Source organism: Lampetra planeri, chromosome 1, assembly GCF_965212315.1.
Source record: "Lampetra planeri chromosome 1, kcLamPlan1.2.h2, whole genome shotgun sequence".
Classification (NCBI taxonomy): domain Eukaryota; kingdom Metazoa; phylum Chordata; class Hyperoartia; order Petromyzontiformes; family Petromyzontidae; genus Lampetra; species Lampetra planeri.
Genome location: NC_136107.1, coordinates 20,958,858 through 21,030,946, shown reverse-complemented (window position 1 = coordinate 21,030,946; position 72,089 = coordinate 20,958,858). Strand labels below are relative to the sequence as shown.

General features: G+C 51.4%; 1 protein-coding gene across 1 annotated transcript; it reads left to right on the top strand.

The window, feature by feature from the left end:
- Positions 1-17,319: 17,319 nt before the first annotated feature.
- WNT6 (Wnt family member 6) lies at positions 17,320-69,246 on the top strand. Its single transcript, XM_078596438.1, has 4 exons — positions 17,320-18,004; positions 33,544-33,764; positions 46,873-47,249; positions 64,067-69,246. The coding sequence occupies exons 1-4, from the start codon at positions 17,928-17,930 to the stop codon at positions 64,526-64,528; spliced, it is 1,137 nt and encodes a 378-aa protein (XP_078452564.1). The 5' UTR covers positions 17,320-17,927; the 3' UTR covers positions 64,529-69,246.
- The last annotated feature ends 2,843 nt before the right edge of the window (positions 69,247-72,089 follow it).

The window sequence follows — 72,089 nt, the reverse complement described above, 5'->3', positions numbered from 1 at the left end:
GTAGGATCGTGGGTGGTGAGGGTGATGGGTTGGAGGATGGTGAGTGTAGGATCGTGGGTGGTGAGGGTGATGGGTGGGGGGATGGTGATTGTGGGATGGTGGGTGGTGAGGATGGTGAGTGAGGGGATGGTGAGTGTAGGATTGTGGGTGGTGAGGGTGTTGGGTGGGAGTATCTCGGCCTCGCTGTGCGCTGCGTTGCACCGCTAGTCGAGTAGATAACCTTGCGTTCAATAAACCCTCGGAGCCAAGATGAACGTCCAACTCCAATCGTCATTTATTGATTGTAACAAGGTAAAACTGGTGAGAAAACACAGATACAGCATCTGTTATAATCCGGAAACACCAACACAATGAACACCACAGCAACAAAACATTGTCTTAGATAATAGATCCTGGACGGACCAGGCCCCTACATTACCACTGAACAGCTAGACAAGAGCACAAGCTGGTGCGTTGCATACAGGCACATCGTGTATTCATCCCACTGCACCCCAAATGTACAGCATTACACATACCACTAAACTGTGGATGAGATATTTCGTCATCTTTACTCTCAGGATCGCAACATAGGCACAAGTCTGACTTGACCTACTAAATCACAAGTAACATCCACAATAAGGAAAGTCGCAGGCTTCGTTACTAACTAGGCCTCGTATTTACTACAACAACTTAACAGCACCATAAAGGCATTTACATCACTATAACGGGCATTCCAACATTACAACAGCATTGCCAATATTATAGGAATATAAACAAACTCACAGACAATGCTTCTTAAGCTCCCACAATGGACAAGTGCGGCTGTGGTCTCACTGAGATGTGATGCGTGCAGCCATCTTGAATTATCAGTAAGATGGCAGATGCCCGCGTGGTTCACTGAAAATCTAACATCGTCACTTCCTGGTCACGTGACCAAAATTAGCAACAAAAACAGGAACTTCCTGTATAAATACGCTCCACATCTGCCGTGAGGCAAGAAACTCCCCATCTGGTATCTAGGAGATACCACCATTTATTTCCTATCTCATAAACAAGTGTATAACAACTTCAACGGGTCTACTTATTTGTCCACATCTTTGCGAGATAGAAGTAGTACTATCTCGACTATGGGCCTGATGAAATTTCTTGTGACACCTTGCTTCGCAATCATAACCTCGACCTTTTGAACTTTTCCATCGGCACTTGGAATCGACTTGAGGATGCGACCCATTGGCCACTCATTTCGTTAAGGCTTGGTTGTCCTTCAGTAGGACGAGATCACCTTCTTGGATGTCTGGTCTGTTAGACTGCCACTTGTTGCGCACTTGGAGTGTCGCAAGGTACTCGTTTTTCCAGCGATGCCAGAACGTGTTTGCAAAGCTCTGCACTTGTCTCCATTGACGTCTGTAAAGGTCTGCAGTGCTGGCCTCCTCTGTAGGTGCTGTGAGCACGTCTGTCTTCTGGGTAAGAAGTATAGCAGGAGTCAAGATGAATGGTGACTCCGGGTCGGTTGAGACGGGGATCAGGGGTCTTGAATTAATTATGGCTGAGACTAAGGCCATGAGAGTGGGTAAGACCTCGTGAGAGAGCCATGTGGACCCGACATCACATAGCATGGAGTCGAGAATGCGTCAAGCAATCCCGATCATGCGTTCCCAAGCTCTACCCATATGCGAAGAGTGGGGAGGATTGAAGATCCATGTGCAGTCTTGGTCACTAAGGTATTTCCTGACAGAATCATCTTCGATATTCTCCGTATTGATCTTAAGCTCTTTACATGCTCCTATGAAATTGGTTCCACAATCAGAACGGAGTTGCTTGGCTGGCCCTCTGATGGCGAAGAATCTCCGGAGTGCATTTATAAAGCTCGAAGAGTCCATGGACTCGATGACTTCGATGTGCACTGCTCGTGTACTCATACAGGTGAACAGCACTGCCCAACGTTTGCTGTTCGCGAGCCCTCCTCTGGTGCGGCGGGAGATGACTGTCCATGGTCCGAACACGTCGATCCCTACAGAGGTGAAGGGAGGTTCCACACTGAGTCGATCGGCTGGGAGGTCTGCCATTTTCTGTTCTTCCTGTTTTACACGTAGCTTACAACACCGGATACACTTGTGGGTTGTGCTGGCGATGCACCTCTTTGCTCCAACAATCCACAGCCCTGCAGATCGGATTGCTCCTTCTGTGAAGTGCCGACCTTGGTGCTTGACCTTCTCGTGGTAGTGGCGCACAAGTAAGATTGCGATGTGGCTCTGGCTTGAGATTATGAGGTTTCGTTCATTCTCATATAATTTTGCATTCCCTAGCCGACCACCGATCCTGAGCAAGTCGTCTTTGTCCATCCTGGGGTTTAGCTTCTTGAGGGTGCTGACCCTAGGAAGGTCTTCTCCCTTGTTGATGGCCTTGATCTCACTTGCATAAGCTGCCTGTTGCACACAGCGGAAGATTGATTTCCTTGCTCTGGAAAGCTCGTCTTCAGTGCGTCGCACTGTGCAGTGATGCCATCCATTGCAGCTACCAGTGGTGCCTCTCATCGGGCGATGGAAGCAGTCTGCAATATGCGTTAAATGTGATATCGCTCGCACGAGCGTCGTCCATTTCGAGAAATGTTCAAAATGGTGTGGACTCAGTGGACTTCTTGGTCGCACATTTGTTACGAAAGTTGTCACTTGAGGACGAATCTCCTTGTCGGACTCGGGCTCTATGAGTCCAAAGGTCTCCTTGGTAGTACATGGGCCACCATCACGTCGTAACAGGAACGCTGGACCCGTCAGCCAGATGGTTTGATTCAGCCGAGATGCAGGGACGGACCTAGTTGCGAGATCTGCTGGATTCTGGTCAGTTGGAACGTAATTCCATTGCTCCGGCTGCGTCGATCTCCTGATGCGCTCCACCCGGTTGCTGATGTAGGTGTAGAACCTTCTGTTTTGGTTGTTTATGTAGCCTAGTACGACCTTACTGTCCGTGTAGAAATTGACCGCATCCAGTTTGATGTCCAATTCGTCTAAGATCAGTTTCACCACCTCTGTAGCAAGAACGGCTCCACACGGCTCGAGCCTTGAGATGGTATGTTCCGGTTGTGGGGCCTTGCTGTGGAACTCCTTCCAGGATTCCCACTCGGACGACAACTCCGAGTCGAGGAACGGAGAGGCCACGGTCACAGCGACCACCGCCACGACCACCAGCAGAGCGACGAGCAGCGGCTTCATCTTAGTCTTCTTCCCGTCAGTCAGGACTGGCTTGGAGAAACTTGGAGGAACAAACTCCAGCGAAGATGGTGGATGTACAAGCGAAGTCGTGGTGGTTTCTTCGTAAGTCTGCACGGTACAGCCTTGACTTTTCTCGCCGAGTTTCTCTTTCAGCGTGAACTGGTTGGGGCACGGTTTGAAGAGCAACGTGCGTCCATTTAGGAGCATACTCGTTCTGAATGTAATAATGTGGTCTGGTTGGTGTGTTCCATCGAGACAAACATCACCCACGATGACCCATCCTAAATCGAGTCTCTGGGCGTAGGGAGCGTCGTGAGGTCCGTTGCATTGGTCGCGAACATTGTGGACTCTCAGCATGTCCCTGCCGAGCAGAAGTAAAAGCTGTGCCGCGTGATCCAATGGTGGGATGAACTCTGCTATGGGTTTCAGGTGTGGGTGGTGACATGCAACTTCGGGCGTGGGAATCTCACTCCTGTCGTCCGGTATCTCGTTGCACCGTAGGAAGGGCTAGCTTAATGGTGCTGTCTATGGTTTCCACCATGAGGCCGCTCGCTCTTCATCCCGCTGTCTCCATCAGTTCTGAGCATGTTCTGAGCGTGTATGGAAAGGAATTCCCACCTACGCTTAGCTGATCAAAGAACTCTGACCTTGCCAAAGACCTGTTGCTCTGGTCGTCCATTATGGCGTACATCCTTACTGCCCTTTCAGGATGTCCTTTGGGATACACTCGGACAAGGCATATCTTTGAGCAAGATCTTCCTTTGAAGCATTCTCCACAGACTTCTGTGCATTTGGTTGTGATTGACGAAGTGAGTGCGGCGGTCTCGCCTTGCTCCCCGCCGTGCTCTGCTTCGAGATCGGAAGCCTTAGTGCCACTGGGTTTGGAGTAAAATGTGTGCAGAGCAGTTGCGTGTTTGTCGCTGCCACATTCCTCGCACTTGATATCTGCCTTGCAATTCCTTGCAAGGTGGTTTCTAGAAGCACAGCATTTGAAGCACACTCCAAATTCTTTCAGCATGTTCTTCTGCTCATCCAATGGCTTCCTCCTGAACTCACGGCATTTCTGGAGGGAGTGAGGTTGATCATGCAATGGGCATTGCTTCTCTGGATCCTCTATCTTCTTCTTTGTGGTGGTTGCCTGGATGGAGTTTGCGAATGTCGTAGGAGAGACCTCAGTCTTGTGTACGGAAATTGGCACTCTCGCTGTTCCTCGTTTCGTCATTGCTCTTTCCATTTTTGGGAGATCTGGACTGGAAATCCCCGTGGTGCCAAACATGAAACTCGGGTCATTTCTGGTCTTAGCCAAGTTGCGGATAAACTTTGAGAAAAAAGAGAATGGGGGGAATGCAACCTGATGCTCTGACTTGTATCTTGAACCCGCTGTTCTCCATTTTTCCTGCACGTCAAATGGCAATTTCTCTACAATGGGGTTCACGCCATGGTAGGTATTCAAGAAAATGAGACCTGGTAAGTAGGGATCAACCTGGGCTGATTCAAGCTCCATCAAAAGATCTCCAAGCTCTCGTAACCTTTTATTGTATCTTAATTTTGGAGCTTTCGTGACTGCAGGAATTATTCTTTGGTTCTTTCGGTAAAGTCACGTATAAAAATAAAATAATAAATTAAATAATAGCATACTACGACGTTTCGATTGCAACACAAGCAATCATCATCAGGTATAAAAGAAATGGCAACAAAAATCTAACCAGAAAACTATAGACAGACATATAAGCAGACAGACATCATAAAGATACACAGAGAGAGAACACCTATCGGCACAAAGAGAGAGGTCGTCTCTGTGACGGGGCCTTGTCACAGAGACGACCTCTCTCTTTGTGCCAATACGTGTTCTCTCTCTCTCTGTATCTTTATGATGTCTGTCTGCTTATATGTCTGTCTATAGTTTTCTGGTTAGATTTTTGTTGCTATTTCTTTTATACCTGATGATGATTGCTTGTGTTGCAATCGAAACGTCGTAGTATGCTATTATTTAATTTATTATTTTATCTTTATACGTGACTTTACCGAAAGAACCAAAGAATACCTTTTATTGTCTCGACCAGAGATTTTTGGAAAGTTCTGCAACTTCTTGAAGAGAGCCTTCTCAATAGTTTCTGGGCTACCATAGCACTCCTCGAGCCTCTCCCACACCGCATGCAGGCTTGAGGCGGGGTCATCAATGTTTGCTGACCGGATCCTCTTTGCGTACTCTGCAGATTCATTTCCTAACCATTTCACCAACAGGTCCAGTTCTTCACTTGCAGAGATGTCTGCATTTCGGATTGCGTTCCTGAAGGTAGATCTCCAGGCTCGATAGTTCTCAGAGTGGTCATCAAACTTAACGAGTCCTGTGTTGATTAGTTCGCGGTGAGCCAGGTACCTAGCAAAGTCCCCTAGTCCTGCTGATCCAGGGTGTGTCCATACTGGCGCTTGTGAGGTGGCATTATTGGCTGCATTGCCTTGCATGCCGTCATTCGTGATTGCGTTGGACTGTGGGCCCAAAGGGTTTCGATCACGTTGGTTTGATCCCCTTATGTGACTGTCTGGAATGTGGGTCTGACTTGGTGCATCCACGTCTGACTCCACGTGCGCGACGCTGAGTCGGCGACTAACTCTCAGGGCAGGATATGCATTTCCACCATTCCCGTAGTCAGCATTCATGTTCATTCGGTGTGGAGATGGCGAAGCCTGAACGTCCACCCTTTGTTCAGTATGGTTTGGTGGAGGTGCATTGATGCATTGTTCAGACCAGTCCAAAATATTTTTTCTGGTGAGTTGATCACGGTCCTTAACAGGTATCTGCGTGCCAAACTCACTCCAATTCTCTTCCTTATCCAGGTTGGCTGCTGCTTCGAGCACCTCTGCCTGGGCCCTTGCAGCAGCTGCTTCCTTTTTGAGTTGTAGGGTGCTTAACTTAACATCCAGCTCAATTTTCATCCGTGTGGCAGTAGCCGCTAATGTACTATCTTGGTCTTCAAGCTCTGCTTTTTCTTGCTCTGCTTTCTTCCGTGCGGCAGCAGTTGCTAATATACTTTGTTGCTCTGCGAGCTCTGCTTTCCTCCGTGCATGAGCAGTTGCTATGCTTGCTTCTTCTTGTATACGAGCCTTTTGAATTAGCATGGCTTCCTCTTCGGCCATGTAGGCAATACGGGCGTTTGCTGCTTCTGCTGCTGCACGTGCCTGAGCTGCTGCCATACTAGATGATGTCTGTGAGTGCGCTGAGGCTTTAGATCTTGTGGTGGACCTGGAATGGACAGAGTGCTGAGATCGTGTCTCTCTTAAGCCCTCCACACGGTCCATTGCATCTTGTATCACTGCCTGCACATTATCATCGAGCAGTTTGAGGAAGTGTTCTTGTGTTCGCACTCCCTCAATGCCCTCATCTGTTTTCACCTTCATCAGGAGGGAGATCTATTTATTTGCCAGGAGCTTGTAGCTTGAGCTGCTCACCTTCACTCGCTGGATGGCCCGCTGAATTGAGACCACTGTGTCTGAGGCGTTTGAAGCTTCAGATAAATCTGCTTCAACCCGGTCCCATGCCCGTTGTATCCTGGCATCAAGGTCCTGTTTCTCAGCATCATAGCTTTCCAAGGCCCGTTGTGTCAACCTGACCTCTCTTTGGGGCCTTGAACTCCCTTGGTCCTCTTGAGGCAGGATGGGATGTCCTGGATTGTTTAAATCACCTTCTTCAGCATCTCTCCCTGCCGAACTGAGGCTTTCCATGCTGCGATGCTTGCAGCACGAATTTAATGTAGACTCGTTGCAGAGCTCCTTGCTTGCTGCAGGCTGACTGCAGGGCTGGCTGGGAGCTTCAAGAAGACTGTCTTTTTACTATTTCGGCCTCGCTGTGCGCTGCGTTGCACCGCTAGTCGAGTAGATAACCTTGCGTTCAATAAACCCTCGGAGCCAGGTTGAACGTCCAACTCCAATCGTCATTTATTGATTGTAACAAGGTAAAACTGGTGAGAAAACACAGATACAGCATCCGTTATAATCCGGAAACACCAACACAATGAACACCACAGCATCAGAACATTGTCTTAGATAACAATAGATCCTGGACGGACCAGGCCCCTACATTACCACTGAACAGCTAGACAAGAGCACAAGCCGGTGCGTTGCATACAGGCACATCGTGTATTCATCCCACTGCACCCCAAATGTACAGCATTACACATAACACTAAAATGTGGATGAGATACTTCGTCATCTTTACTCTCAGGATCGCAACATAGGCACAAGTCTGACTCGATCTACTAAATCACAAGTAACATCCACAATAAGGAAAGTCGCAGGCTTCGTTACTAACTAGGCCTCGTATTTACTACAACAACTTAACGGCACCATACAGGCATTTACATCACTATAACGGTCATTCCAACATTACAACAGCATTGCCAATATTATAAGAATATAAACAAACTTACAGATAATGCTTATTAAGCTCCCACAATGGACAAGTGCGGCTGTGGTCTCACTGAGATGCGATGCGTGCCGCCATCTTGAATTATCAGTAAGATGGCAGATACCCGCGTGGTTCACTGAAAATCTAACATCGTCACTTCCTGGTCACGTGACCAAAATTAGCAACAAAAACAGGAACTTCCTGTATACACACGCTCCACATCTGCCGTGAGGCAAGACAGGGTGGATGGTGGGTGTAGGATTGTGGGTGGTGAGGATGGTGGGTGGGGGTATGGTGGGTGTAGGATTGAGGGTGGTGAGGGTGATGGGTGGGAGGTTGGTGGGTGTAGGCTTGTGCATGGTGAGGGTGATGGGTGGGAAGTGGTGGGTAGAGTGGTGTGGGGGGTGTAGGGGATTGAGGTCGTGGCGGGGGAGAGAGAGGAGGGGGGGGGGGGCAGTGTTTTCACGATGGTGATGGGTGCGATATTAAACTTGTCCAAACGCTACAATGGGGAGCTTCAATCAATCTCGCCGCGGTCGGCCTCTAATTCCCCTAAATAAAAAAATAAACTGTCGCCACCGCCGCCGCAGTCTCGGCCGCCTCTTTGCGTCCTCACCGGCTGCTGACGAGCACCAGGGGTGGATGCGGTGCATAGCCTCGACCCCGTGAGCGAGCCAAGCGATGCCCTCTCCTGTTACGGAGCAACGGAGTCACCGAGCCCCCCATGGTGGTGGTGGTGGCGGTGGAGGGGGCGTCTGCAAACCCGCGGCTCTTTTAAACGCCCGTATCTTCGCGAAGTTATTCGTTAAGGGGAAACCCAGCATCGTCTCGTGGTCACACCACGTTGCATTGGGCGGATTTTGAAATAATTTAAGGTTGTTTTTGTTGTTTAGTTTTTTACTGAAGTCAAAGACAAAAAAAATGGCTCCGCTTGTAATTTGGGTTACCCGACTCACACGCAGCCGATGAGACTCACGACATTGAAACCCGTCCGATGATATGTTTAATATAATGATACATAATAACGCTACATGTTAGACAACGTATAACAACAGGCTTCGTGCGGAGGGGCACAACAATGTCTAGTGCACTATAATATAAACCATGGTACTTGAATTCGATTCCTCACCACGGCTGACGTCAGTGGCGAATGATATCTGAACCTTTGAGTTCTTTCGGTAAAGTCACGTGGGTAGAAAAATAATAGATCACGACGTTTCGATCGCAACACAAGCAATCGTCATCAGGTGGGACAACCACAGCAAGAAAAAACTTCTGAAGTGTTTTTTTCTTTAAAAAACTGTTGAAGTGTTTTTTCAGCAGTTTTTTTCTTGCTGTGGTTGTCCCACCTGATGACGATTGCTTGTGTTGCGATCGAAACGTCGTGATCTATTATTTTTCTACCTACGTGACTTCACCGAAATAACCAAAGAGTATGGATTCCTGCAGTCACGAAAGCTTCAAATCAAGATTGATATCTCAACCGTTCTTTGGCTCCCGTCCCTTCACGACACATTTCTATCATCCATACTTACGGTACTGTTAGGCTTACTAAAATGCCCATCTCTGCGTACAAATCATAGGCGAAGATAAGCCTGGTCATGTAAGCGTCGTTACTGGTATAAAAGCATACGTAATATAAGATACATAAAAAAAACTTTCCTCTGTCATTAAATCTGCATGATAACAGAAAAGGTAACTTATGGGCAATTACTTTTGTGAAGTTTATTTATGGGGCGCCACGGTGGCGAGATGTTAACTGCCTCGCCTGGTATGCAGGAAGTCGTGGGTTCAAGCCCCCCCCCCCCCCATGCCTGTATATTTGGAGTTTGCATGTTCCACCTGATGACGGAAGCTTGTGTTGCCTCCGAAACGCCGTGATCTAATTAAGTTATTTTCATTATATATTTATTATTTTTATTTTTCATCTACGTGACTTTACCGAAAGAACCAAATAGTATGGATCCTTGCAGTCACGAAAACTTCAAATCCAGTATATAAATGTGTTGTTAGATCAGCTACCACCCGACACAGCCAATGAGTAAAGATTTGCCACGTAAACAGAACGTGGCCAATTCGTCACGAGCACAGCACTAACCGGTGTGTTTGGAGAGCAAATCCACAATATGAACAACCTGAGTACGACGTTTCGCCGGCAATTACAACCGGCGTCATCAGGCGGACAGCCAAATTTGTGGTTATGGACGACATATATATAATATGGTCGCGAACGCAACTGCCTACGTCGTTCAACTACCGCTGCTAGCCCTCGCTGGCGATGTTGCTGTCTCCTTATTGCCCGTCGCGACGCGCTCTCTGGGTGGCGCTGCTGCACAAAGAGAGGAGGCGGTCGAGGGGGGGGGGTGCTTGGGGCTGCTTTGGCAAGAGTCGCCACCCCCCTTTGTGCTTGGCGTGAGAGCCACCACCACCATCACCACCACCACCCCCACGATAGCAAGGTGAGCGGCCAGGCTCGAGGCCGGTATAACGCGTCGGCGGTGAGCCATGGTGAGATCGAGAGTCAGAGTCGTCATCGCCGTCGTCGTTCTGAATCAGAATTTTCATTCCGCGCTGGAGGAATCCGATGAGCTAAAATGCTCTTTTTTATTTCGCGATTGTCTTAGTCGTTGTTTGTTGCAAAGCGCGCATCGGGGTTTCAGGGGGGGGGGGGGGGTTGGCGGGCTGGGGGGTTGATGCGAAGGTAACGAGAGAAGCCTTCGTCAATTGGGTCGTTATCGAGGAGTGTGCTGGCGGTACAACTGCGACGAGGTTACAGCCAAAGTAGGAGAGGGAGGGGGTCGGATGGATACGGTGTTTGTGATGGTGGGGGGTAATTATTTGCACCAGAGCCCCATTCCAACCACGCCTCGATACTAACCGACGCTTATAATTGTACGCATCTACTTAATTAACGTGTGTATTGAGGAGACAGCAAGGGCCGATCTACAGATGCCCCACGCTTTCGGACGAATCGCCCCCCCCCCCCACAAACCCCGCTGCCGTAACGCAGCTGCACCGCCTGCACACCCAATAGCTCCCCTCCCGCTGATGGAGGCCTCTCCCGTTCGCCTGGGGGGGGGGGGGTCATCGGGGTCGCGGTCACAACGGGCACTGAGAGATGTCCGCGTGGTCACACTTGGCGAGTGGGGGGGGTGGAGATTCTCATGTGGCGATTGGTACGTGCACCCCACATCTCACATCATTGCAGGCTGCATTCGTCCGAACCACTTCCTTGAAACAAAACATCCATCCATATCCGAGCCCGTGTGATGAATTGACCACTCCGCAGGAGATGGGGAGCTGGTAAGGTTAGACGCGAGGCCGTGGACCGCACTGTTCCCCAGCTATTTAATTAGCTATTTCATTGGTTTGATTATCTCTGGGACCTTTTTTTCGTGGCCAAGTATCAAAATGATGACACCATAAGAGTAGGGTTCACCCTTTCTGGCAATAAAACAGGAGGTGTTAATAAGACATCATCATTATTATTATTAAAGCGTGTGTGTTTCAATGTTCTGCCACAAGTAATGCAGATGTGATACCTTGCAAAATGTATCTTGATTGGTGTTTGGAAATCTTAACACAATTCCTGTTTTATTGGCAGAAAGGATATTCTTTTTGAATCATTCATTGGCTTGAGTTGGTAGGATGTTCCGCTACTGGTGTACACACGTGCACCAAATAACAACAACAACAACAATAATGCCCTTTATTTATCCGGGAAATCCTCACAGAGACTCAAGGTCGTTTGCAGGAGCGTCCTGCTGAAATTGGACGTGCGACCCAATTCCATTTGGCGAGCGTTTAGAATGTGCCCGGATAAAACCTAGCACGCGTGCGAGTTCCACACAGATGGATTTAATAGTCCATTGCTGTACTGCCATCTCCTGGACACCTCGCAGCTGTAGACACGAGCACGCGTATGTGGAGTGGACACACACGTGTGTGTGTATTCGTCCATCGCGCGTGTACGTGCGAGAACGGTGACGGTGATGACGACGACGACTCATGATAGCGTCTAATAATAAAACAACGCAACAATATTGTCAATTCACTGCCGAACGAAGGCTTCCTCACACTGTGTCGGTCACGAGGGTTTGCTCGGACATACTTCACCACGCTGGTCAGTGCCGATCACCGCTGAATTGGCGGCGAGGAGGGTGAGGAGGGGGGGGGGGCGAGGAGGGCTGGGAAGACATTCGCTGGGAGGGGGGCCTGGGAATCGAACTCGAGTTCCCCCCGCTGTTCATATCGCAAGTTGCGCCGAACACACGCGCCGCGGCTCCTCCCGACAACGACGGACAACGTTATTCCCAAAATATCTCGAAGTCCCCACGCCCACGGAGCGAATCGCAATCACAAAGCGATTGCGATTGTGCCGAGCGGGTATGGCGGGGTGGGATGGGTGTGGGAGAGGGAGGGGTGGGTGAGGTGGGTGGGGTGGCTGGAAGGGGATGAGATTTAGGGGCACGGGGCGACACAATTTAAGAAAAGCGGCGGCTTATTGGCGCTCGGTTTAGCTAGTTTATGGTCTTAGCGACGTGATGGTTAAGCAGCTTAGAGAGACAGCGATCCCGGGGGAGGTGGCTGGGCAGTTCGGGATACAGGGGGAGGTGGGGCGGGAAGGATCTGCGTCCGTGCGTGTATGTGTGTGTTTGTTCATGTGTGTGTGTTTGTTCATGTGTGTGCGTGTATATAGTGGTGTAGCGGTCAGCGCTACGCTGCGCTATTAACCCGGCGACCCGGGTTCGATTCCCGCTCACGGCCAACACCAGTGACGATTATCTGAACCGGTCCTGGGCCTTCCCTAGGTCGACTCAGCCTCAAATGAGTACCTGTGTAAACATGGCCACCGGGGAGACAAAGGCGGTGGTGCAGCCTCCCCCCCCCCCCTCCACCGCCCCCTCGTGTACCGTGTCAGCCCTAATAGGGGCTCGTCAATTGCACTTGACCCAAATGTCTTGAAGGCTATACGGGGGTGTCTGTGTCTCAGTGTGTCTGCGTGCGTGGTTGCAGCAGTCGCCTGCAGAGCCACCGGACTCGACACCCGACTCGCGTTCTCCACGCGCTCGCACTGCGGCTCTTGTCAATACTGAGGAGTCGTTCTCTTATATTTCCTTTTTACAAAATTCGGAACGAACACAAAATTACCTTCCTTGTAATGTTGCTTGCGGACGCCTGCCACCTCCGAGCAGGTGATTTGACTTCAGGGGGGGGATTTTTGTCTTTGTGTGAGAGCACGTGGGGAGCGGTGGTGCAGCTCACGGCCAACACCTAGTCACGATTATCTGAACCGGGCCTGGGCCTCCTCTAGGTCGACTCAGCCTCAAATCGGTACCTTGTGCGGTGTGTGAGCATCGCCATTCGGGAGACAAAGGCTGTCGGGCGTAGCGCTGGTCACCCACCCCCTCGTGTACCGTTCCGGCCTTCATAGGTGCTCGCTAACAGCACTTGCCCACTATATCGATTGCGTGTGGCTCTGCATGGGTCTCTATGCGAACACGTGAGTGTGTGCGTGTGTGCGCGTGTGGACACGTGTGCCTGGATGTCTGTGTGCGTCCCCGGCATTCTGTGGGGAGCGGTGGTGTAGCGGTTACGCTACGAACCCGGCGGCCCGAGTTAGATTCCCGCTCACGGCCAACACCGGTGACGATAAACTAAACCGGTCCTAGGCCTCCCCTAGGTCGACTCAGAATCAAATGAGCACCTGGTGCGGTGTGTGAAATGTCAGCACTGGGGAGACAAAAGCGGCCGGGCGTGGTGCTGGCTACCCACCCCCTCGTGTGCCGTGCCGGACTTGCCCCAACAGGGATTTTTGTCTTTGTCTATTTGTGTGTGTGAGTACATGTGTGGTGTGGTGGAAGTGTGGTGTGGTGGGAGTGTGGTGTGGAGGGAGTGTGGTGTGGTGGGAGTGTGGTGTGGTGGGAGAGCGGTGTGAGGGTGGTGTGGTGGGAGTGTGGTGTGGTGGAAGTGTGGTGTGGTGGGAGTGTGGTGGGAGTGTGGTGCGGTGTGGAGGGAGTGTGGTAGGAGTGTAGTGGGAGTGTGGTGGGAGTGTGGTGTGGAGGGAGTATGGTGTGGAGGGAGTGTGGTGTGGAGGGAGTATGATGTGGAGGGAGTGTGGTGTGGAGGGAGTGTGGTGGGAGTGTGGTGTGGTGGGAGTGTGGTGTGGTGGGAGTGTGGTGTGGAGGGAGTGTGGTATGGTGAAGGTGTGGTGTGGTGGAGGTGTGGTGTGGTGGGAGTGTCGTGTGGAGGAAGTGTGGTGGGAGTGTGGTGTGGTGGGAGTGTAGTGCGGTGGGAGTGTGGTGTGGTGGGAGTGTGGTGTGGAGGGAGTGTGATGGGAGTGTGGTATGGAGGGAGTGTGGTAGGAGTGTGGTGTGGAGGGAGTGTGGTGCGGTGGGAGTGTGGGGTGGAGGGAGTGTGGAGGGAGTGTGGTGTGGAGGGAGTGTGGTGGGAGTGTGGTGTGGTGGGAGTGTGGTGCGATGGGAGTGTGGTGCGGTGGGAGTGTGGTGAGGAGAGAGTGTGGTGTGGTTGGAGTGTGGTGTGGTGGGAGTGTGGTGTGGTAGAAGTATGGTCCGGTGGGAGTGTGGTGTGGAGGGGGTGGTGCAGTGTGAGTGTGGAGCGGTGAGAGTGTGGTTTGGTGGGAGGGTGGTGTGGTGGAAGTGTGGTGTGGTGGAAGTGTTGTGTGGTGGGAGTGTGGTGCGAAGGGAGTGTGGTGTGGTGGGAGTGTGGTGTGGAGGGAGTGTGGTGCGGTGGGAGTGTGGTTTGGTGGGAGGGTGGTGTGGTGGAAGTGTGGTGTGGTGGAAGTGTGGTGCGAAGGGAGTGTGGTGTGGTGGTAGTGTGGAGGGAGTGTGGTGTGGTTGAAGTGTGGTGTGGACGAAGTGTGGTGCGGTGGGAGTGTGGTGCGGTGGGAGTGTGGTGTGGTGGGAGTGTGGGGTGGTGGGAGTGTGGAGGGAGTGTGGTGTGGTGGTAGTGTGGTGTGGAGGGAGTGTGGTGTGGAGGGAGTGTGGTGTGGTGGGAGGGTGGTGTGGTGGGAGTGTGGTGCGGTGTGAGTGTGGTGCGGTGGGAGTGTCGTGTGGTGGGAGTGTGGTGTGGTGGGAGTGTGGTGTGGAGGGAGTGTGGTGTGGTGGGAGTGTGGAGGGAGTGTGGTGTGGCGCGGGTGGTGTGGAGGGAGTGTGGTGTGGTGGGAGTATGGTGTGGAGGGAGTGTGGTGCGGTGAGAGTGTGGTGCGGTGGGAGTGTGGTGTGGAGGGAGTGTGGTGTGGTGGGAGGGTGGTGTGGTGGGAGTGTGGTGCGGTGGGAGTGTGGTGGGAGTGTGGAGTGGAGAGAGTGTGGTGTGGTGGGAGTGTGATGTGGTGGGAGTGTGGTGCGGTGGGAGTGTGGTGTGTGGATGAAGTGTGGTGCGGTGGGAGTGTGGTGTGGTGGGATTGTGGTGTGGTGGGAGTGTGGTGTGGTGAGGGTGGTGTGGAGGGAGTGTGGTGTGGTGGGAGTATGGTGTGGAGGGAGTGTGGTGCGGTGAGAGTGTGGTGCGGTGGGAGTGTGGTGTGGAGGGAGTGTGGTGTGGTGGGAGTGTGGTGTGGTAGGAATGTGGTGGGAGTGTGGCGTGGTTGGAGTGTGGTGTGGTGGGAGTGTGGTGCGGTGAGAGTGTGGTGTGGTGGGAGTGTGGTGTGGTGGGAGTGTGGCGCGGTGGGAGTGCGGAGGGAGTGTGGAGCGGTGGGAGGTGGAGCGGTGGGGCGGATATTCTAAACGCATCTGTACCACTCAAACTCCATGCTTTGAATTATTACGTTATTATTATTACCCAACTGCGCCTTATTTGTTTTACGGTTGACAGTAATATTTCTTGACATATAATGAAGGTTGCTTTCTTGAGTTTCACGACCGTTGTAGAGTGATATTTTTTCTTACTTAAAACAATATATATATTCTTCTCGTGCGTCTTAAACAAAAATGAAATTTGAACGTCACGCTACAAATTTTAACGAAAAATTGCTGACGCATTTTTTTTCATTCGCCTTTTATTCATACCCGTCCACTTGTCGGAAGAAATGTCGCGATATTCCGGCTCCTGTGTCAGAAGAGACCCCGCGTTCGCGTCTCTCCCGCTAATGAATCTCGCCACCGCCGCCGCCGCTGCTGTTTCAAGTCGCTTTGGGTTTCCAGCGCGCGTGGGGTGACCAGGTGCAGCGATGTATTAGTCGGGTCCGAGGCGACTTCAAGAAACCGGGGAACCGAGGTCACAGGTCCCAACACAGACCCCACCACCACCGCCACCTCGAAAGTTAGGGATGATGATCCCGACAACGGGGGCTGTTGGAGAGGGTTGTGGTAGGGGGTGTAAAGAATCATCCTGAGCTGGCGAGACATTTTTGTGTTCGTTTCAGCAGAGGAGGCAGCTCAGAGTGGCTCTGACATGAACCCTCATTTTTGGGTGTTCATGCCTCGCATTTTTCAAATCGGGGGGGGGGGGGGAGAAGTTCCGACGCCGGAGGCGAGGCACGGCTGAAGGAGCGAGAGAGAGAGGGGGGGGGGGTGAGATAGACGCAGGGTGTTGGTGGTTTGGTGGTGGCGGTGGGGGTGGATGCGTGGTTGTGGCGAGCAATGTGATGATGGGCTAAAGCGTGGGAAGGGCGCGCGCTGAGAAGGAGGTGGTGGTGGTGGTGGTTGTAGGGGCGGGTGGAGGAGGAGGAGGATGGGGGGATAGTGAAGCAGGGGAGGGGGGTGTGAGAGTCGGTAGGTGGAGTGCGCGTTAAGTAAAGACGCCGAGGGGAGGGACGAGAGCCCCCGTGCGTCCATCGCTTGCCCGGTGCCGACAGAGTCCCGTGTAGGGGCGCGCACCGCTACCGGGGACGCGTGCGAGTCTCCGAACTGCATTACACACTGACACACACACACACACGCGCGTACACACTGACACACACACACACGCGTACACACACTGACACACGTGGGCGCTTGGCAAGCGGCGTCGGGACATAGGGACGCCAGCGTTGCGCTATTTAAATGGAGGCCTCCGCCCCCTCGGCTCGACCCCAGGGCGCGCTCCCCTCTCCGCAGCGGGCGCCTTCACAGCTGAGAGGCGCGGCGTGCGGGCCCTGTAGTACGTGAGCGCGCGCGTGTGTGTGTGTGCGCGCGTGTGCGCGCTAACAGCACTTGCCCGAGCAGTCTGTTAAGGGCTATACGGGGGATCTTTGCGTGTGTGTGTGTGGGGTTCGTACGAAACCCGTGTCCGTGTGTGTCTGTGTATTCGTCTGTCCTTGTCCGTGATAGGTACGTGGGGGTGTTCGTGTGTATATGTGCAATCGCATGTGATAGGAACGAGCGTGCGTGTTTGTAAGAAATGCACGCGAGTGTGTTAAGTGCGAACGCGTGTCCACGTGTCGCTGTGTGAGTGTGTGTGGCGTGGTGCTGGCCACCCACCTCTTCGTGTGCAGTGCCGGCCTAAATAGGCGTTCGCTAACAGCACTTTCCCCCAAAAGTCTGTGAAGGCTATACGGGAAGACCTTTGTCTTTGCGTGTCCCACGTACGTACGTGCATGCGCGCGCGCGATGCGTGTCTTTCTGCGAGCGCGATTGTTTCTCTCCGACTTCCTCTCCACAGCTGTTGTGTAGTTTTGCGGTTTTGCTCGCTGCGTAAAGATCGCGGAGTTTTTACGCCTGAGTGGTGCACGGGGCGTTTGGAGGTGGTGTATGGGGGGGGGGGGGGTGGGTGTGGGTGTCGGTCGTGCGGCAGTGCGTGACGTGTCGGCGGGGTGGCCCGGTCAGTCGGGAGACGAATGGTGCTGACAGAAAGACACGGAGAGAGCGAGCGGAGAGAAAGAACGAGCTAACGAGCGAACGCACACGAGGGGCGAGTAGGCTAAGGCGGTGCCAGTCCCACGCACCACGAAGACACACGGACACGCGCATGCACGACAGACGCACAGGCACACTCTCGACAGACACGGGGGGGGGGGTGAGCACGGAATCAAATCATGAGAACTCGAGTCGCAACCACGTTCGCCAGCAAAGGGCCGGCGGTCACCGACGCGAACGCGCGCTGACACGCGGCGCGAGTGACCGGATTTTTGAAAGCAAACGAGAAACAAAAACAAGCAAAAAAGTACAAAGAAAGCAGCAACACTCACAATAACAACAACAACAACGACGACACAGCGACCGGGGGGGGTGGAAGTTGTGGGTGGGTGCTGCCGGTAAAGGCACAGCGAGAGAGACGAGACGCAAGAGAAGGCGAGAGAGAGAGACAGACAGAGAGACAGAGAGAGAGGGAGAGACACACACACGGGGAGAGAAGAGAGAACACGGGGCGGAGGAGGGAGCCCTCGTCGCAGGAGCAGCATGGCTCGGCTGCCCGGAGCGCCGCTTGCCCTCTTCTTCCTGCTCCTCTACCCGACCAACATCATCGGCCTGTGGTGGTGAGAGAGCCGTGCACGACACCGCCACTTCGGGGGTCACTCCCACCCTTGACACACACACACACACACAATCGCATCGATACACACACAGACACAATCGCTTACACGCAGACACATGTACACGCGCGCAGACACACACGCGCGCGCAGACAGGCATGGACATGCACGCACACGTGTATGTGCATGCGGAGATACACATGCATGCAGGTACAAAGACGTCACGCAAACGAAGACACGCAGATACACACGCGCGCGCAGATACAAAGAGACATGCAGACACGCACACACATGCACACATGCGCAAATACGCACGGATACACACTCGCGCGCATACAGGCGCGCATACACACACGGGCATAACCACAGACACACGCGTGCACACGAAGACGCACGCGACACACATTCGTAGACACGTACCGAGGCGCACGCATACACACGGACAGCAAAGACAAGGGCACACATGGCCGAGACACACACACGCAGATAACCATGCATCATCATTATTTATTTCTTTGTATATTTATGAGATACACAAATAAAAAGGTCACCCGTGTAGTCCTAACAGACTGTTGGGGCGAGTGCTGTTAGCGAGCAGCACCTACGAAGGTCGGCACCGCACAAAGACATGCGCAGACATCATCATCAACATCACCGTCGTCGTCATTATCATCATCATTGGTTAATTATTTATAATCGCGTTTCAATCGGTCAAAGACGCGTCCCTTAGGCGCTCGGAGTCCGGGTTTAGCGTTGCCGGCAGGTCGCTACCACAGAGCAAGTTGGATTAGCGCCGTTGGCCACGTGCGGTGCGAAAGAAGTTCAGCGTAGATTGTGCAACTCGCTCCTCTGCAATGTGCGCACGTGTCCACCACCCCCCCCCCCCCCCAATACGCTCGTTTGTATTATTTGGTTATTTCGGTAAAGTCACGTAGATAGGAAAAAGAGAAGTACATTTTTATTCACTTTTTTATATCGACGTAACTTTACCGAAAGAACCAAAGAATATGAATTCCTGTAGTCACGAAAGTTTGAAGTCAAAATTTCGCACGAGTTTGTGTCGCTGACGGCGAGTTCAATTGTAGACTGTTTTACAATGTGCATGGCCACGATAAATAACTCGGATGGTGACGATTTCGTCTGACAGTTGCTTATATGTTGTTTTTGTTATACAATGCGGCAAAGCAGTGCATTGCTTGCTAAACCGCAATTAACAAAACAACATGCGCGCGCGTGTGTGTGTGTGCATATAGAGTTTTGGGTTTACATGAAATATAGAAGAAAACAATATATTAAAGATGATTCTACTTTACCATACATGTGAAACTGAGACTGCTTGCAAAGATTGACTCGGGGGGGGGGGGGGGGGTTGGGGATGTCCCAGAGTCGGTGAGCAGTGTCCGAGGTGGTGTTAGAGCGAAAGTAGCGAGCTGGCTTGACGGAGGTTTCAGTGGATGGGTGGTGGTGGTGGTTTAGTTTTGGAGGGGTGGCAGAAAGCTGGGGGGAGGGAGGGGGGAGGGAGGGAGGGGGGAGGGAGGCTCAGCAGGGGGCGGTGGGAGGGATGAGTCCTGACCAAGGGGACCCGTCTCTTACTCCGAGGCCAAGACTCGCGGAGAGATCCCATGAATCGTGACGCAATGGAGAGACACGTCCTGCCTCTGAAAACAAACAGTTGTGAACGCGAGGGCATGCATGTTCTCTATATTATACACAGACATAAGATCCCCCGTATAGCTATGGTAGACTGTCAGGGCAAGTGCTGGTAGCGAATAGCACCTATGAAGGCCGGCACGGCACACGAGGGGGTAGGTGGCCAACACCACTCCCGGCGGCCTTTGTCTCCCTGGTGACAATGGTTACGCACCGCAACAGGTACTCATTTGAGGCTGAGTCGACCTAGGGGAGGCCTAGGGCGGGTTCAGATAATCGTCACCGGTGTTGGCTATGAGCGGGAATCAAACTCGGGTCGCCGGGTTCGTGGCGCAGTGGTAAGTTCACTGCGATATGGACCCGGCGACCCGAGTTTGATTCTCGGCCAAGAACGGACATCAGTGGCGAGTCGTGTCGGAACCGCTCCAACCCCACCTCCTCCCCTTGTCACGAACCCACACCGAGCAGCGTGGTTAATGTTCGGTCAATTGACGGAGGGCTGCCAATTATTATGATATGTACACACGCCCACAATAGAGTACATATATACATGTAATCTCACTATCATTGATAATGTTGACTGTCATTAATATTATATTCGTCATTTAATCAATCCACTGCTGGATGAAGGCCTCCCCACGCCGTGACTGTCACGGGGTTGTCAACCATACTTTACCACGCTGGTCAATTTGTTATTCTTGTTATCACCATATAATGTGTGTACATATATGTATATAGCCTGCAGAAGAAAAAAAACAACGTGTCAAATGCGCGCTTGTGCAACGAAGCTCCGGAATTGTGGAGCGATGCATGCTTTAGCACGAGAGTTATTTGGAAATCTGGCTGATGACATTCGCCCACAGCCGCCCAGGCTAGCGAGGTGCGTAACTTGGGTCAGTGGACTCCCTCCGTGCCAAAGACACTTTCTTCCTATAATTGAATTACGACCGCGGCTCTGTTTGTTTAAGTAAAGTGCCGGATCAGTCGTTTGCCAATTTATAACTTTCGCTTTTGAAGGAAGCGGCACTCAATCCCCCGCGTCACCGCTGCCGCGCGTCTGCGCTGGTCGATGATTAACGGGGGGTCGAGGCTCGTGGTCAATATTGAGCGCCACTTAAGAGAACGAAAAAAAATCGATGTGTGTGTTTTCTCAGGATATGTCTGTGATTATTAATGATGATTCATTCGCTCGTTTTTATTCTTATTATTGCGCAATGCTCCTATTTAACACGTGCATTATTAACTGTATAGTCATCGTATTGATTTTACATTATTGTATTTTTTTTATGGCAATTACCCTCCAATTATTAGTATCCTTTTCGGTTTCGGCTGAGTTGTGTGTGTGTGTAAATAGTTTTAGGGGGTGGGGCGCTGGCCCGGTGGTTAGCACACTGAACTATGAACCCTGTGACCTCAGTTCGATTCCCGGCCACAGCGTATTATCAGTGGCGAAGTGACATTTGAACCGGCGCTGACCGCAATTTTCGCCGACGAACGCCGACAAACGCGGTTTATGATCAAACAACACCCCCCCCCCCCCATTACCGGACACGCCGTGCAGATGACGAACCCTTCATCCACGGGAGTGGATTGATAAATACACGCATCGGCGTAATGGCGCACGCGTGCACACACAGCGCCCAATTTTAGACTTCGCAATCCCCATCTGAGATTCGTTAAGTGCCCTTAGATTATTTAGAGTATTTTGGCTGCTATAAATTTCCACGCGATAAGCCACTTCGCCGAGCTATCATTTATGGCCAGGTCGCTTCTGGAAAATGAGCGAATAGGACAGTGAGCTTAGCTTGGTAGAATAAAACATTGTATATGTTACATTTTGATTTAAAGCTTTCGCGACTGCAGGGATTCATATTCTTGGTTCTTTCGGTAAAGTCACGTAGAAGGGAAATAATAAAATAATAGAAATATAAAACAATAAAAACAATTCTCACGACGTGTCGACTGCAACACAAGCAATCATCATCAGGTGTGAAATCCACAATTTTTCTTGCTTTGGGTTTCACACCTGATGATGATTGCTTGTGTTGCAGTCGAAACGTCGTGAGAATTTTTTTATTGTTTTATATTATTTTATTATTTCCCTTCTACGTGACTTTACCGAAATAACCAATAATATTGTATAAGTTCTAAGTGATTTGCTTACTTTCCCTATACTTTGCACTCCTATCGTACATTTTTTTCGTTTGTTGTTGTGACGTTATGAGACGTCTGTTAAGAAGCGCTTTTTGGCCCATTGGATTCCTCCAGTGTTCATCAATATTTCTGCTTCTGCATCGTCACCGGCACTGTGTACAAGTGTAACGATGAATGCGACAGATTGTATGCATGTACGTTGAACTTCTTTCGCACCGTACGGAGCCGACCGCGCCAAATCGGAGGCGCCAGCGAATCGAAGATGAACCGTCGATTCGTTAAGCTCACCGTACCTGGCACCGAGTCGCGTGCCCAAGGTGACTGTTGTAGATTCGTGTCGCGCGCAATGCACGTTCGCGTTGACCACCCGCGTGTCACCGGCGTTGGAAAAATTCGATTCTCGAATCGCCGTTCGAGATGTCGTGACGATTCATCGAATTGACGGTGGAGGAGAGAGAGAGAGGGGGGTGGGGAGAGGGAGCGTGGCGGTGAATCGTTACGCGCATAGAAAGTACGCGTGGGTGTTGTTCTTTTCAGACTGTAAAATAACTCCTCTGAGTTGGTGGGCCAAGCAAAAGGCGGTGCATGGCAGTGCCACGTGACACGCCAGGCACGGTAGGGTCACGTGGCACGCAAGAGGTGATGGCAGACACCGATCCTCCTTTCCCTCTGTGTGTACCGTACGTTGAACTTCTTTCGCACCGTACATGGCCGTTTACGTCTCTCGGAGTCCCCCTCTCCTCCCCTCCCCCCCCCCTTTGCTCTCCTGTTCATGTTTCACAAATCATCATAATCTTTATTTAGAGCGCAGGAGGAAATCCGATGAGCTAAGAAGCTCATTTTCACAGATGTCCGGTAGGGGCACGGGGTCAGCAAGTTCGCAGCCGGCACTCACTCCCCTGTCTGACAGGGAGGGTCCTCTCAGCGCTGCACAGAACGTGGCAACTGATGACAATGGATGTCACGTGGTAACTGATGACAATTGATGTCACGTGGTAACTAATGACAATTCATGTCACGTGGTAAGTGATGACAATTGATGTCACGTGGTAACTGATGACAATTGATTTCACGTGGTAACCGAAGACAATTGATGTCACGTGGTAACTCGTGACCATTGACTTCACGTGGTAATTGGTGACAATTGCTTTAACTCGAGACTACTGGCACAGAGGACATTCTGAAGCCATGCGAGCAAAAGCCACCAAAGACAAATCCCCCCACCTCCCGTGTAGCCTTAACGGAATGTCGGGGCAAGTGCTGTTAGTGAGCAGCACCTATGAAGGCCGGCACGGCACACGAGGGGGTGGGTGGACAGCACCACGCCCGGCCGCCTTTGTCTCCCAAGTGTTTACACACCACACCAGGTATTCATTTAAGGCTGAGTCGACATAGGGGAGGCCCAGAACCTGTTCAGATAATCGTCAATGGTGTTTGGCCGTGAGCGGGAATCGAACTCATGTCGCAGGGTTGGTAGTGCAGTGCACGAACAACTGCACTACCGCACTAAATGAAAACACACACACAGATGCCATACGTACCCTACCAGTAGTTGCCTCCCTGTCACTGAAAAAGAGCATTTCAGGGGCACATTAACCTTGTGTAAGGTCAAGAGTAGTTGTCCTATGGAGGAACTGCCCCCTGCCATATGATTATGGAATGTGTGTGGGTTCGTAGCGCAGTGCTCGAACAGCTACACCATCGCTCCACCACCACCACCACCTCGTGCTGAATCAGCACTCCTCCCTCCCCCTTCATCCCCCCCACGCCCGATACTCGCGCGTACCCTGCGTTCCACTCTCGTTGCTCATTCGCAGTAGCATCAGCAGTCATCTGCAGTCACATGTCCATATCGTCATCATCTACAGCCTTCTGCAACATCATCATCATCAGCATCATCCCACGTTTGCGATGGCGAAATTGTTACCCCCCGCGCCTAGTAGGCATGAGGTTCGTGGGGGGTTCGATCCCGGACCCTGACGATGCCTGTTATGTACTTGGGAGTCGGCGTGTTCTCTCTCCCCGTGGTGATCGCGTGGACTGTCCCCCGGGTTCTTCTGGTTCTGCCCCCCCCCCCCACACACATTTAGAATGAACACACCTTTAGATTATTTGGCTGCTCCTATAAATCCCACGTGTGATGATATCAGCCTCTGCAACGAGCTATTATCACGTGTGGCCAGGCAGCCTCGGTTAAAAATTCAAATGTTTCAGTTTCATCTCGCCAGCGCATCCGCTCGCGGCGTTCGCATTCCGGCGGTGCTGTCCGTCTGCGTCGGGCCGTCGCGACAGCCGCGATACGCGTCACGGTGCAGGATTGTCGCAGCCAGGAGTGCACCACCCTGTTACAGAAACAAGCCCCCCCCCCCGCCCCCCCCCGGGGAAAAATACGTCACGCAACGAGCGACTTCTCGAGTGGTCTTCGTACAGCGATCACCCAGGCATGTATAGACCTCTCAGCTGGAACAGGCCTGATTATAAGCGCCATCGCCGACGCAAACATAGTGGCCTGTGATCAGGGGTCAACTGGTGACCGGAATGAGATCGTGAACTCGCTACACTTTCACGAGCCAGGGGGCTCTCGGCGATTACCCGGCTCAGTATCTCGGACACGGCCGTTCGGGCGAGACCTCCACCGCGGGTGAAGGCGAGGAGCATGGCATTGGGAACATAGAAAGTAGTGTACAACTGACGTGCTTACGTCCGTGGATGGAATTGCTTTCCAGCTCAGACACCGCTTGCTTGCCCATCGCCACGTATATAACCTCTTGTTGTAACAGCTCTCTCCGTAGTTTAGCAGTTCCACTGCTGGATTATATTTTTTTCCGCCTGAGGACGGCTGCTTGTGTTGCGATCAAAACGCCGTGATTTATTTTATTTTACTTTCTACCTACGTGACTTTACCGAAAAAAACAAAGAGTATGGATTTCTGCAGTCACGAAAGCTTCAGATCAAGATAGAGTACAACAATTGTTCCACTGCCCTCTGCTGCTCGCCACATAGACTTTAGAAACTTGAGTGCCCCAGTAGGAGTGTTATTATAATTACACTTGGTTACCCTGCAAAGCCTCGCCGAGTCTCGTGAATATTTTCAAGAGGGTCCTGACATTTTTTTGCGTTAGCGGTTCGTGATTGCTATAGAGGTTTCAACTGAGTAATTGCGGTGTAATCTTGCATATTTGGCAACTTTGAATCAGAATCTTTCTTTAGACTGGAGGAATCCGATGAGCTTTGAATCTTTTATTCACAAATTTTGTACCATGACGCCGGCACAACAATGGCCTACTCGTGCGAATGATGTCACAGGATCTTTAACGTTCACTGTGGAAGCAGACAGCGTGGAATTTGAATGGTAAATACACCCGCGGTATTCAACAAGGTGGCATAATCTGGATTCGGACCTTGTGAATCTCTGCAACAAGCGGCTGCTTCGCTGGCGCCGGGCCGTGTCACCATCCCTGGAGGCGGTTATGGAGTTTATTGCCCATCCAAAACACCGCTCAAGCTCAACACCTGCTTAGCTTTTGACGAGATCGGGCGCGTTATCATCATCATTGCATGTTAATTCACATGCATTGGGAATTCGCGTTGGCGAGATGTTATTTTCCTCGCCTGATTTGCAGGAGTTCGTGGGTTCGATCCCGACCCTGACGCCTGCTGTATATTTGGAGTTTGCGGCTTCTTTCTCCCCGTGGTGATCACGTGGATTGTTCTCCGGGTCCTCGGGTTTTTTCCTTCACATTTAGAATCAACATGCGCTTTGATCATTAGGTTGCCATACATGTGCACGTGATAAGCCTTTTTGTCGAGCTATCATTTGTGGCCAGTTTGCTTCTGAAAAAGAGCGATATAGCTCAGTCGGCCTTAGCTGATAAAATACAAATCGTAGTAGTAGTATAGTAATCAACCATGAGGACATTGGTACAGGTACCAAATTAAGCCTTAGTACCTTAGGAAGGTTACCGATATCATCTCTCCCTTTCCGATTCGTGCTGCATCAACTGCGAAGGTCATGGGGGAGAGGCTGTCAGCAGATATCCTCACGCTCGCCCGCCAGGGATCAATGGTGAATTCGGTACCACACTAAAAATTAAACTTTCTTTCTTTTTTCAGGTGAGGCCCACTCAGCTCTGTAGCTCTGTTTCAGAAGCGACTTCGCCACAAATGAGAGCTCAACAAAGTGGCATATTACGGGGAAATGTATAGCAGCCAAATACTCGAAACGCACGTTGATTCTCAATGTGGAAGGAAAACAGAGTACGTGGAGAAAAATCCACGCGACCACGGAGAGAACATCCAGACTCTAAATATACAGAAGGCGCCAGGGTCGGGATCGAACCCACGAACCTTTTGTATGCCAGGCGAGGTAGTTAACATCTCGCCACCGTGGCGCCCCAACATAGCCCAGCAGCAGCCTATACCACCTGTTTGATATACGGTGGCCGCCCATCCAAATACAATCCAGGCTCAAACCTGCTTAGCTTTTGATGAGATCTGGCGGATTCCGCGTGATTAAATCGTATGGCCAATGGCTGAGACGTCTTATATGTTTTCCTATTCTTAAAAAATAAAATCTCCGGATTGTGCTATCGTTGATTTGTGACGAGAAAATAAATACATTTGAGATGTACTTGTTGTGAGCAGCGCACCACCACGTGTCAGATAGAATATACACCTCAGGTGTCACACCACAGAACAACTTCCGATAGTCTCTCCAACTGGGCTCCTGTAGCCACCCCTGGGACACCCCCCCCCCCCCCCCATGTACCCCGTGAAGGGTGTTCCGTGCGTGGAGCGGTGCCAATTACCTGAGTTCCATTCCGGGTCACGGCTAACATCAGTGAAAAATAGCAGATACCTCGAGCAATCTGCTCGCGGTGGCGAGATGTTATCACCCTCGCCTGGTATGAAGGAGGTTGTGGGTTCCATCAGGACCCTGACGCCTGCTGTATATTTGAAGTTTGCATGTTCTCCTCGTGGTCGCGTGGATTTTTCTCCGGGTCCTCGGGTTTTCCCCTCCCCATTAAAAATCAACACGCGTTTAGAGTATTTGGCTGCTATAAATTCCCACGTGATAAGCCACTTCGTCGGGCTATCGATTGTGGCCAGGTTGCTTCTGAGAAATGAGCTACATAGCTCAGTGATAAAATAAATGTTTTTTGTTTAGTTTGGTTTCTCAAACTACTTCATCGTGAAGTCTGCTCAGCCCCCACGATGACCGACGCCGGGGAGAAAGGCCTTCATCCGTGAGTGAAATTACAAAGCTGCCGTAAGTTGTCGTCTGAAATCGAGAGTTGGAACCCAACTCAACCGCCAATCCCCCCCAAAACGACCGTACAAAGCAACACATTCGGCCCAAGTTAGAATCCTGCTGCTATCGCATCCGGCCTGGGATCTTACCCAGTTCCAACCTCACTGCACTTGATAGAACGCAGCGTAAGGCAACGGCCAGGATGATCGATGGCCCAGCACTCACCGATTCACTACGGCCACTCGCTCACTCGCCGGCGGTCAGCGCCTCCTCGTCACTGCTGTATCGCTGCTACCACGGTTACCCTTCCGATGAACTTCGCTCCTCATCCTAACGTGTTCAATCCCTACTCACCACCTTCACCGCATCTCCCCCCCACCATCCCCCCTCCCCCGCACCCCCCCCCCCCCTGATCCGTCTCGACACGCGTGCATGTGCGCTGGGGAGCAGAGCCAGCGTGCATCACACGCGCACGCACGCGAGCGCGCACACAGAGACGGTGGTGGGGGGGGGGGGTGAAGTATAATTGGACCATTAAACATGAAAGGCGCTCTTACAATGCGTGTCATTGCATTGCTATTTACAGAATATTTTCCTTGGCCGCTCCAGAATTTCGTTACCGTGAATGCGGGCGAAGAAGATTGTTTTTCATTTTGCTCTCGCTCTTCCCCAAGACCACCGCCTTCCTCCTCCCGCTACCTCCAGCCACTGTCGTGTCAGCAGCAGCGGCGGCGGCAGTAGCTGATGTACAGCCCTTTGTGAATCTATCGCTGGATGGAGGCCTACCCAAGCCGTGTCTGCTCACAGAGGGATTGTCTGGCCATGTTTCACCATACTGCTCGGTGACGAAGGGGATTGCACAAAACCACCATTGGTACCTCATTTGCCAGTAAAAAATATGATAATTGTTTTTTTACCCTTTTATCTGGCAACAAAACTGACACCTTTTTTTACAAGGAGTCATGTTTGCATAGACCACAATACCTGCAGTCATAATGCAAACAAAAAGCATAACTCTGATAATGTATGCACTGTCCTATGCGGGACATGGAGTAACCAATGCGTCGGATGTTATTTCTTCAACATCCAGCTCCCGAAGATATGTGACCGCCTCTCGTGTGATACATTCTCAAACAGAGACCTCCCCTCCTCCACACCTACTCCGCTCACTGTAGACCTACACACACACAAAGCACGTTGCTGTTAGCGAGCACCTATTACGGGCACCACGAAGAGGGTCGTCTGGCCAGCAAGCACCATGCACGCCAGAGGGCTTATGTCCGCATATCGCAGAATGTGTCAATTTTGGGCTGAGTCAACCTAGGGAAAGCCCAGACATGGTTTTGATGTCGTTCGCCTATGATCTTAAACTTGGCCTGGTTGGTGGCGCAGCGCGCTAACGACTACGCCACCGCTCCTCCACCGATAAAGACAGACACACTACGCACGCACATATACAAAGACAAAGATCCCCCGTATAGCATTAACATACTGTTAGGGTAAGTGCTGTTAGCGAGTAGCATCTGTGAAGGCCAGCAAGGCACACGAGGGGGTGGGTGGCCAACACCACGCCCGACCGCCTTTGTCTCCCCAGTGGCGATGTTTACACAACGCACCAAGTACTCATTTGAGGCTGAGTCGACCTAGGGGAGGCCCAGGACCGGTTCAGATAATCGTCACTGGTGTTGGCCATGAGCGGGAGTCGAACTCGGGTGGCCAGGTTCGTAGCGCAGCGCGCTAACCGCTACACTACCGCTCTCCACATATACACACACAGACAGACATGCACACGCAAACACAGACAAGAATACAGACGCATGTCTTTACAAATTCACCGTGGCATACACACAGGGACAAGCACACTGACACACATTCTCTCTCTCGCGCACTCATACATATACATATACGCATACATATACCCTACTACAAATGATAATGCTGCCATCTGTTGACGATTCGCTCCGCTATGTAAGGGGCTGTAACCGTGGCCTCGTGCGAGCGAGTTCTTCCCTTGTTGCAGAAGTTCACGGTTCAAAGCCAGCGACCGCCCTGGTCATGCCTGCGGGTGTATGAACATCAACTAAAATACGCGCCATCTACTTCACACCGGACGCTAACAATCCGAGGGCGTCGTTCGCACGAGTTATGCCATCGTGTTGCGGAGTCGTGGTCCAAATGTGCCACGTTTTGCCAAAATGTACCCTGAAAAACGACTGATTTGCAAAATACCCACAAATAGTCACCGTCGTTCCCTCCGTGAAAACTTAGCAGGAGCCTCCTGGAAAAGGGTCACGGGACTACTGAGTGAGGTTTTTTCCCCAGGGTAATGAGCATGATAATAAGAGTACAACCTGGATAGGCAGGCGCTGCGGTAGTGAGATGTTAACTACCTCGCCTGGTGTACAGGAGACTGTGGGTTCGATCTCGACTCTGACGCCTGCTGTGTATTTGGAGTTTGCGTGTCTCTCTCTCCCCGTGGTCGTGTGGATTTTTCTCCGGGTCCTCCGGTTTTTCCATCCACATTTAGAATCAACATCCACGCGTTTAGAGTTATTTAGCCGCTATTCTTTACCACGTGATGATAAGCCACTGCATTGGGCTTTCATTTGTGTTAGCCTGGTCGCTTCTGAAAAAAGAGCTACATAGCTTAGTGGGGGCCTTACCTGGTAAAACATAAATCGTCATAGTTGAAGTAGTTTAGAGTTGCCATACGAATGGGGGGAGACAGCTTTCTTAGACTCCCTCGGGAATTGTCCAAGAGCCGCTGCCTCTTTTGAAGAGTCGAGTCCAGAGGTGGTTTGGGTGGGAGCCTGGGGTTACGGGGATCAGAAGGAAAGGGATATGCTGGGATGTGGGGTGGCGTGTGGTTAGGGTGGGGAGGGTGGTGGTGGTGGTGGTTCTGAGTAGTCGGATTCAGAGATGGTCGGGATAGCGGGTGGGGGGGTGTAGACGGAGGTAGGGGGGATGAGAGAAGCTGCAGGGCGATTGTTGCTCCTCGTGTTTGACTGATGCTGCTGCACGCGATGTTTGAGTGCAATTTGACCTCAAAGTCATCCGTAACCATTTACGCGACCCGCGAAGCCTCCTTCGTCCGCGCAGAGACGTTTCTAATATCAGGGGGAGGGGAAGGGGGGGGTGGGTGGGGGTGGCACGTGGCGAGCAGACGAAAAACGTGGCCGTGTAATCGGTCTGATTCACGTGAAAGTGCTGGCCGAGTGATGGTGGATGATGATGGTGGTGGATGATGATGGTGATGATGACTTTGGACAATCGGCCAGCGTGGGCAATGTATGGTCAATTCAACTCCCTATGAAAACCCGCACAGCGCGGTATATCCTTTCATCCAGCAGTGCATTGCGAAAGCGCTGGAATTTTTTTAGTTTTTATTAAATAAGGATTTGGCTGGCGTTCACATGTTTGACCTATTTGCAAATGCACGAAAACGTGTTTGCGAGTGTTCAGCATGTGCGGTGGTGACGCGTTGGTCAGTGCACTGGGCTACGAAACCGGCGATCCGAGTTCGATTCATGCTCACGGCCAGCATCGGTGACAAATATCTGCACCGGTCCTGGGCCTTCCCTAGATCAACTCAGCCTTTAATTAGTACCTGGTGCTGTGTGTAACCATCAGCACTGGGGAGACAAAGGCGGCCGGGCGTGCTTCTGGCCATCCACCCCATTCGTGTGCCGTGTTGGCCTTTGTTAAGTGCTCGTCAACAGCACTTGCCCCCGAGTCTATACGGGGAATCTTTGTATTTTGTTCGGCACGTCACGATTCGAGGTGACGGATGCGCTTCTGTCTTCTGTCAAGTTCGCTTCGTCACTCTAAACGCGACGTTGTCATTTCCCTTCATAGCGCATACAGCTGCGCGGTAAATCGATTCTTACACAGATTAGCGTTAGATTTGCGTTAGGCCGTGCTTGTGAAGCGTTCCATGTCAACCTGATATTACAACCAAAGCGTGAGAGCGACTCGCGTGCGTTCAAAAAAAATTAAAGTCGATTACTGCTGAAACATTTACAACAACCCCAATTAATCGAATTTAAGCTCCCAAAAATCACTGCGCGGGGATTGACTGTTGCCCTTTGATGAGCGAGGCCGCTAAACCTGAATCTGTCCCGGGATGAACGCGAACGAGTGCCGGATCCCAGTCGCGGATGAACCAAATAATTCTCCTCCAGCGGAGTGTGGTGGCACGAAAGCTAATAGAACACGAGCCGTGATTTAGCTGTCGAAAAATACAAGGGAATATCAAACTATTTAAGACAGAATAACTTTGCTGTCACTAACAGCGAAAAACTAATCTCCAGATAACTGGAATTTTCTCAGGATACTTCCTGAAGAACGCCAGTCATCCTGAGAAAGGCCGTTTGGCCGAAACGTCGAGATGTCCATCTTCTCGCGATGACAACCCTATGTTATTTATTTTCTCTACGCGTTTTTCCTTTCCACACTTTCAACGAAGTTTTCAACTTTCACCTGGCATATACGTATCCGGTGGAAATTGTTCGTAATTTCACGCGTAAAGTCCTTCAAAATGACTCAATTCCCCCTTCCACGGACGCAATCGCACGAACGCAACTATCCTCGTGAACGCACGAGAAAACACGCACTCATGTACACGAGACAAAGACAAAAATATCCCCCGTACAGTATGGACAGACTGTTGGGGGCAAGGCAAGTGCTGTGAGCGAGCAGCACCGATGAAGGGCGGTACCACACACGAGAAGTTGGGTGGCCAGTAACTACGCCCGACCGCCTTTGTCTCCCCAGTGGCGATGTTTTACACACCGCACCGGGTACTCATTTGAGACCGAGTCGACCTAGGGGAGGGCCCAGAACCGGTTCAGATAATCGCCACTGGTGTTGGTGGTGGCCGTGAGCGGGAATGGAACGCGACCTCGCTAAACGCCACACTACCGCTCCCCACATTTACTCGAAATGCACACATACGCACATATACACACACACATCATTTTGATAAACATAATTAAGGACGGACACGGTACAATTATGATGCATTGCGTGTGAGCGCTGCGCATAGATATATGTGTGGTTACAGACGCACGCGTGTGCGTATCGTAAGGCGACACACGTTCCACACCACAAGTGGCCCCCCGCTGTCCCTCCCCACGTCTCTCTCTCTCTCTGACACCCAGCAAATCATAAACACGCGCGCGGCATCTCACACACACACTCATGCCGGTTTGCAAAAGGTTGCGCACTCTCACTCACACGCACGAAATACAAAGATCCACCGGATAGCCTTCAGCAGACTGTTGTGGCAAGTGCTGTTCAGAGCGGCTCGGCACAAACAAGGGGGGTGGGTAGGTGGGTGGCCAGCACCAAGCCCGGCAACCAGTGCTGCTGTTGACGCAGCGCACCAGGTGTCCATTCATTTGAGGCTGAGTTGACCTTGGGGAGATCGAGCACTGGTTAACCTATTCGCCACTGTGTTTAGTCGTGAGCGAACTCGTGTCGCCGGGTTCGTAGGCCAGTGCACTAACCAGCACACGATCACTCACCACGAGACAAAGTCAAAGATCCCCAGTACATATAGCCTCAACAGAGTTTTGGGGCAAGTGCTGCTAGCGGGTTGTGGTTCTGGGTGGCCAGAACCACACCCGGTCCCCTTTGTCTACCAAATGGCGATGTGTACACACCGCACCAGGCACTCATTCGAGGCTGAGTCGACTTAGTGGGAAGCCCAGAACCGATTTCAGATAATCATCTCTGCTGTTGTCCGTGAGCGGGAATACGAACTCGGGTCGCCGGGTTCGTACCGCAGCGCGTTAACCACGACACTACCAATACCCGGCATTCGCAACTAAGTGACGGTGATGTCACCACGGCGCTTGTGCCAGGCCAGGTGCACTTTTTTTTCAGAAGCGACCAGGCTAACACAGATGAAAGCCCAATCGAAGGCTCACTGATAGAAGGGCACGGGACAGACCCAGGTGCCATGGCTTGACTGACATGAGACCACTGGCAGATGCACCATCTGTGCCCCCCCCCCCTTTACTGTCCCAACTAGTTGCATTTTAACCGCTCGTTGCGTTTCGAGCATCGCTCATCTCCCCTCCATCGTTGTTGCTGGAGGGCGACTGCTTCCAACCGCCCAGGAGCAGCGTCCTCCACAGAGGCCGATCTTGACCACCACTGCAAAAATCCCCCATATCGCCTTTACAGACTGTTGGGGCAAGTGCTGTTAGCGAGCACCTATGCAGGATGGCGCGGCACACGAGGGGGTGATGTGGCCAGCACCACGCCCGGCCGCCTTTGTCTCCCCAGTGGCGATGTTTACAAACCGCGCCAGGTACTCATTTCACGCTGAGTCGACGACCTAGGGGAGGCCCAGGACCGGTTCCTATAATCGTCACTGGGTGTTGGCCGTGAACGGGAATCGAACCCGTGTCGCCGGGTTCGTAGCGCAGCGCGCTAACCGCTGCACCACCGCTCCCCGCTACCCCGCCTTACGCACCAACAGGGCCGTGGGCAGTCCCCTCGTCATGGACCCCAACAGCATCTGCCGCAAGACGAAGCGACTCGCGGGCAAGCAGGCAGAGCTGTGCGTCACGGCGCCCAACGTCGTCGCCGAGGTGGCCAAGGGGGCCAAGCTGGCGCTCAAGGAATGCCAGCACCAGTTCCGATTCCGCCGGTGGAACTGCACCGTCACCAATAAGTACTTCGGCAAGATCCTGCAGCAGGGTGTGTGCACGTGCGTGCGTGTGATGATGCGGCACTCTCCGAGCCTCTCCCACTCTCATCTCACTCTACTCCCCTCCACGCACTCTCCTGCCTCTCACCTCTCATCTCACTCTACTCCCCTCTTCGCACTCTCCTACCTCTCCCCTCTCATCTCACTCTACTCCCCTCCATGCACTCTCCTACATCTCCCCCTCTCATCTCACTCTACTCCCCTCACTCTACTCCCCTCCTGCCTCTCCCCTCTCATCTCACTCTACTCCCCTCCACGCACTCTCCTGCCTCTCCCATCTCATCTCACTCTACTCCCCTCCACGCACTCCCCTACCTCTCCCCCTCTCATCTCACTCTACTCCCCTCCACGCACTCCCCTGCCTCTCCCCTCTCATCTCACTCTACTCCCCTCTCATCTCACTCTACTCCCCTCCACGCACTCTCCTACCTCTCCCCTCTCATCTGACTCTACTCCCCTCCACGCACTCTCCTGCCTCTCCCCTCTCATCGCACTCTACTCCCCTCCACGCACTCTCCTACCTCTCCCCTCTCATCTCACTCTACTCCCCTCCAGGCACTCTCCCGCCTCTCCCCTCTCATCTCACTCTACTCCCCTCCACGCACTCTCCTACCTATCCCCTCTCATCTCACTTTGCTCCCATCCACGCACTCTCCTACCTCTCCCCTCTCATCTCCGCTCCCCTCCATGCACTCTCCCGCCTCTCCCCTCTCATCACACTCTACTCCCCTCCACGCACTCCCCTACCTCTCCCCCTCTCATCTCACTCTACTCCCCTCCACGCACTCTCCTGCCTCTCCCCTCTCATCTCACTCTACTCCCCTCCACGCACTTTCCCGCCTCTCCCCTTTCATCTCGGCTCCCCTCCACGCACTCTCCCGCCTCTCCCCTCTCATCTCACTCTACTCCCCTCCACGCACTCTCCTACCTCTCCCCTCTCATCTCACTCTACTCCCCTCCACACACTCTCCTACCTCTCCCCTCTCATCTGACTCTACTCCCCTCCACGCACTCTCCTGCCTCTCCCCTCTCATCGCACTCTACTCCCCTCCACGCACTCTCCTACCTCTCCCCTCTCATCTCACTCTACTCCCCTCCACGCACTCTCTCGCCTCTCCCCTCTCATCTCACTCTACTCCCCTCCACGCACTCTCCTACCTATCCCCTCTCATTTCACTTTGCTCCCATCCACGCACTCTCCTACCTCTCCCCTCTCATCTCACTCTACTCCCCTCCACGCACTCTCCCGCCTCTCCCCTCTCATCTCCGCTCCCCTCCATGCACTCTCCCGCCTCTCCCCTCTCATCTCACTTTGCTCCCATCCACGCACTTTCCTACCTCCCCCTTTTCATCTCACTCTACTCCCCTCCACGCGCTCTCCTACCTCTCCCATCTCATCTCACTCTACTCCCCTCCACGCACTCTCCCGCCTCTATCATCTCAATCTACTCCCCTCCACGCACTCTCCTGCCTCTCCCCTCTCATCTCCCTCCGCTCCCCTCCACGCACTCTCCCGCCTCTCCCCTCTCATCTCCGCTCCCCTCCCCGCACTCTCCCCCCTCTCCCCTCTCATCTCACTCTACTCCCCTCCACGCACTCTCCTACCTCTCCCCTCCCCTCTCATCTCACTTCACTCCACTCCCCTCCACGCTCTCTCCTGCCTCTCCCCTCTCATCTCACTCAACTCCCCTCCACGCACTCTCCTGCCTCTCCCCTTTCATCTCACTCGACTCCCCTCCACGCACTCTCCTACCTCTCCCATATCATCTCACTCTACTCCCCTCCTCGCACTCTCCTGCCTCTCCCTTCTCATCTCACTCTACTCCCCTCCACGCACTCTCTTGTCTTTCCCCTCCCATCTCACTCGACTCCCCTCCAGGCACTCTCCTACCTCTCCCATCTCATCTCACTCTACTCCCCTCCTCGCACTCTCCTGCCTCTCCCTTCTCATCTCACTCTACTCCCCTCCACGCACTCTCCTGCCTCTCCCCTCTAATCTCATTCTACTCCCCTCCACGCACTCTCCTACCTCTCCCCCTCTCATCTCACTCTACTCCCCTCCACGCACTCTCCTGCCTCTCCCCTCTCATCTCACTCTACTCCTCTCTCATCTCACTCTACTCCCCTCCACGCACTCTCCTACCTCTCCCTTCTCATCTGACTCTACTCCCCTCCACGCACTCTCCTGCCTCTCCCCTTTCATCACACTCGACTCCCCTCCACGCACTCTCCTACCTATCCCCTCTCATCTCACTCTGCTCCGCTCCACGCACTCTCCTACCTCTCCCCTCTCATCGCACTCTACTCCCCTCCACGCACTCTCCTACCTCTCCACTCTCATCTCACTCTACTCACCTCCACGCACTCTCCTACCTTTCCCCTCTCATCTCACTCTACTCCCCTCCACGCACTCTTCCGCCTCTCCCCTTTCATCTCGGCTCCCCTCCACGCGCTCTCCTACCTCTCCCATCTCATCTCACTCTACTCCCCTCCACGCACTCTCCCGCCTCTCTCATCTCAATCTACTCCCCTCCACGCACTCTCCTGCCTCTCCCCTCTAATCTCACTCCGCTCCCCTCCACGCACTCTCCCGCCTCTCCCCTCTCATCTCCGCTCCCCTCCACGCACTCTCCCACCTCTCCCCTCTCATCTCACTCTACTCCCCTCCACGCACTCTCCTACCTCTCCCCTCCCCTCTCATCTCACTTCACTCCACTCCCCTCCACGCTCTCTCCAGCCTCTCCCCTCTCATCTCACTCTACTCCCCTCCACGCACTCTCCTGCCTCTCCCCTCTCATCTCACTCGACTCCCCTCCACGCACTCTCCTACCTCTCCCATCTCATCTCACTATACTCCCCTCCTCGCACTCTCCTGCCTCTCCCTTCTCATCTCACTCTACTACCCTCCACGCACTCTCTTGTCTTTCCCCTCCCATCTCACTCTACTCCCCTCCACGCACTCTCCTGCCTCTCCCCTCTCATCTCACTCTACTCCCCTCCACGCACTCTCCTGCCTCTCCCCTCTCATCTCATTCTACTCCCCTCCACGCACTCTCCTACCTCTCCACCTCTCATCTCACTCTACTCCCCTCCACGCACTCTCCTGCCTCTCCCCTCTCATCTCACTCTACTACTCTCTCATCTCACTCTACTCCCCTCCACGCACTCTCCTACCTCTCCCTTCTCATCTGACTCTACTCCCCTCCACGCACTCTCCTGCCTCTCCCCTCTCATCGCACTCTACTCCCCTCCACGCACTCTCCTCCCTCTCCCCTCTCATCTCACTCTACTCCCCTCCACGCACTCTCCTGCCTCTCCCCTCTCATTTCACTCTACTCCCCTCTCATCTCACTCTACTCCCCTCCACGCACTCTCCTACCTCGCCCCTCTCATCTGACTCTACTCCCCTCCACGCACTCTCCTGCCTCTCCCCTCTCATCGCACTCTACTCCCCTCCACGCACTCTCCTACCTCTCCCCTCTCATCTCACTCTACTCCCCTCCACGCACTCTCTCGCCTCTCCCCTCTCATCTCACTCTACTCCCCTCCACGCACTCTCTTACCTATCCCCTCTCATCTCACTTTGCTCCAATCCACGCACTCTCCTACCTCTCCCCTCTCATCTCACTCTACTCCCTGCCACGCACTCTCCCGCCTCTCCCCTCTCATCTCCGCTCCCCTCCATGCACTCTCCCGCCTCTCCCATCTCATCTCACTTTGCTCCCATCCACGCACTTTCCTACCTCTCCCTTTTCATCTCACTCTACTCCCCTCCACGCGATCTCCTACCTCTCCCATCTCATCTCACTCTACTCCCCTCCACGCACTCTCCCGCCTCTCTCATCTCAATCTACTCCCCTCCACGCACTCTCCTGCCTCTCCCCTCTCATCTCACTCCAGCTCCCCTCCACGCACTCTCCCGCCTCTCCCCTCTCATCTCCGCTCCCCTCCAAGCACTCTCCCCCCTCTCCCCTCTCATCTCACTCTACTCCCCTCCACGCACTCTCCTACCTCTCCCCTCCCCTCTCATCTCACTTCACTCCACTCCCCTCCACGCTCTCTCCTGCCTCTCTCCTCTCATCTCACTCTACTCCCCTCCACGCACTCTCCTGCCTCTCCCCTTTCATCTCACTCGACTCCCCTCCACGCACTCTCCTACCTCTCCCATCTCATCTCACTCTACTCCCCTCCTCGCACTCTCCTGCCTTTCCCTTCTCATCTCACTCTACTCCCCTCCACGCACTCTCTTGTCTTTCCCCTCCCATCTCACTCTACTCCCCTCCACGCACTCTCCTGCCTCTCCCCTCTCATCTCACTCTACTCCCCTCCACGCACTCTCCTGCCTTTCCCCTCTCATCTCATTCTACTCTCCTCCACGCACTCTCCTACCTCTCCCCCTCTCATCTCACTCTACTCCCCTCCACGCACTCTCCTGCCTCTCCCCTCTCATCTCACTCCGCTCCCCTCCACGCACTCTCCTGCCTCTCCCCTCTCATCTCACTCTACTCCTCTCTCATCTCACTCTACTCCCCTCCACGCACTCTCCTACCTCTCCCTTCTCATCTGACTCTACTCCCCTCCACGCACTCTCCTGCCTCTCCCCTCTCATCGCACTCTACTCCCCTCCACGCACTCTCCTACCTCTCCCCTCTCATCTCACTCTACTCCCCTCCACGCACTCTCTCGCCTCTCCCCTCTCATCTCACTCTACTCCCCTCCACGCACTCTCCTACCTATCCCCTCTCATCTCACTTTGCTCCCATCCACGCACTCTCCTACCTCTCCCCTCTCATATCACTCTACTCCCCTCCACGAACTCTCCCGCCTCTCCCCTCTCATCTCCACTCCCCTCCATGCACTCTCCCGCCTCTCCCCTCTCATCTCACTTTGCTTCCATCCACGCACTTTCCTACCTCTCCCTTTTCATCTCACTCTACTCCCCTCCACGCGCTCTCCTACCTCTCCCATCTCATCTCACTCTACTCCCCTCCACGCACTCTCCCGCCTCTCTCATCTCAATCTACTCCCCTCCACGCACTCTCCTGCCTCTCCCCTCTCATCTCACTCCGCTCCCCTCCACGCACTCTCCCGCCTCTCCCCTCTCATCTCCGCTCCCATCCCCGCACTCTCCCCCCTCTCCCCTCTCATCTCACTCTACTCCCCTCCACGCACTCTCCTGCCTCTCCTTTTTCATCACACTCGACTCCCCTCCATGCACTCTCCTACCTATCCCCTCTCATCTCACTCTGCTCCGCTCCACGCACTCTCCTACCTATCCCTTCTCATCTCACTCTACTCCCCTCCACGCACTCTCCTACCTATCCCCTCTCAACTCACTCTACTCCTCTCTCATCTCACTCTACTCCCCTCCACGCACTCTCCTACCTCTCCCTTCTCATCTGACTCTACTCCCCTCCACGCACTCTCCTGCCTCTCCTTTTTCATCACACTCGACTCCCCTCCATGCACTCTCCTACCTATCCCCTCTCATCTCACTCTGCTCCGCTCCACGCACTCTCCTACCTATCCCTTCTCATCTCACTCTACTCCCCTCCACGCACTCTCCTACCTATCCCCTCTCAACTCACTCTGCTCCCATCCACGCACTCTCCTACCTCTTTACTTTCATCTCACTCTACTCCCCTCCACGCACTCTCCCGCCACTCCCCTCTCATCTCCGCTCCCCTCCACGCACTCTCCTGCCTCTCCCCTCTCATCGCACTCTACTCCCCTCCACGCACTCTCCTACCTCTCCACTCTCATCTCACTCTACTCCCCTCCACGCACTCTCCTACCTTTCCCCTCTCATCTCACTCTACTCCCCTCCACGCACTCTCCCGCCTCTCCCCTTTCATCTCGGCTCCCCTCCACGCACTCTCCCGCCTCTCCCCTCTCATCTCACTCTACTCCCCTCCACGCACTCTCCTACCTCTCCCCTCTCATCTCACTCTACTCCCCTCCACACACTCTCTTACCTCTCCCCTCTCATCTGACTCTACTCCCCTCCACGCACTCTCCTGCCTCTCCCCTCTCATCGCACTCTACTCCCCTCCACGCACTCTCCTACCTCTCCCCTCTCATCTCACTCTACTCCCCTCCACGCACTCTCTCGCCTCTCCCCTCTCATCTCACTCTACTCCCCTCCACGCACTCTCCTACCTATCCCCTCTCATCTCACTTTGCTCCCATCCACGCACTCTCCTACCTCTCCCCTCTCATCTCACTCTACTCCCCTCCACGCACTCTCCCGCCTCTCCCCTCTCATCTCCGCTCCCCTCCATGCACTCTCCCGCCTCTCCCCTCTCATCTCACTTTGCTCCCATCCACGCACTTTCCTACCTCCCCCTTTTCATCTCACTCTACTCCCCTCCACGCGCTCTCCTACCTCTCCCATCTCATCTCACTCTACTCCCCTCCACGCACTCTCCCGCCTCTCTCATCTCAATCTACTCCCCTCCACGCACTCTCCTGCCTCTCCCCTCTCATCTCACTCCGCTCCCCTCCACGCACTCTCCCGCCTCTCCCCTCTCATCTCCGCTCCCCTCCCCGCACTCTCCCCCCTCTCCCCTCTCATCTCACTCTACTCCCCTCCACGCACTATCCTACCTCTCCCCTCCCCTCTCATCTCACTTCACTCCACTCCCCTCCACGCTCTCTCCTGCCTCTCCCCTCTCATCTCACTCAACTCCCCTCCACACACTCTCCTGCCTCTCCCCTTTCATCTCACTCGACTCCCCTCCACGCACTCTCCTACCTCTCCCATATCATCTCACTCTACTCCCCTCCTCGCACTCTCCTGCCTCTCCCTTCTCATCTCACTCTACTCCCCTCCACGCACTCTCTTGTCTTTCCCCTCCCATCTCACTCGACTCCCCTCCACGCACTCTCCTACCTCTCCCATCTCATCTCACTCTACTCCCCTCCTCGCACTCTCCTGCCTCTCCCTTCTCATCTCACTCTACTCCCCTCCACGCACTCTCCTGCCTCTCCCCTCTCATCTCATTCTACTCCCCTCCACGCACTCTCCTACCTCTCCCCCTCTCATCTCACTCTACTCCCCTCCACGCACTCTCCTGCCTCTCCCCTCTCATCTCACTCTATTCCTCTCTCATCTCACTCTACTCCCCTCCACGCACTCTCCTACCTCTCCCTTCTCATCTGACTCTACTCCCCTCCACGCACTCTCCTGCCTCTCCCCTTTCATCACACTCGACTCCCCTCCACGCACTCTCCTACCTATCCCCTCTCATCTCACTCTGCTCCGCTCCACGCACTCTCCTACCTATCCCTTCTCATCTCACTCTACTCCCCTCCACGCACTCTCCCGCCACTCCTTTCTCATCTCCGCTCCCCTCCACGCACTCTCCTGCCTCTCCCCTCTCATCGCACTCTACTCCCCTCCACGCACTCTCCTACCTCTCCACTCTCATCTCACTCTACTCACCTCCACGCACTCTCCTACCTTTCCCCTCTCATCTCACTCTACTCCCCTCCACGCACTCTTCCGCCTCTCCCCTTTCATCTCGGCTCCCCTCCACGCACTCTCCCGCCTCTCCCCTCTCATCTCAATCTACTCCCCTCCACGCACTCTCCTACCTCTCCCATCTCATCTCACTCTACTCCCCTCCTCGCACTCTCCTGCCTCTCCCATCTCATCTCACTCTACTCTCCTCCTCGCACTCTCCTGCCTCTCCCTTCTCATCTCACTCTACTCCCCTCCACGCACTCTCCTGCCTCTACTCTCTCATCTCACTCTACTCCCCTCCACGCACTCTCCTGCCTCTACTCTCTCATCTCACTCTACTCCCTTCAACCCACACGATCCACTGGTGCGCCCTGACGACCTTAATAGGTGCTCACTAACAACCCCTGCTACAACAAGTCTGTGCAAGGCTACATGGGGGATATTTGTCTTCGTGTGTGTCAGCAGTGTGGGGTGCGGTAGGGTAGCAATTATCGCGCTCCGCTACCACCCGCTCACGGCCAACACTGGTGACGACTATCTGAAGCTGGGCCTCCCCTAGGTCGATTCAGCCTCAAATGAGTACCTGGTGCGGTGTGTAAACATCGCCACTCCAGTTACAAAAGCGGCCGGGCTTGGTGCTGGCCACCCACCCCTCGTGTGCCGTGCCGGCCTTTTTAGGTGCTCGCTAACAGCACTTGCCCCAACAGTTTGTTGAGATTGTACGGGGGATCTTTGTCTTTATCGTGGCAGCATGGCGCACGGAGAGATAGCGCACACAACGCCTCATACGGTGCAAGCTTCGGCGTATACACAGCTTAAGTCTATAGAGTATACAAGGTATGTGTAAGTATATATACATTTACGTATGACGTAACCTTTGCTGCTTTAGGGAACATACTTAGCTCGTGTAAATAAATACAAAATGTAAATGCAGGCCACACCATTATAATCATCATCCTCAGACGTACATCAATCCACTGCTGGATCCACTGATTTCACGACGCAGAGATATAGTACAAATATGTAACGACTGTTTCTCGCTGTGGTCGACAGATTTCGAGGTCACAGCAACGACATGTAATTATCTTCTTGGTTCTTTCGGTAAAGTCACGTAGAAGGGAAATAATAAAATAAAAATAAAACATAATAAAATAATTCTCACGACGTTTCAGCCACAACGCAAGCAGCCGTCCTCAGGTGAAGAACAGGTCTGTCGGAATACATTATTTTTTTATGTTTTACTTTTTTATTATTTTATTATTTCCCTTCTACGTGACTTTACCGAAAGAACCAAGAAGATGAATCCCTGCAGTCACGAAAGCTTTAAATCGACATGTAATTAGGCTAACGTTTCGGGCAATGGCCCATTTTCAGAGCAGAGTTCTTTCTGGGATCGGACGTCCGACCGCAACATTCGTGTCGTTCGTGTCGAGACACGTGCTCCACATGTCGTAGTTGACATCACTGCACAGCCACCCTTGGGCACTCCACTGCTGGGTGAAATCATGCGCACGCCACGTTGCCCGTGGCACACACACACACACACCAACAGTTCTAAAGAAATGAGTTTTCAATTTGGACCATAACCCAGCGCGCTAGTCAGTTGGGGGGTGGGTAGTTAAGGGAGGGGGTGCATGAAAACGCTTAGCATTTTGCGACCGGTTCCCCAGTATTTTGGGGGGGGGGGCGAGTTTGACGAGATGTTAACTGCTTCGCCTGCTATGCAGCAGGGTCGCGAGTGTGGGTTATATCCCTACCCTGATGCTGGTATAATCGGAGTCTGCGTGTCTCTCTCCTCGTGGTCGCGTGGGTGCTTCTCCGGGTGCTTTGGGGTTTCCCCCCCCCCACATTTTTGCAAGCACGCGACGATAAGCCACTTCGTTGAGCTGTCATTTGTGTTCAGGTCGCATGTGAACTAAAAATTGCGATATTGCTCATCGGGCCTTACCTGGTTTAAAAAAAAACGTTTGGTTGAGTTTAGATATGACATCGATACAACATTGCGATATGCACGTTGTTTACAGCTTTAAATACGCCGTATGAAAGTGGTCCAAATACGTTTCGTTGACGTCGACACAGTGGCATTTAGCACTTGCCAGCGCCGAGAAGCCAGCAGCGCCGTGGAAATTGATCAATTGTGGATAACTCCGTAAACAGTCCGAGCAGCTCCAACGGAATCGGCGTTCGTAATGGCCTCACTTTCAAACAACGCCAGGCGATACGTGATCCCGACGAGAAGTCCCAGAGGAAAGCGCTCACACACGCGCGCACAAAAAGACAAAGGTCACGCGTATAGCCTTGTAACAAGACTGTTGGGGGCAAGTGCTGTTAGCGAGTAGCACCCATGAAAGCAGGCGCGGCACACGTGGGGGTGGGTGGCCAGCACCACGCCCGGCCACATTTGTCTCCCCAGTGACGATGTTTTTACACACCGCGCCAGGCACTCATTTGACGCCGAGTGGACCTTTGGGAGGCCCATGACCGGTTAAGATAATCGTCCTTGGTGTTGGTGGTGGCCGTGAGCGGGAATCGAACTGAGGTCGCCGGGTTCATAGCGCAGCACGCTAACCATTGCGCCACCCGCTCGCCTATGCACACACAAATACAAAGATCCGTTTCAGATTATCGTCACTGGTGTTGGCCGTGAGCGGGAATCGAACCCGGGTCGCCAGGTTCATAGCGCAACGCGCTATCCACAACACTACCGCTCACACACACACTACCACACACACACACACTATCACACACACACACTACCACACACACAACGCTCCACGTCTGCTTCAAGTGAGGGTAAAGACGTCATCAGGGCCAATGCTGTTGATGCCACTACACGTCGTGACCGCACTTTCCTGCTGGGCAGATCGCATGGCATTGCGCAATGCTTCATCTACTTAAGTCTGCCCTTAGAGTCGCATACTAATCGTCTGCCTCTCGTTGCAGTTGGCAAGTTCTAAAAGAGGCACGAATCACAGTCTCATCATCACCAGCTGGCCGCTTTAGGTTTTCTCACTTGTGTCAGCACAGTTGGCATGTCCGTCAATAATCACTCTCACGGTCTATCACCATTATCAGCAGCAGCAGCAGCAGCAACATCAGCAGCAACTGGAGTTAGGTCTTCCCCCTTTATCGACGACTGCACAGGTGTCCCACCCATCACAACCTCCTTCTTCATGACACTTTTCTGCCACGTTACAATCCCAAACTTGCACGCACTTCCTCCACATGCGCACTTTTGTACCCAAATGCCAGAAGCTTAATTTCCAGTCGCTCTATTAAAGTATCCGCCCCAGAAGCGAGCGCAGTGAACTTACTCCATGCCTCGAACATCTGTCTCCGAAATATTGCAGTTGACCTTTCTAATGTTTCAAAGCGGTACGTGCAGTTCATAAAAGACGCGCCTTTCAATATATTTTATTTTAAGCCATGCCTCAGAATATAGCTGCAGGAATGTTCAATCAGAGTGCGTTTTAAGTGAAGGAGAAAAAAAAGTGTCTGTGGTGAACGGCTGAAGTTCAACAGGGTCCCGAATTTGGATGTTTGGCTAATTCCATGAATGCGAGGTGGGTTTCATGTGGGGGGGCATCGGATAGCACGGGGAATATTCACCACACTTACGAGGGTGGTCCCACAAAGATGCATTTAAGAATGCATTGTTCATAAAACGAAACTATTTATTTAATTTTTCCAGGTAAGCCCACTCAGCAATGTAACACTTTTTTTAGAAGCGACCTCGCCACAAATGATAACTGAACGAAGTGGCTTATCATGTAGAAATGTATAGCGGCCAAATACTCGAAACGCTTGATGTTGATTCTGAATGTGGAGGGCAAAAACCCAGAAGACCCGAAGAAACATCCACGCGACCACGGTGAGAAAATAGAAACTCCAAATAGATAGGCGTCAGGGTCGGGATCGAACCCACGAATACATGCATAACCAGGCGAGGTAGTTAACATCTCACCATGGTGACGTGTGAAAACTCCTGGCATATGCTCAGCCCAAGCCGACAACACCTGCTGTTTGTTTGCAGTCTGCCTACCCAAGTGTTTACCAGGTTAAAAACCTGAGCTTGGCTTTCGAGTTATGGTCGTAAACTAAGACAGCATCTGGGTGCATTTGAGTGTTAGAACAATGTAACGAATATTATAACACGCAACACATATATATACATGAAATATAACATTACGTTTTACCTTTCTGGTAATAAAACAATTGCCAGAAAGGGTAAAACCTATTGCTTTATATAAATATACACGAGTTCGCGTCCATGGAACGTGATGTCGTGAGGCGAGTTACAGACCTGTTAAGAATAACTGAAGCAAAACATTCGCAATCGTGGCAGCGGTGATGCGATGGTTAGCGCACCGTCCCGTTAACCTGGCCACCTGAGTTCGATTTCCCAGCCACGGCTAACATCAATGGCGAGTGATGTCCGGGCCGATCCTACGTTCCGCTTGACCAACACGCACTGACCAGCGTGGTGAAGTATGGTCAAATAGTACCCGTGGCCGTCACGGCGCGAAAAAGATTCTTGATCCAGCGATTGGAATGACCCACGTCTGTGAAATGTGCAAAGTAATAGTTTCTCTTACGCATACGCGTATGCATGTGTGCGAGTTATTATATTTTACGCAGAAGGCGACGGTGATTCAAGAACAACGTGGAGTTTACCTCGGCATTATATTAAACGATTAAAAGTGAGGCTGTCCGTTTTCTCCCCATGTCTCCTCCCCATGTCTCCTTCATAAACACGCGCACGTGCTCGCGCACACGCACGCACGTGAACACACTCACGTTACCACTCCACACCTCACGCACTCTCACGCACGTATCCACACTCACACTTGCTCACAGTCACGTGCACACACACACACAACCACACGTGTATGCACAGTCACACACACCCTCACACACACACATTAACTCGCACACTCACTCACACACGCACACACACCCTCACTCGCCTTCACACACTCTCACACACCCTCACTCACACACGCACCCTCACACACACCCTCACACTCACACACGAACCCCCTTGCACGCACACACATACACACACCCTCACTCACACACGCACCCTCACATACAAACCCCCTTGCACGCACACACACACACACCCTCACTCACACACGCTTCATCACACACCGCACACACAAACCCCCTTGCACGCACACACACACATCCACTCACACACGCACCCTCACACCCCAACCCTCTTGCACGCACACAAGCACCCTCACACCCAAACCCCCTTGCACGCACACACACCCTCACTCACACACGCACCATCACACACACCCTCACTTACATACGAACCCTCATACACACCCTCACACTCACACACACCCTCACACTCACACACAAACTCCCTCGCACGCACACACATACACAAACCCTCACTCACACACGCACACTCACACACACCCTCACTCACACACGCACCCTCAAACACACTTTCACACACAAACCTCCTTGCACACACACACACACACCCTCACTCACACACACTCACACACACCCTCACTCACACACGCACCCTCACACACACCCTCACACACACACACCCTTATACACGCTCGCACATCACCCCCCCCCCCCCTCCACAACTTCCTCGCGTGTGTCAGCAGACATTCGCGAGACAGCCTTCGTGTACGCCATCACGTCCGCGGGGGTCACGCACGCGGTCACGCAGGCGTGCAGCATGGGCGAGCTTCCGCAGTGCGGCTGCGCCAACACGAGGAGCCGCGCGCCTCCGGGACCCCCACCGGCCCAGCACGGCCCCCCACAACCCAACCACCACGGGGCGCCCCCCACCAACCACCACGGCTCGGAGGGCGAGCGTGACTCCGAGGGGCACCCCACGGCGTGGGAGTGGGGGGGCTGCGGGGACGACGTGGAGTTTGGCTACGACAAGTCGAGGCAGTTCATGGACGCGCGGCGCAAGAAGGACGGCAGCGACATCAAGACGCTCATCGATCTCCACAACAACGAGGCCGGCCGACTGGTGAGTTGCCCCTCCCCCCCCCTGTCTCGGGGAGCGGTGGTGCCGCGGTTAGCGCACCGCGCGATGAACACGACGGCCCAGACGAGTTTTGATTTCCCCGCCGCGGCTAGAGTCAGCGGTGAGTGATATCGGAATCGGTTCTCGGGTGTTTGCCGACCACCCTTCACCAACACCGACCACACAGGCGACGTTTCAGGCAATGGTCCTTCTTCATAGAATATTCGTATTTTTTACTATTTATTTTAGCAGGTAACGCCCACTGCGCTATACAGCTCGTTTTCAGATGCGACCTGGTCTCAATTGATAGCTCAACAAAGTGGCTTGTCACGTGGACACGTTGATTCTAAACGTAGAGGTGAAAACTGGAGGACCCGGAGAAAAATCCATGCGACCACGGGGAAAACACGCAAACTCCAAATATACAGCAGGCGTCAGGGTCGGGATCGAACCCATGAACCTCCTCTATACCAGGCGAGGTAAGTTAACATCTCCAAGCCACCGTGCCGCCCAGAGATGTAGAGTGGGTACCAATAAGGGCTGGAGACGACACTTTATACCGTGGGAGCCTCGTGAGAATTGCATTGCAATCAGGACAACGGCACGAACGGCAATGAGTTTCGACCAAATCCACGTTGGTTTGCATTGCGCGAGTCGCTTACATACAGGTGGTTGTGTGGGCTCAGAGAGAGTTTCCTCCTCGTGGCTGAGGCATAGAACCCTGAGCCGGCACGGCTGAAATTCTCCACGGCATTTGGGTAACCGGGGTTCAGCCGCCCGCGATAAAATCGGGTTTCTCTCTTGAAAAAGAGTTGGTGGTCTCAGACAAGGTCACACAGAAGCTCGCCCATGTTGCATTTGGTTTCTCGCTTAATTCGGGTAAATTCCCAGCTCAGAAGAATTCGTGTTTAGTTTGTTGTCCCACCCCTCCCCGCGCACCTCCGATTAGCACAGTTGGCTTCGTAGGGTGCGAAACAATTTCAATGTACGTACAGACGTACAATAATAAAAAAAAAATACGGTTTGATTGAAAAAATAAGAAGACTCTTAGCAGGGAGTGTAACTGCATGCACGAAGTGTGGACGAATATGCCCCTTGATGAAGGGATTCAGAAGTAGTGCTGTGACGCGACTCTCAGTCACAAGGTGATGCACTCCCTGGCTGGGGCGCATGGGCTGAAGCCACCAGCGGTAGACGCTGGCACGAGGCTGCTGATGAGACTCGGAAAGTGGAAACCAGAAAGGGCGACGGGACGATTGACGAACACGTTCCTCGCACAGGATGTATTTATCGCACGCGGTGAAACAGACTCCCGTGTACCCCGTGATGTGCCGTATTCAATGTTTAATTCCATAACCAAACACTAAGTCATTAAACCAAAGCGTACCGATACTGAATATCCTACGAGCTCTGAATCGATCGACGGACGGACGATCCGAAATAAATGCAGCACCTCGGACAAGGGATCTCAGTTGTCTTGTGGGGTTGCAGTGGAGGGGGGGGATAGCAGAGGCGAGGGGAGGGGGGGTACGAGAGCGCTGTACATCACTACGTGATCCACCAACCCACGTCTCCATATCTCTGTGTTCCAGGTGTGCCACCACATCCTGGCTATATATTTATGATAGGTGATCTTGATTTCGTTTCTAAGTAGGAAAATTACCCACACGTACTTCGATGGCTTCTCATCACTCACGTGTGGACTGCTTAGTACGATGTGATTTTGCGCTTCAGCGTTTTTAACTTGTTAAATGGCAGCTAGCTCACTCCACGGAGCAATGCGTCGGTGTTTGTCCCCCTTGTATCTTCCCAGACGATGCAAATCGCTCATTGCAGTTGCACTGGCCCAATAACCCAATCCAGGACGCTACTGACAAGGAATATAGAAAGTCAGAAAGAGGGGAGGCTTTCTCTGGCAACGTAGAGGTCATTCCATTCATCCTCTCAGCACACCACCCGGATTGTACCTTTATTGCACACGAATTTCACCCGGATTGTACCTGAATTGTATCCGGATTGCATGCGGATTGTACCCGTCCATCGGGTGAGAATCGGACGAACTGGAGACTCGGGGTTGGTGTTGTCTCGTGAAAGCTGAGCTGTCTTGGCTTGTGCTTACAAGATCAGTGGTGGTGGATTTATGGAGTTGTCTGAGTTAATGGCGATGTTTAGTTTTATGTATATGCATATAGCGTCGTCGTCGTTCACGCAAATTGCATCTCACAATCGCTAAAGGAACCATGGACGAGCCAGAAGGCAGCAGCAAGGCCGTGTTGCGTCGCTAATCAACAATTGGCCAATATCTGCGGTCCCCTATGTATTAAGATGTTTTCAGACAATGAATGTTCCGTTGATGGCATTCGTTGAATTGGCGTAATCGGCATCATGGTCCTGTCTCAGTTTAATTGGTGAGAGGCGTTGTCTTGGGTTAAGTGACAACACTAGGTGTGTGGGGTTCATTGTTGAAGCTATTGCGGTTTAATTTTGCCGAGTTGAGTCATGTTTGGACTTGGGTTGTATTGACTTTGCTGGCAAGTTGAGTCCTGCTGGTTTCTATGATAGGCTGAGCTTTCTTTGTGCCATTGGATATCGTATTTGTATCGGTGTGTATGTATGTTTGTGTGTACGTTGAACGTATTTCGCTCCATGAGTAGCCAACCGTGCCATCGTAAAAATGAGTTGTGTTTAATTATATGAGCTGTTTGATTTTATTGAGTTGCATTAATGTGATTGGCAATGTCAGATGCGTTGCTTAATTGAGCATTGCTGATGGCATTGATTTATGTTGAATCAATCGGGCAGTGCCAGTTTTAACGGAGTTTACTCAGATTTAGTGATGCTATGCTAATTTTACGCGAGTTCCTCACCACCACCACCACCACCATCATCATCAGCCATGATCTATCCACTGCTGGACGAAGCCCTCCCCCCAGCCGTGGTGATCTCTCACGGCCCTGCGATGCAGAGTTGTGACTTTTGAATGACGTCTCTGTTAAATGTGGCTTTGTGTCGCAAGGCCGAAGTTGTGCCGGCTTTAATTGCGTTGCGTCGTTCTCAATCGAACTTGCGGTCCCGACGTCTTTAGATTTACACACAAAGACAAATATCACCCCCCCCCTTAAAACCTTAACAGACTGTTGTGGCAAGCGCTGTATGTGAGACCCTATGAAGACCGGCACAGCACACGAGGGGGTGGGTGGCCAGCACCACACTAGTGGCGATGTTTTCACATTGCACCAGGTTCTCATTTAAGGCTGAGTCGACCTCGGTGTTGGTGGCCGTGAGCAGGGAATCTAACTCGGGTCGCCGGGTTCGTAGCGCAGCGCGCTAACCGCTGCACCACCGCTCCCCACACACTCACCCCACACACTCGCACACAAACAGTATTTCGTTTACATAAACACCTTACCACCGCAGGCAATCCCACTTTACTGACACTCCCCACGTGGTATGGGGCTATATGATAAGATTGCCGTGCTCACGTGTTCCTAGATCCACGTACTGTAATCCTTTTATTTCCGTTGCCACGTGTATGAAGGGTCGTAGCCCGAAACGTCAGCCAATGATGTCTGTAATGCAATAACACAAGCCACTGCATGACGCAATGTCATATTCTCAGTCGGCGTGTAACGATTAATATCGATCTCCTCGACGAGGATCGACACTTACGATGCATGTGCCGAACTTCGCGTGTGAACCTATCGATTATTTTACGCCTCATATGCAAATTCGCATGCAATTTCCGGCGATGCGCGCGTGTGGGCGTGGTGGTGAGCGCGCGCTGTCTTTACAAAACCTTTGCCACGTCGATCATCGGTGTCACGTGATATCTGAACCGTTCCCGGGAAGCCGAGGCTCCGCGACACGGTGAAGTATGATCAAGCAGCACGCAGAGGCGTCACAGCGTGGAGCGGCAGTGGATTGACAAAGCGGCCGTAACCGTTACGCGCGCGCGCACGTCGACAACACTTAGGGGCCGTCCATAAATGACGTCACGCACCTAGGGGGGGGGGGGTGTGAGACATTTGTGACGATGTGTGACGAGGGGCTGGGGGGTTGGGGAAATGTGACGTTACATGAAAATGCGCAACTTTAAATGAATATAGACAACACGTTCTACTTAATTAAATATAATTTTTAATAAATGTTTTCTCTTACAACATCAGAGTGCAGCGCCATATTAAATATGCACTACAATGACAATAGTTGAAAGCGATTTGAAGCATCTTTTATTTTCAAAATGGAAATATGGTTTTGAGGGGGGGGCAGAGCTTTGTGACGCTGTGTGACGAGGGGGGGGTCAAAAATCGTCCAAAATCGCGTGACGTCATTTATGGACGGCCCCTTATTTACACACATGTCCTAGGCGTTCATACGAAGGCGCGTGCTTGCATGTGCTGCGTTGTCTAACCCTATATTCCCGGTTGGTGTTTATAACCACTCCAGTGTAACTGTATCTCTCGTGTTCCAAAGCAGGTGTTTTATGTTCAATACGCAGCGTGCCGACTCGGGAGGGGGGAGGAGGGAGGGGGGGCAGCGGTGGCACAATGGGTTTGCGCACTGCCAGCGAATTGAAATCGATGCACGACCACGGCTAGCGTTAGTGGCGAGTAATATCTCTCCACCGGGCCGAGGTGAGTGCCTAACCGACAATTGGTGGTGAAGTATGGTCACGCGACCTCCATAACCGACATGGTATCGGTAGGCCGTCATCCGGCAGTGGATTCCTCCAATCTAAATCAAATAAAGATCCTGACTCTGTGTTCTTAGGTTTTTTCGGTAAAGTCACGTAGGTAAAAAAATAAAATTAATACAAGGCAACACAAGCGTCCGTCTTCAGGTGGAACCGATACAGCACGATAGCTGTATCAAGTGAGAGAAATTCCAAGAAACATTATTTGTATCTATACTGGTTGAGGGTGGGAGGAGCCAAGGTATTTATTTTATTTTAGTTTTATTTTATTTTTTATTAATTTTAATTTTTTACCTACGTGACTTTACCGAAAAAACCTAAGAATATGAATCCTTGCAGTCACGAAAGCTTCAAATCTAGAATCCTGACTCTGGACTGACAGAGGCTTGAGCATGATTATCGTGACTCTAGGCTTAGTGAGAAATAAGCAATAGTGGGTAGTTCACCCGTCACGAGAGGTTCATAGCCTCCCCGTGACCTCGTTCTTGTGTACATAGCGACTACATTTCAACGTGAACTGGAGACACGGACGGTTTGTCATTGTGTCGACGATATTCACACTCTATGTGGCTCTGGAGAGTGGCATAACTTGCCGGTGTAAAACTAAGAACTAAAACTATTTTTGTTATTGTTCGAGGTTAAGGCCCACTAAGCTACGCAGCTCTCTTTCAGGAGCGACCTGGCTATCGCAGATGATAGCTCAACGAAGTGGCTTATGGCGTGGAAATATATAACAGGAGCCATATACTCGCAACGCGCGATGTTGATTCTAAATGTGGAGGGGAAAAAACCGGAGGACCCAGAGACAAATCCACGCGGCCACGGGGTGAGAAAGACAAGCAAACTCCAAATATACAGCAAGCGTCAGGGTCAGGATCACACCCACGACCTCCTGCATACCAGACGAGGGAGATAGCATCTCGCCACCGTGGCGCCCTGCAGAGGTCCTGATATTAAAACCATTTCTGTTACCGCCCGCCGAGTCTGGAGACTCTCGCTTAAGAGGGTCCTGCCACATTGTGGTGTTGTTTGTCTAATTCCGCGAATGAGCGTTTGACGTCGTGTGGGAGGACGAAACCTGCACACCTAGAGAAAACCCTCCGGGCATACGAGGCAGGGGGTAACGTTCAAAGCGTCGCACAGATAAATTCAAGAATTCACGGCTGTCACATCGTATCTGTTGGCCATCTCGCAGCGCAAGGCGGTCCTGTTGTCCGAGTATTGGCAGACGCAAGTGCTGCCAAGCTTTGCGAGATCTGTCGAGATCGACTGCATTCAGAGTGATACAGACGTAAAACCGTACAATTCCTTATTCAACTTGACATCGGGTTACATGTTAAGTCAATTCAATGTTGGTTCTAAGCCAAATTCTATTGCTTATAATAACAGTAACGCAGAACGATTATTCTTCAAATTACTCGAGCCAGCTCTGAAAAACACAAACCCCCGCGACCTCGTCGCCTCCAGGCGCTCCTCGCCAACCACCACGGCTCCCCCCCGAGTTGACCAACTTAGCTCCGATTCCATTACAAACCGTTCAGTGGTCACACGCCGCACGCGCCTGATGGTTGATAAACACGTACCACGTGATACGCGGAGACCAACGGCGATTTAGAATGGGCGCTCTTTATTACGTCACGAGCGACAGAGACAAAGTGGGTAGCCTCAACAGGCTGTTTGGGGCAAGTGCCCTTAGCGAGCACCTATGTAGGTGCGGAACATCACGCACACGACGGCGCGGCCAGCACCACTCCCGGCCGCCTTTGTTCTCTCCAGTGACGATGTTTAACGCTGAGTAGACCTAGGGAAGTTCAGGTAATCGCCACCGTTATTGGTCGTGAGCGGGAATCGATCTCGAATGGGCGGGTTCGTAGCTCAGCGCGCTGACCGCTACCCGACCGCTCCCCCTCCCCCAACGAGTGACGCACACGTGCGCAGACTCAACACTTCCGTCTTTATTTGAATAATTGTTCTCTACATCAAGTGCGATGCACACACACGCGATTGTATGAACAAGCACAATACCTCACCCTAATGTTAATTAGCTCTCTCTCTATGCTGCGTTAGGTTACTCACGTGCGCACATTAACGTTCCCTTGTGGCTAGGCAGCTATTAGGCTGTCACGTATCGTCTATGTGTGTGTGTGTGATGGGTAGGGTTGCCACCTCTGCAGTGCAAATAATTTGGTACATATGAGAACATGTCACCGCATCGCGCGCTTTCAGATGCGCTTCTGCGGCCGTGTGGAACGATCATCCTTCCGACATTGGAGCTATGCACTTTTAGCCATTGGAGCTATGCACTTTTAAATCATCTAGATTGAAAACTCATGTATTTAGAATGGCCTTTTGTGTTCAGTTTGTTGTCCTTCCCCGCACCTCCAATTAGCACTGGTGGCTACGTACGGTGCGAAAGAAGTTCAACGTACATACAATGCATACAGAGACAGTCGACTTGATACAGGTCGTGAACTTTACTCGAGATGCCCCCTGCCAGGCCCCGCTGTTAACCCGTGATGAGAGAAGGTCCCGGATGAAGCGGGAAACGAAATGATTTGACGAATCTTCGAGGTTCATTACAGGAAAGTAGAGTTGGAGAGAGACGTGGAAGAGTGTGATAGAAGCAAACATAAATTATGTAAGGAGATGGAATGGTGGAGAGAGATATGTAGGTGGGTGGCACGGTCGCGATATGTTGACTACCTTGCCTGTGTAACCAGCCTGCCCTATCCCTCTCATCTTGTGTTCGTTACGAGGGTACAGGCCGGTTAATAAAAAACACAACAACAATAATAGTAGATGAGTTCGGAGGCGGTGAGTGGATACTCTGCGTTGTGTTCATCCCTCCCTCTGAGAATCGGATGACTCCACCCACCAAGGGACACCAGATGATTGTGTGACTGCAACTCTTTATTTCAAAGTGTTCTTCTGAGGAGCATTCACGCATCTGTAATTATGACCAGATGCACAGCAATCAACCCCATTTCACATCATCTCACTGCTCAACCCCTGTACTGTACAGCGTCCACCCGAATCTGAATAACTAGACTTTTGCCCATCCAAGGACGGGTGTATTGCAGTAAATCTGAAACTTGCAAGCGAAAAGCAGACCGCGACGTGATATTCATTGCATCAATGCGTTTGCAATTTGTAAGGGCGCGGTGACACAGACCTATTTTATTTTAAGGTTATAATCCCTTGTTCATCATGACGTCCTTTTTACTTTGATGCCTCAATAGCGTTATGGAGATCGCGTGACGCGAGGGTTCTGCCTTTGTAGTGAGGGTTGTAATTTGACGCCGAGGAGGGGGGAGGAGGCGCCTCAGCCCCCCATGTGGAGTGACGTCAGCCACTAATTGTTATGATGGGGGGGTGTCCATTTGGAGGTGACGTTATGAATGGGGGGGGGCTGTTTTATGTGGAGTGACGTCACCTTATGATTATTAATGAGGGGGGCTGCTTGATGTGGAGTAACGTCAGTCTGCTCATGATTATTAATGAGGGGGAGGGTGCTCCATGTGGAGTGATGTCACCTGCTCATGATTATTAATGAGGGGGGAGGGTGCTCCATGTGGAGTGACGTTCCCTGTTCATGATTATTAATGAGGGGGGCTGGTCGACGTGGAGTGACGTCACGAGCGTTAAGGACAGTCATTCCTGGGTGATTATAATAGGTATAACACCTGCTTATCATATACAATCGTATAAGATCTGAAAGATGTAACATTTAACAAAAACTTCTTAAATATTTCACGAAACTATCTTCTAGAAACATCAAGAGTATTTTCTAAATACTGTATTCTAGTCAGCCACTGTGAGAATACTGCTCAAATTAAATAATATAATACAATATTTTATAATCCAATTATATTAATCTAACATAAATTTGGCAAATCATTTTATTTACCATAAATCTATAAAGCAACTATTCTTTCTTATATCTTAATCAAAACAATCTCTACATATATAATTCTGCTCGCCCCATCAGGTCAATGTTAAATTAAATGCTGCAGGACGGCCATTTTGTACGGCTTTTATTTCCCAACAATATAACTACATAAAACACAAAATGTAATCAACTATCAAAAAAATAACTCCTATTTTTACCACTACAACATTCAAATCACATTCTCAGTACTATATATGTAACAAATTATCTTGAACTTATAAAACTAAACAAGTTATTACCACTTGTGTATATAATGACGTAAGTGAAATCACGAGGGTGTCGCCGCCATCTTGTTTTTCAACTTTGGCGTGCAAAAACGACAAAATAAAATAAAACTAAAAATAAATCAACTTATCATACCTGTAATTATGACCAGGTGCACAGCAATCAACCCTAATTCACACCATCTCACTGCTCAACCCCTGTCCTGACGGGATTGAGTGCAAGTATTAATATTCAAGAACCACACCCTCAATTATGTGAATATATTTACTATCATTAAACAATCAGCAGATAATTAACACAACTTAATCACTATTCGTGCATATTATAACAATGATACTAATTATAAAAAGTTATATTTATCTATGTTTTAATGGAGCTGTAAATCTGTGTGTTACCTGTACAGCGCCCACCTGAATCTGAATAGGTGCCCTGTATTCTAGATTTGAAGTTTTCGTGACTGCAAGGGTCCATAATCTTTGTTTTTTTCGGTAAAGTCACGTAGGTGACTTTACCAAAAAAACATAAATTATAGGTGCCCTGTACCCCGAATTGATTGCTCCACAATGTCGTGGAGAGGGAGATGACGGGGATTGCATTGGTGATCAAATAAGCGATTGGGATGACAGGGAAATCAAATGTAGACCAGGAGAGAAAGATGAGATGATGAAGATGAGAGCGAGGGAGATAAAAGGGAAATGCTGTGGAGACGTGGAGAGAGCGCGTGTTTGAGATGAGATACGAGAACGGAGATGGGTAGAGATGAGCAGAGGGAAATGTGAGAGTCAGAGAGTGGGAGATGCGGATAGGGGGGGAGGTGTGTGCATAATAGAGACATTTATGGAGATGATTATACAGAGAGAGATAGAGATGAGAAAAATAGATGACACAGGGATGATGCTATTGATGGAGATGATAGACATGATGCTGTTACAGACGAAGCTCGGCCAAAGACGGTGACATAGATCGTGTTGACAGAGGTGGATATGAAACGGAGGGAGATGATGATTATTTATTTAATGAGACGAACAAAGGTGACACGATGGTGAATATAGATGGATGTGACACTTGCTAGATTGAAGCGAGACAGACCAATCAGAATCAGAATATGTATTTATACTGGAGGAATTCGATGAGCTATAAAGCTCTATTTCACAGCTGTCCAGTTGAGGCGGGTAAGAACCTTACAACAACCACGATAGCAGTGCAAAGTACAATACACATCTCCCAAAACACATACAAATACAACTAAACCATCCCCATTCAACCAGGCAAAGCCCACCGAGGTATTAACTTATTTTTCAGAAGCAACCTGGCCACAAATGATAGCTCAACAAAGTGGCTTATCATTTGGACATTCATAGCAGTAAAAAAAAACACGATCTAAATATCTTCTTGGTTCTTTCGGTAAAGTCACGTAGAAGGGAAGTAATAATATAATAAAAATAAAACATAATAAAATAGTGAGAATTATTTCATTTTATTATGTTTTATTTTTATTATTTTATTACTTCCCTTCTACGTGACTTTACCGAAAGAACCAAGAAGATGAATCCCTGCAGTCACGAAAGCTTTAAAACGATCTAAATAATCTCGTGTTTCTAAATAACGGTACGTGGGATACGAATAGCGATGGCGAGGAGATGCTAACGCGGTTATATAGCGCGGATATACAGCGTGGGGGGTAACAACGGCATCGAGAGTTAGAACGCACGGAGCGAAGCGAGACAGAGTAGCCGCCTTTAATTTGACCCCCAAACCACGTGGCGACGGTGACCGCGTGGAGTTGGCGGCCGACTCGCCCAACCGCATTGTGATGCAGATGGTGGCGGGGGAGGAGGATCTGGCCTGGGGTTGGTTACAAAGGGGGTGAGAAGGGCGCGACCCCGGTGAACAGCGGGGGGGGGGGGCTATAATGCTGGGGGGGGGGTGTAGGGGATTAGGGGGAGCGTAGAGGAAGGGAGAGGGCATCCAAGGAGGAGAAGAGGGGTAGGGGGTTAAGGCGGATTACAGCGAGCCCCCCAGCCCACGCGAGAGAGAACCCCTTATTCGTACCCTTTCAGACCATTAGCCCATTAGCGAGCAGCACAAAGCGAGCCCCGCGGCGTTCCCCTCTGTCCGTGTGTCTGTGTGTTAACTGCTTCGGATATCCATCGGCCCTATCCATCCCACCCGTGCACCCCCCCCCCCCACTCACACACAAAGCGGCGGGCAGCAAAGTTAAGCAGGAAGGGAGAGATATGCTGCGTAAAACCCGGCCCCCTCGGGACAAACACCGCTTAGTGGAAATAAATATTCACTCGTCCACCGGACCTGAGTGGTTTCCCCGAAACGTCAGTTTCCCCCTCGAGGCACAGTGGCCACCAACATCCCCACCACCAACATCACCATCACCAACATCACCACCACCAACATCACCACCACCAACATCACCACCACCACCAACATCACCACCACCAACATCACCACCACCACCAACACCACCACCGCCGCCGCTGCTAATGCAGCTTTTGGCCGTTTAACCAATCTCCTCCGTTTTATCGAGAACAAATCCAGTCGTTACACGCTGCACGCGCCCGATGCTGATTGCTTAAACACGTCGCGTGTGATGACACGGAGGGCGCCGATTCACATTGGGTTGTTCTTGTTTGTGTGTTTGTTTGTTTGTGTGTTTGTTTGTCTTTGTGTATGGGGAGCGGTAGTGTAGCGGTTAGCGCGCGACGCTACGAACCCAGCGACGAGAGTTCGATTCCCGCTCACGACCAACACCAGTGATGATTATCTGAACCGGTCCTGGGCCTCATCTAGGTCGACTCAGCCTCAAATGAGTACCTGGTGCGGTGTGTAAACATCGCCACTGGGGAGACAAAGGCGGCCGGGCGTGGTGTTGGCCACCAACCCCCTCGTGTGCCGTTTCCGGCCTTCATAGGTGCTCGCTCACAGCACTTGCCCAAACAGCTAAACGGGGGAACTTTGTTTTTGTTGTGTGTTTGTGTGCGCCAACGTGGCTATGCACGTGCAGTCCACATGGCGTGCAATTCCGTGTACAGACAGACCCTTTATTAATGCACTGCTGGATGGAGTCCCTATACCATGCGGCTCTATAAGGACCGTCACAGCCTCAGCCTTGGCTGAGGCTGTGACACCCATCGCTTTAATTGGGACTAATTGTTATAGCATAATTTTGTTTGACTCGATGCGAATTTGGAATGGGTGGGGGACGGGGTGGGGTGGGTGAGCCTTCATCATCCCCCCTCTCTCTCCACCCGCTCCCCACGCCCCCCCCCCCACGTGGTGCTCCCTAACAGCCCTCTCATGAGAGTGGCCCGAGGGTGAAGGAGTTGCGACGCGAGTCGACCGACATCTGACCGGTCACGTGACGACTCATCAATTCTCCCTTAAACCCCCGACCCATCGGCATAATGAGGACAAACCATTCACCAAACTTCGGTCATCGTCACGGCGGCGGCTTCAGGCTGCCTGGCCATTGAACGAAGACGGTGGCCACCGCATCGCGCGGCACTTTCAGATGCGCTTCTGCAGCCCGTCTGGAACGCTCTTCCTTCTAGTATTCGGACGCCACTGGAGCCATATACACTTTTACATTTCGATTGATAACTCGCTTCTTTAGAGCTGCTTGGTGTGGTTTGTTTGTTGTCCTCCACCCGCGCACCTCCGATTAGCGCTGATGATTGCGTAGCGTGCGAAAGGAGTTCAATATACAACCTATTGGTCCTGGCAAAGGAGGTCCCATGATACATAAAGCGATTAAATCAGCTCGTGTGCAGGACCACGAGAGATGGTAACGACTTCATCCAGCAGTGGATTGGTTGTGGCCCCCCCAGTTGAACAGACGTACCGAACCAACACAGAGGTAAATCGATTAATTCCTCACGATTCGAGGGTCTCACGTTACCGTCTCATTCGTATCGTTGGTTTTGTTTCTTGTCTTGTTTAAACAGCTACGTTCGTGTAATATATGTAATTATCAGACTTGTAAATGCCACCCCTGGAAATGTGTACATGCGCCGCCCAATCTCACCGTCTGGCACACAGTCTGCCCCAAATGGGACACCGCGGCGGATGATGCACATGTGATGGTAGATGCAGTCCATCAGAAAGCTGTCTTTAGGTCGATCTGCGCTAGCGGCCAGGACCGGTCTCTGACTTTAAAGGGTAAAGCTAGAGTCCGTGGCCTTAGAGGCGACAGTCCGAGCGGCGTGCGTGAGTTGTACCTGTCAGCAAGCGCTCTTGGGTAAACTAAACTTTGTATTAACCAGGAAAGGCCCACTGAGCTATATAGCTAATTCTTTTCAGAAGCGACCTTGCTATCACAAAGTGGCTTATCACGTGGACATTCATAGCAGCCAAATACTCTAAACGCGTGTTTCTAAATGCGGAGGGAGACACCAGAGGACCCGGAGAAAAAAAATCCACGCGACCACAAGGAGAGAGAGAGACATGCAATCGCCAAATATACAGCAGGCGTCGGGGTCGGGATTGAAGCGACGACATCCTGTATACCAGGCGAGGTCGTTAACATCTCCTAGCCACCGTGGCGCCCGTGGCGACTCTGCTGCTGTGTTGGCAGCGGTGCACAAACACGCCCGGTGATTGTCGAGCGCGTCATGTTAGATAGATGATTAGCATGGTGAATTGAAATATTCTGGACTACGGCTTTCGGCCGAGAGCAGGGGTAGGCGCCCTGCTGCCCCGCAGCCGCGCGTGGCTCTTTAAGGACTGCTTCCTGACGTATTGTTGTTTTGGTTGCCTGACCCATGATGTAAAGTCTAGCACCTCCAGTCTACAGTCCATACATACTCTTAGTTCTTTCGGTAAAGTCACGTAGGTAAAAAAAATGAAATTAAAATTAATAAAAATAAAATAATAAACTCACGACGTTTCGGAGGCAACACAAGTCTCCGCCATCAGGTGGGACCGTCACAGCCAGATTTGCTGCATGGTCCCACCTGATGACGGAGACTTGTATTGCCTCCGAAACGTCGTGAGTTTATTATTTTATGTTTTATTAAAATAATTAAATTTTTCTACCTACGTGACTTTACCGAAAGAACTAAGAGTATGAATCCTTGCAGTCACGAAAGCTTCAAATCTAGAATTACAGTCCATACAGCCTACAGTCCATTATCCATGCAGTCTACGGCCCATGGTCCACATATTCACCAGTCAGTCGACATCCGACACTCGCTGGAGGTGCGCCGAGTCAACAGTTGCCATACGCGTGTTTAATTTCAATCACACACAGATACGTGCACACGCAAAGACAAAGACCCCCGTATAGCCTCAATAGACTGTTCGGGCAAGTGCTGTTTGCGAGCACCTGTAACAGCCTGCACGGTACACAACCACGCCAATGCTGATGTTTACACACACACACACCGGATACTCGTGTAAATAATCGTCGCTGGTGTTGGCCGTGAGCGGGAATCGAACTAGGGTGCGCCGGCTACGTAGCTCAGCTGTGCACTGACCACTCCGCTGCCGCTCTCACCGTGCGTAGCGCGACCGTGCTCATCGGAGGTGCGTGGGGGGGGGGATGGACAACAAACTAAACACGACAATCATCTTCCTGAAAAAGAGCGACATAGTTGCCTCGTAGACCTTACCCCGTAACACAAAATATATAAGCATGGATCTTGATTTGAAGCGTTCGTGACTGCAGGAACCCATACTATTTGGTTCTTTCGGTAAAGTCACGTAGGTAGAAAATTTTAATAAAACACAAAAATAATATATCACGACGTTTCGATCGCAACACAAGCGGTCGTCCTCATGCGGACATCATAATGCTGAACCAGCCTTGCTGGAGGAGGAGGAGCAGAGAAGTCGATCGGGAGGCTACGCCGGCCAACAGCGTGGGCCGGCGTGCTCGTGAAAGCCATCGTCACGCACGCGTGCACAGAGGCGTTACGGGGTAGGGGGGCCGCCTCAGGGAGGGCCCCCCACCCAGTCCAGCCCACCCCCGTAACAGTGCCGCACCTCCGATTAGCACCCCCCCATCTGCCCCCCCCCCTCTCTCTCTATTTAAGGCCTCGACACAGAAGCGTTGTCTTTTTGTGTGCCTCTGTGTGTGTGTCTCTCTCTGTGTGTCTATGTGTGTCTCTCTGTGTGTCTGTCTGTGTCTCCGTGTCTGTGTTTTGTCTCTCTCTCAAATTTAGCAATCTTCGGAAGAACGTAATCAACCAGGTGGGGTGTTGGCTGTTGTGTTGGCCGACTCTCTGTGTTGTATTGCATTATATTTCCAAGTTTACTATGTTTGTTTTCTCATTCATTTGTACCTGATGATGGTTGCTTGTGCTGCAATCGAAACTTCGTATTCTATTATTTAATTTAATTTCTTTCTACGTGACTTTACCGAAAGAACCAAAGAGTACACATATGCTCTGTGTGTATAAAAAATATGCTGTGGATATATGCACCTATAGGGAAGAGTGATTGTAAAGCAGGAAAGTCGATTTATATTGAGAATTGTTATTCATACTTGGGGAATCCGATGAACTACAAAGCTCCGTTCAGGGCACGGGGTCAGAAAGTTACAACAACATAGAATAAACAAAAACTCGACAGGAGTGCAAACTCTAGGAAATGTTAAGAGAGACATCAGACATAGAAGACGAGGTGAAGCCCTTTGAGCTATTAGCTTCGTTCTCAGAAGTGACCTGGCCGCAAATTATCGCTCAACGAAGTGTCTTGTCACGTGCCAATGTATCGCAGCCGAATAATCGACACGTGTTGCAAACAAACACACTCGTATTTAAACGATAAACATCCAAACACTCGCGAATCAATGATTTCCCCTGTTTAGGGTGACTGAATGGACTGTCGGAGTCTCTTACTAAGGCGGGTAATGGGCAACGAGGCGGCGATGTTGTCAGAACCGCGCCCGACCGCCTTTGTCTTCCCGTATTGGTATTGACAAACTGACCTAGGTTCTCGGTTAACGCCGAGTCGAACTATTGCGTAGACCCAGGCAGGGTTACTGCCTGCCAATTGCTGCGCAATAGCACACGCGTATACAAGCATATACACACTTTCAACGCCACACACACACTGAACATCACACGCGCACACAGTCAGGCACTCAAATAAATCAACACACGCAACACATACTCGGCACACAGAGACAAATATGTCCCCGTATGGCCTTAGCGGACTTGGGGCAAGTGCTGTTAGCGAGCACCTATGAATATCGATAATGATGCTGCTGCTGATGATGATGATTGTGATGACTATAATATATTTTTTTGGGTTAGATCGCGTAAATACGAATGTGTCGTTAAACGCGCAAATGAGTAAGGTTTGTTAAATAAACAAAACATTCCAATTGGTTACGAGTACAGCACACCGGCGTGTTGGAGAGGAAACCCGCAACGTGACGTTTCGCCGGTAATTGCAACCAGCATCATCAAGCGACGGCCAGGGTTGTGGAGAAATCCTCCTGCTGCGGTCTTAAATCGAGGGGGTAAATGTAGTGTCGTCACTTGCGAGCGAATCAGGAGCGACGACCATGAAGGGGGCGGGGGGGGGTTAATGTAATCAATCATATAAACTTTTTGGTTCTTTCGGTAAAGTCACGTGGGTAGAAATAAAATCAAATAACGCAAATGCCCACGTTTCGATCGCTACACAAGCGAGCTTCATCAGGTGGGACAACCACAGCAAGAAAATGCTGAAGTCGTGGTTGTCCCACCCGATGAAGTTCCTGCTTGTGTTGCGATCGAAACGTCGTGATTTGTTTCATTTCATTTTATTTCTACCCACGTAACTTTGCCGAAAGAAGCAAGGAGTATGGATTCCTGCAGACACGAAAACTTCAAATCAAGATTGTAATAATATGAATTAAAAATAATGTATTTAATATGAATGTATAATATTGGTCGCCAAAGACTGCGTAATGACGACCACCCCCCACCCTTCCCCGCACCACTTGCGCAGGCGGTGAGTGACTACATGCGCGTGGAGTGCAAGTGCCACGGCCTGTCGGGCTCGTGCGCCCTCCGCACGTGCTGGAAGAAAATGCCCCCGTTCCGGGAGGTGGGCGACCGCCTCAAGGATCGCTTCGACGGCGCCTTCAAGGTGATGGGCAGCAACGACGGCAAGACCTTGCTGCCCGTGGGTCACAACATCAAGCCGCCAGGCAGCCACGACCTCATCTACTCGGCCGAGTCGCCCGACTTCTGCTCGGCGAACCGCAAGACCGGCTCGCTGGGCACTCGCGGACGGACGTGCAACAGCACGGCGCTCGACATGAGCGGCTGCGACCTCTTGTGCTGCGGCAGAGGCGCCCGCCAGGAGACCCTCACCTTCCAGGAGAACTGTCAGTGCCGCTTCCAGTGGTGCTGCGTGGTGCACTGCAAGAAGTGCACGGTGCAGAGGGAGCTCAACATCTGCCAGTGACGAACGCTGTTGGTGATTTATGACGAGGGGTTGATGACGGACGGTCGGTGATGATGATGGTTCACATGGTGCAGAGCGTGAAGTATTTGGCAGTGACGGTGATTCATGAGGGTAGTGGTGGTGATGACGAGGATCGAGATGATTGTTGCTGATAGTGGTAATGTGGATGACGGTGAAATAAGAGCTGAGCATCTGCCACTGATGATGATGGTGGTGGTGATGACGGCCGTGATGGTGATCATAATTAGCGTGGTGATCATCGTTATGATGATGACGGTGGTGGTGATTTGCACAGAGGAAGCTCAGCATCTCTCAGCAACTCCTCTGCTGCTGATGATGATGGTGATGATGATGGAGATCGAGGCAGTGGTGGTGGTGATGGCGATAGATTTTTTTGCGCATGCACGGCCGACGTGTCCACACATGCACACAAAGACACAGATAAATATCCCCCGTATAGCCTTAACAGACTGTAGGGGGCAAGTGCTGTGAGCGAGCACCTACGAAGGCCAGAACGGCACACGAGGTGGTGGGTGGCCAATACCACGCCCGACCGCCTTTGTCTCCCCAGTGGTGATGTTTACACACCGCACCGGGTACTCATTTGAGGCTGAGTCGACCTAGCGGAGGCCCCGGACAGGTTCGTGTTGGCCGAGAGCGGGAATCGAACCCGGGTCGCCGGGTTTATAGCGCAGCGCGTTAACCGCTTGCACACACACACACACGCGCGCACACAGACACACGCACACACACGAACACACACGCACACACGATGAACGACGATGGTCCTTCGAATGGATCGTTTTTCCTTTCGTCGTGGTCCCGTGTTCTTCCGATCGTCTTGCGAATGATCGGGCCAACCCCGCACGGCCTCGGAACGCCTCCCTCGCAGAAGAAGGTGAACGGATTCAACAACCGCGAAGAACACCCCCGCCGCCGCCACCACCACTACCGACACGATCGTCGTGGAGCAGTTACTCTTACTGAGATGTTGTCTTTCGACTAAAGTATATATATATACACATGTTATATATAAATAGAAGCACACACAAGTGTGGTGCCTACTTTCCAGTGAAAAGTGGCCTCCTTCACAGACGCTGTGACACCAACAAAGCCCGACGGACTTTGATAAAGAAAAAAAAGAACACTGCCAGGCACACGCGCGCGTGTGTGTGTGTCTGTGTGTATGTGCCTTCAACGTCTCTCGAGTGCCTTTAGCAGCCCGCCTCAGTGCATACCGGCGTGCCTGTGCGTCAGCGAACGAGCGTGAACCGCGCTTTATCGTTAAGTGTTATTTGTATTATTATTGATTATTATTATTATTTTCGAACTGTCGTCGTGTGCTGCGTGCAAAGCGTTAGGCGCAAGCGCACGTATTACGCGCACACACACACACATTCCTTTGCACACTTGCCTGCGTGGCACGCTTTATGTGGTGGTGGTGGTGATGATGATGATTATGACACAGAGCACGCGCTGTAGATGAGTGCGGGTGACGGAGCAGCGAACGTTCACGCTGCTCCACTCCATAACTCGTGGCGTGCGTCCTTCTCCGGAGAGATTGGCAGAGCCCCCCCGTCCCTCTCCCCGCCCCCCATATTTCCGTTCATTGGTTGAATGTGAAATGTTCAGTCGCGAGGAATGGCAGCGGCTGCCGCGAGCAAGTGATTCTGGATTCGCGTTCACTGTTGTGTGTTCTCGAGCACACCGAACGCGAGAGACAGCATTGTGCCTTACACAGCCTGCTCTTTCATTCCCACCCTCGAATCCGCATCTCCCTTCATGAACGCACTCATTCAGTTCAGTCATGGTTTCCTTCTATCGCCATCATCCATCCGTCATCAACGACACTCCCTCTCATTATGTCAATCTTACCTCCATTTCTACCCATCCCTCCATCTCTCCTTAGCATCATCATCATCGGTATCCTTCGATACCTCTCTGCGTCCCCATCACCACCATGCCCAAACCGTCTGGAATCATCCTCGCTCTCTCCTTCTCTCCCTCCAGCCCTTTCAGTCTTCATCGGAATCATTCCCGGCCTAAATCATATCCCCGTATTTACTCCCGGGCACCTTGTTTTAAACTCCCCCCCCTACCCACCATGCCCCCCCCCCCCGTAAGTCTCCATGCGTAGCTCGCGTTTCAATAGACAGGACGAATGTATACTACTGACTTAAAGATCACGAACGCCCGTTTTGTAGCAACGAGGACACACAGCGACAAATGACACAGTATGCTTTTGCATCTTGCCTCCGCGCTGCCCGCTGTTGTTCTGCCATGACATTTGCAGCGGCCCGGATTTCTACCGGAATGTGCGCCCCTCTCCATAGTGGGGTTGACGCGCTTGCGCCGCACAGCTTTCGAATGCGTTTTCGGAATGTGACCGCGATGTCCGACGTTTCGCTCCAGCACGCTGGGTGGGGTGGGGGTCATATTCTTAGGTTTTTTCGGTAAAGTCACGTAGGTAAAAAATTAAAATTAATAAAAAATAAAATAAAACTAAAATAAAATAAATACCTTGGCTCCTCCCACCCTCAACCAGTATATATACAAATAATGTTTCTTGGAATTTCTCTCACTTGATACAGCTATCGTGCTGTGACGGTTCCACCTGAAGACGGAAGCTTGTGTTGCCTCCGAAACGTCGTGATTTTTATTTTACTTTTATTAATTTGAATTTTTTACCTACGTGACTTTACCGAAAAAACCTAAGAATATGAATCCTTGCAGTCACGAAAGCTTCAAATATAGAATGGGGTGGGGGTGTTTCTTCTGGAACCGAATTGAGGTTGTGACAGAGAGAGAGAGAAAGCCGCCCAGTAAACAGAATCAGAATCTTTATATTCTTGGTTCTTTCGGTAAAGTCACGTAGATAGAAAAAAAAACCACGACGCAACAAAAGCGGTCTTCAAAACAGAATCAGAATCTCTATTAAGACTGGAGGAATCCGATGAGCAATGAAGCTCTTTTTCACAGATGTCCAGTAAATAACAGCAGCAGCAGTGGCGGCGGCGGCGGCGACCGGCAAAGTTGTCTAGTTGAGGCAGAGAGTGAGCTGCTCAGTTCAGCTCCTGAAGAAGCTCCCAACTCGAGCGCAGTGAAACGTCGGATGTTACGCCGAACAACGCCACGGTACAACCGTAAAGAAAGAGAGAAAAACAACACGTCCGATTAGATTCGAAGCTTTCGTGACTGCAGGAATGACTCTTTGGTTCTTTCGGTAAAGTCAGGTAGAAAGAAAATAAATTAAATAATAATAGAATACGACGTTTCGATTGCAACACAAGCAACCATTATCAGGTACAAATGAATTGTGTATCTCCGTGTCTATGTTTTGTCTCTCTCTCGAATTTAGCAATTTTTGGAAGAACGTAATCAACCAGGTGGGGTGTTGATTCTCGGTGTTGTATCGCATTATATTCCCAAGTTTACTATGTTTGTTTTATCTTTCACTTGTACCTGATGATGGTTGCTTGTGTTGCAATCGAAACGTCGTATTCTATTATTATTTTATTTATTTCTACGTGACTTCACCGAAAGAACCAAAGAGTAACACGTCGGATATTGTCTTCTTGTAGATTTCTTTTTTTAACTTAACGAACAAAAAAAAACCGAGATGATCTCGCCTGAGTTTGTCCACGCGGTTCGTCCGTTGTTTGTTGTTGTTGTTGTGAATTTGTTTTGGAGCCAAGTGTCGGCGTCACCGCGTAAGCGTCACCGTGTCTGCCGTGGAAACAAAATCCGCGAGAATAGAAGGAGGAGAAGCAGCGACCACAACAAAAGCCGAAAGAAGATGCCTCGAGATGAGTGTGGTTGATGGACGAGAGATGAGAGGGGAGACAGCTCGAGAGACGTATTTATTGTTAACACGTGTGCCTGTCCCATATTCTGCTGCTGCTGTTTGTTGTTGTTGTTGTTTAAAAATGCGCATTAACTGACACGTGCATTCGGCTACGGTGGAGTCCGGGCGGGAGTGAGGGCCGTGGTGAAGCGAATGAACTCACACCCAGCGGACAACCCTGTCATTCCTTTGTTGGTCATTTAAAAGTAATGCAATCTCACATTGGTGGCGGGTGATGTCTGAAATGGTCTCCGATGCACCAATTCGCACCGACCAGCGTGGGCGAGGTACGGCCAAAGAATAAACAACCCCCCATGATCGACGCGGCATGGGGGATCGCTTCACTTAGCAGTGCATTCGTGTCGTTATACTCCAGTCAACCACCCATTCCAGACCCCCTACCCCTTTCCCCACAATGGAACATTCCCAATAACGGGTGCCCACGTCCACAACACCCAGCCTCGTGGATTTTAGAATGTTCCATTTGGTGCAGGGGGCCGGGGTCAGGCTGGGAGCTTTCCAATGTTTGGGTTTCTAGAGCCAGATGTATCAGACGTACTTGCCTCCGTGCTCTTCAGAACAAATGAGCGCGCCCTGCATTTTCTAAGGAGCTCGATGTAGCCACCACTGAGTGATGGTGACGATGATACTGATTATTATGATGATGATGATGACACCTAAACCTGTCACCTACTTCGATTTAAACTTCTGTAAGATGCCTCATATTTATATGTGCAGTACAGTATTATAGTTGCATGGGTAACGTATCGCCCGCTATTACTAACCGTACGTTGCTACTATACAGAGTGTATATATAGGAGATTAACTTAAGTCCACCGACATGCAGTCTTGGAATAAACTCATTTTGTTCGTGGAGGCGACAATGTTCGAGGATTTATTTGTCAGAGGTGTGAGCATGGACCGAGAGATTTGCCGCTTCGCACCAAAGAGCCCAAGAACTCCACTCACACACATCCCCGCAACAACGAACGTGGACAACATCAGAGCCACATACGCACCACGTGCGCGCCACAGCCGCGTCACTGACGCGCAGTCGGCTTTAGCGACCAAAATTATTCCACAACTGAGGTTTTTTTTTTGGGTTAGATCGCGTAAGGGGCCGTCCATAAGAGACGTCACGCACCTGGGGGGGGGGGGGGTCAAACATTTGTGACGATGTGTGACGAGGGGGGAGGGGGTTGAAGAAATGTGACGTCACATCAAAATGCGCAACTTTAAATAAAGAAAGACAACACGTTCTACTTAATTAAATAGACGTTTTAATAAATGTTTTCTCCAAAACATCAGTCCAGAGCCACATTAAATATGCACTACAATGACAATATTTTAAAGCGATTTGAAGCACGTTTTATTTGGGAGGGGGGCAGGACTTTGTGACGTCATATTTGAGGGGGGGGGGGGTCTGACTTTTTGTGACGCCTTGTGACGAAGGGGGGGGGGGGTCAAAAATGGTCCAAAATCGCGTGACGTCATTTATGGACGCGCCCTATACATCAATTCGTCGTTAAACCCAATTAGTACGGTGTGTCAAGCAAACAAGACGCGCCGGTTTGGTTACTAGTTCAGCACACCGGCGTGTTGGAGAGTAAAAGTACAGCATGTACAATTCAAGCACGACGTTTGGCTGGTGATTACAACCAGCTTCATCAGGCGATAACCATAATTGTAACACAAAAGTCATCTGTGTTCGGTCTTAAACCACATCCACACCACGAGCACAAAGATCACCCCCCCCCCCCCAATAGCCTTAACAGAATTTTGGCGAAACTACTGTTAGCGAGCACCTATGAAGGGAAAGACGGCATAAGAGGGGGTGGGTGGCTACTACCACGCCCGTCCGTATTTGTCTCCCCACTGCTAATGTTTACACATCGCACCAGGTAATAATTTGAGGCTGAGTCGACCTAGGGGAGGCCCAGGACCGGTTCAGATATTCGTCACCGGTGTTGGCCGGGGTTCGTAGCGCAGGCTGCTAAAAACTGCGCCACCACTCCCTGCTACATATACACTGTGTACACAAACACACCACAAACACTTCACCTTCATCCATAAATATACACCACAAACAGGCTGCAGCCACATCACAGAGGTGCCGCATACAAAGGGTTTCACCACAGTCACACCACCATCACATATCGCATGTAACGCGAGAGTCAAACAAACACCCCCCCCCCCCCCCCATGCACACCACAAATACATCAAAGCTACAACACATACACAGTCACGCCACGTGTACATCACAACCAACATAAATATACACCACAAACACTCCACCTTGATCCATAAATATACACCACAAACACTCCACCTTGATCCATAAATATACACCACAAACACTCCACCTTGATCCATAAATATACACCACAAACACTCCACCTTGATCCATAAATATACACCACAAACACTCCACCTTGATCCATAAATATACACCACAAACACTCCACCTTGATCCATAAATATACACCACAAACACTCCACCTTGATCCATAAATATACACCACAACCGCTCCACCTTGATCCATAAATATACGCCACACACTCCACCTTGATCCATAAATATACAACACAAACACTCCACCTTCATCCATAAATATACACCACAAACACTCCACCTTCATCCATAATAGAGGTTTGTTTGGGTAAGATCGCGTAAATATATAAATGTGTCGTTAAAACCCGCCACCACCCGACACAGCCAACTAGTAAGGGTTGTCACGTAAACAGAACGTGGCCAATTCGTCACTAGTGCAGCACAACCGGTGTGTTGGGAGAGCAAAGCCACAACATTTACAATCTGAGTGCGACGTTTCGCCGGCAATTACAACCGGCGTCATCAGGCGGACAGCCATAAAGCCCTGTATTATTATATTATGGATGATATTGGTCGCGAAAGCCTACGGTGTTAAACTCCACCTTCGCTCACGATCTTACGTCTGACACAGTTGGTCTAGGTCTGGTTGTCAAACCAAATTGTTATTTCCAGGGTGAGATTTAAGTTTGCGTGGGCAGCGGTGGCATAGAGGTTAGAGCACTGCGTTATGAAGCCCACCAGCCTGGGTTCGATCACTGGCCATGGCTAACATCAGTAGCGGGTGCTATCTGAACACGGACCTCAAGTATGTCGACTCAGCCTAAGGTAAAGTGCAGCGTTGCAGTGTGTAAAACTCAGCATTCGGGAGACATAGGCGGCCCTCTGTGGTCTTGTCGACACCAGCCCGTCGTGCGTGCTCTGCCAGCCTTAATAGGTGCCCCGCTAGCAACACTTGCCCCGACATTTTACGTCGGCTTTCTTTGGGGGAGGGGTATCTTTGTCTTTGTGCGTCGACAGAGAGAAAGTGTTGAATGGGGGCAGAACGTGCCTGTGATTTATCGGTACTTTACTGAGCGCAGCATGGCCCATCGAGAGGGCTTTAGGGTCGTCCTTCGCACTTTCGGTCCTGTGACGGGGTCCCTGACCCTCGGCTCACTATCGCTGAGGCCGTGCGTGGCGATAACGCTGCGTGGCCAGACGTTACAGCCATCCCACCGTCACCTTCAACTAAACTATTTTTATTTTACCAGGTAAGGCCCATTAAGCTACACAGCTCTTTTTTAGAAGCGACTTGGCCATAAATACTAACTCGACGAAGTGGCTTATCACGTGGAAATTTATAGCAGCCATATATACTCTAAGTACATGTTTTCAAATGTGGAGGG

What these genes read in the sequence shown, in the direction of transcription:
- WNT6 (XM_078596438.1), top strand. Translation starts at nt 17,928, where the DNA reads ATGGCTCGGCTGCCCGGAGCGCCGCTTGCCCTCTTCTTCCTGCTCCTC. An exon ending in AACATCATCGGCCTGTGGTG is followed by an intron (nt 18,005 to 33,543) that starts GTGAGAGAGCCG and finishes ACGCACCAACAG; the next exon opens with GGCCGTGGGCAGTCCCCTCG. An exon ending in CGGCAAGATCCTGCAGCAGG is followed by an intron (nt 33,765 to 46,872) that starts GTGTGTGCACGT and finishes GTGTGTCAGCAG; the next exon opens with ACATTCGCGAGACAGCCTTC.